The following is a 51,027-nucleotide window of genomic DNA, read 5'->3' on the forward strand; positions in this document are numbered from 1 at the left end:
TGTGGGTTGAATGGAGCGTGGAAGTGTTGGTAAACTATTGATCATCCACAGAAATGATATCAAATGGTAATAATTTTTTTAGGTTTGTTTGTTTCTTTGTTTTTCCCCAGTGTTTGGGTCAATGAGGATAAAAAAAAAATAGCCCATTTGTTAAGAATTAATCAATTAATTAATTAAGAATTAAAGTAAGCTTTATATACTAAAAGTAAAGGGACTTACTTTAGTTACTATGGCACTAAGTAATAAATTACTTTAGGTAATAAAGTATTACAATGATCAATTCCTTTAGGTACTCAAGTAAATAGGTTAATCAGTCTAGGAAAAATGTACTGTTTTTTGGACTATAAGATGCACTGGCATATAAACCTCAGCAGCAAAAACTGAGCAAAAAAACATTTTTTTCACAGATAAGCCTCACCGGACTATAAGCTGCAGGTCGTAACATCAGATATTTATGCAGTAGGTTTTATACATACACACACATATATATATATGTATATATATATATATATATATATATATATATATATATATATATATATATATATATATATATATATATATATACATATATATATATAGTAAAAAAAGTAAATGTATATGTCGTAAAAAAGTAAAACTAAACTAATTGCATAGTTTATAGCTACTTAAGTACTGAAGTAATTATGTTTGTTAGTTAAAGGGACACTGTGCAAGATTTAGACCGTTTTTTATTAAAAAAAGAATAAATGCAGTGTTGCAAAAACTTGCAAAGAAATGTGTTCTTAACAACCAACATTATGTTTTAAATATAATCGTAGGTATAGTTATGATGAAATGTTATTACATGGAGGTTGGAACTTCTCCGGAGCCTGCCATGTTTGTTATAGTTACGGACAATGGTTAATTCAGCACCTCCTGCTTTCCATAACGAAAAGGGTGTCAATCTTACACATTGTCCCTTTAAGTACCGCGTTAATAAATTGCTTTCGGTACTCAAGTGCAAAGTACTCAAATACTTTAGGTTCTAAAGTTTACTTCAGATAGTAAGTACTAAAATAATTGTTTATTTTAGGTAATTGTAATTCATTAACCTTAGTTGAGCATAGAGGGGTGAAAGAACATTGAGCTAGAGGGTCATAAGCTCAGGTACTGTATATGAGCAGAAAAAAAAAAACATATTTAATATTTGTGTGTTGAGTATGCGAGGCCAGTCTAAAAAAAAAAAAAAAACTAATGAAAAAAAAAACACTGATAAATTTTACTTAACCAAATCATTGAGTATGTTCAAACTCAATGCTCCCAATGTTAGATATCATTGACCACACCACAAATGCCAGATCGAAACTGTATGCAGCTGAATTACTCCCATCCATCCATCCATCCATCCATGGATGAGCTCAAGTAGTCAGAACACTGTATAGGACTTGAGTAATGATTTTCTGCTAGCCAGTGAAATGGACTGCAGTGTTACTTTTAGCTCCACCAATATCAATGTTTCCTGTACCCAGTGGAAGTTTGGCAAAAAATCAATCATTTCATCTTTTGACAAAATGGAAGCCAAGTGAAGCACACATGACTAAGGATGGAATGAAAGGGAAGGCTCAAGTCCAAAAACGTTGAGCAATAGTCCAAAGTTTGTAGCGGAGGCATGAATTGATCTCTGTGAGTGGCTGTTTGAACGTGTGTTTGCGAGCAAGATGGAGGATTGTCGGGGGGGGGTCACGTCCGAGTTCAGTGTGCCAGAGGTCTCCGAGCTCCGGCTCTTTGATTCGGCTCCCTCGCGGCTCGGAGAATTTCCTCTCTGGTTTCCCAGTGCCGAGCCCACGCTGAGCAAGGAGAGCCTCAGCCAGGAAAATTTATGTTGATGTCAGCAAAGAAAACAGCAGCAAAGCCTTGGAGCGCGTTTCACAATATTTGTCAAACAGCGGTCTGTCCATTCTTTTCTCGCCAGTCTCCTCTTTCTCTGCGAAATATTTCTCCTCATACCTTTGCTTGCATCTTACATCCATGTTGGCGGGCGGTTTCACACTACCCGTGACTTGTTGACTCTGTTGACGGGGGCGCTGGTGACTGCAGCTCTGCTTGTGGGGGGGTATGTTGTCATCCCACAACGTCTGATAATCAGCGCATGGATGAATGGTGAATGTTCCGACATCTGCTTGACCAAAATGTCTTGTGAGGCACATTTTGAGGCTGGTCACAACATTAGGTACACTTGCAAAATTAACAAGATTCAATATACCTGTATTAGAAAATGCTGTTTTAGAAAAGACAATGTCTATTCCTACTATTTTTTTTTTTTTACTATGTATTTCATGTCAATGAAATTCATGTTCATTTGTTTTGCAGCAATTGTCTTTATCATGACTTGTGCATCGCGTTCGTGCATGAGTTCATCCCAGTGCCCGAGCATGGAACAGACTTGTCTACAGTAGATTATTTCTAGTGCTGACTTTATGTCTAATGTGGCAGCTGTCATTTAAGGAAGTGTGGAGCTGTTAATGTGAAGTACACATTATTGACTGGCAAACTTTCTCAAACATACTTGCAAGCAGGTTTAACTAATTCACTTCCAGCCCACTGGAACAACCCCCTTCCCTCCCCCGCGGTTTGACTGGATTTTGACTGATCTTGCAATGCCCACAGAATATTGTATTCTATTGCTATACAAACATGCCACCCACTACAAGAAGCAATAGACTCTCTTCTTTAGCAATTGGCATTAGAATACAGCCAAGTTTTGTTGAATTTCACATTTCGATTGAAAAAATAGAGAAAAAGAGCTTTATGTAAACGCATACGTTTCAAGCAAAGCATAGACCATAACACTCATATTTTTTGCTTCGGTGACACTAAACATCTGAATACTTTTCTTCTACACAATAAAAACAACACAAAAACAAAGGCTTGTGAAAATAATTTATTTGTACGTAATACAAAACTATTGACGACAAAAAAGGGATATAGTTGCTGCAGTGTGAACTTGCCTCGTCCCACACATGGCACATTTTCAACTCGTGTATATGTTTGGTTGTCGTCTTATGACTGACTGTCTTGTGTGGGGGGTGAGCTGGGACGTCTCTACGCTGCTGTCGGTGGCACCGCTTGATTGTTCTCAATATTAATCGAATGAGTCTGGATCACCTTTATCATCTTTTTCGTGGTCATTTGCATTTTTCTCCTGACTGAGATGACGTGGAAATGCGAGCAATCTGTGGAACGCAGAGCTAACCGGGCTGACACTGCAGCCTCCGAAGAGGCTGTTACCTGTGAGGTTACTGTTTTGTTTTGTTTTTTTGCTCGTTGCGCCATCTTAGAACAGGCGTGCTCAATGCGTCAGCTGTGGTAGAAAATTAAGGTGGTGGAAAATTAATAACGTAATCATTTGAATTAGTAATTTTAACTGTCATTATTAGGCTGATTAGACCTTTTTTACCACAATTTGACATTATGCAAACAATATCCTGTAGAAATATGGGGAAAAATACTGTTTTTAGTCTTTAGTCTCCAAGCACGTCCAAACGTAGTTGTGTTCAAAGGTTTTTTTGCAAATTCATTCGTATGAATTTGCACATTCGTTCAAGTATTTTCAAACAAATTTAAATACATTTGAACATATTTGCTAGTACGCTCAAACATATTTGAATACAACATATTTGCTAGTGTATTTCAATTTTGATAGTACGTTTGAATGTATTTAAATGTTAGAACATATTTGCCAGTACATTCAAATGAGTTTGACAGTCAGAAATGTTAACTTCATATTGGCAGCGCCATGCAACAGCAGTTATGAAACAGGAACGAGTCCAATATGCATGAACTGTACATTTGCATTTGCTTACCTGTAAAGAAAGTTGTTTTCATTTGTTTTTGTTATAATCTAGCGGCTACATAAAATGGATGGATAGATAAACGGATGGATGGATGGACGGACGGGTGAATGGATGGATGGAAATAGGATTTCTACTTAGTTTATTTCCATTAGGTGACGGTTGTAATAGACGTTTGATAGGATGAGCAATTCTGTTAATTTCAGTGTGGTATTTAATAATGCATTGTGCATGTTCATCTGTTATTTATGTTTATTAAATAAATATAGAAATAGAAATATTTCTATTAAGAACTAGAGGAGTTCTTCATGAGCTGTACATGTAGCTGTACATGTGTGTATTTGCCCATTTGTCACCATGAATTCTGGGGAGGGTTTTTAAATTTTACCCATAACCTACCTCTGTTTTTCTTTTGTGCAAGGTGATGATTATCAAAAATAATTGGAATGCAAGACTAGTAATCAAATGAATCATATAATAATGCAATTCATTGTGAATGTCCCAATATACGACTGAGCAGTCTTTTATTGCTTGTAGGGATATTTTTCTCATTGTTGTATTCGATTCTATTTTGCAGGATGGCAGTAATGATAAATAACTGGCAAGAGAAGCTATTATATTTATCATGAACTAGGTTTATAACAGCGATCCAGAATTATTTTTACTCATTTAAAAAAAAAAAAATGTACATTTTTAGATAGAGGTCTTCTTTTCTTTTGTCACCTTTCATCTAAATATTTCTCACGTGGATAGAGCAAATGTGTTAACAGCTTAAAATACAGTGGAATGCCCCTCAAGGTGTCCAATGCCCCACAACCCCAGAAAAAAATACAGCATCAAGGTTTGAGCATAGAACAGACCACTTAAATTTCCTTTTGTTTTTGTTGGTGTTCAGACTCACACTTGAATGTAGTTTCAAATACAACAGTAGTTCAAATGATATGCTTATTTGTACAGCAATATGTCACATAGTCCTGTAGGACATGGCTTCCTGTTGATTGGCAAGCTGCTCCAAAAGTTACTGACACTCAGTAGCTCCAGCAAAGTAATACACAGCTGGCCTGTTGATGTGTCACATTTAATGCTACAAAACGAGAGATCACAACCAGAAACATTTGTCTCCAGTGCTGTACGCGCTTTTGCTTCTCTTAAAAAAAACCCTGCAGTGTTTTCTTCCAAGTGTCAAGAAATAAGAAAATACATTTTATGAAAACCGCCCCGCTAAGAATTCTGGTCATTCCTGTCACGTCCCTTTCTTGCCTGGCATCTATCAGTAATCTTATTGGTTGGCATGCCCGGCGCCTGCCATTGTCACCATGGCAATGCAAGTGTCCTCCCGTTTGCCATCACCATGGCGATGGGAGTGTCCCCCAGCAACCATCAGCATGGGATAAGCCTCTTAACCAGGATCACCATGGCAATGAGCGCCCGCTGGATCGCCGGGCTGAGCAAGACGCATGATGGCGATACGATGGCATTTTTTTCCCTTCTCTTATTTCCTACACTTCGCAGTTGTCCATGTTATGTTGTCTTGAGTGTGTGGCGGGTGGGCGCTCCCGTGTTGCCGCCACCTCTAAGTGGGCCCGGCAGGAGGCCTCGACAGAATCTTGGTGCTGAATTCACCAGATTGCTTCAATGCGGCGGGGAAACATGCACGCACATATACATGCTGAGCTAATTGTGCTTATTGACATACACACTGGGTGCTTAGTTGCAGAAGGCCAACTTTTATTGTGAATTTTTGTGTAATGTTGCATCTTTTCGTACAAATGAGCAGGAACTAGAGCAGCGCACACACAGAAGTGTCGCTCTAAGGTATGATATGTTAATAAAATGTGTCAAGATATCTGGAACCTGTTCGCTCTTTATAAAGCAACGTACAGCCTGAATGTGGCTAATTAGCCAGCCCATCTGTTCGCTTGAGCAAACTTGTTGGGATTTAGCGGAGAAACTGTAAAAAGACGTGCTCACTTCTGCTCTTCGCAGCAGATGACAAGTGTGAAAAAGACCAGATTCAATTCCCCTCTTGCCGCCAGCCCTTTTGTTGACTCTTATTCACCATCTATTAATATTTCTCATTCATAATAAAAATATGTAGGCCTATGCTTCACAAAAAAAAAAAATACAGGTACAATTTATTTTATTAGGTACATTTATGTTTTTTTTGTTTGATTTATGAGACTTTAATATATGAAGATTTCTTATAGAAAATGGATGGATGGCTGTATGGACGGATGGATGGATAGTTTCAACATATGACCAACAGAAAATTGCAGTTAAATAGCAGTTCAAACACAAAATCAATACTTCAATAGCCCCTGCTTCTGTCTTCTGTTGTTTAATTGATTATTTTAGCGAACAAATAAACACATTGCACATAATTCATATATACAATCATAAATATAAAAATCCAATCATATATGCTCTATACCCTTTATCAAATTTACACTTCACAAATTTGTATACAAGACTTTATCAAAATTAGACATTTATTTTATGTTTTAATAACCTATTTTTAAAACTCTCTTTGAGCAAAGCCATTATAGAGTCACACCTTTTCAGTTCTATTTTATAGTTGTTCCTTAAACTGACAACTTCAACAAATAGACATATTAGCTTGACCGCTGGGAAAAACCCGCAGATAAGCAGCACTGGACTATAAGCCGCAGGGCTCCAATCATAAAAAAAGTCATGGTTTATAGTCTGAAAAATGCATACTTTATATTTGGCTCCTTCACACACACACCTAATGTAAACACACCAGTATATTCCCCCATAATATACACATATGTGCTGTGCATTACACGCCAAAATTGTGGGCAGACCTTCTTATTCATTGTGTTTTCTTTATTTTCATGACTATTTACGTTGTGGACTGCCACTGAAGGCAGAACTACAACTGAACACATGGAATGAGCTGAAATAGCTGAAAACATCTTTGATATTCCAGCTTTGCATACTGTTGGCATTCTCGTGATGAGCTTCACACGTGTGCCCTATAAAGGGTTAAGAAACTGAATGAAAAGGGGAGCCCAAATTTTTGGCTTGTACACGCATTCACATTGTCAACATCTTTGTCCATTTACATTCATACATAAGACTCTATTTTCATGCCCAGTGCAAATATAGTACAAAGTGTAAACTAAAGCATCCGCGTGGGTGAACTTTTTGTCATTTGGTATTTTCATAGACAGGCAATATAAGAAAAGGACTTTTGCTTTGTGTGAACATAGTCAACTTGCATCCTGGCTTCACTCATTCCCTTTATTTTCAGTGCAGGAAAGGCACAAGTCTTACCTGTCGGAAGTCGAAACAGCCTCACCGGAGTCCAAGCACGAGGTGTGCAAAGTGTACGTTCAAAGGGAGCCGCAAGTAGTTGACCGCTGTGAAGTGAGCACTTGGTGAGTGTTGCTCACCCTCGATAATGTGTACATGCGCTACCTATGAAAAGGGAGGCCATTATGTCACCATGCTGTATGTCCTTCACCTAAACCTTTAAACAATTTCTGTAACCGCATGCTGTATACTCACATGATATTGTATTCATGCAGTGTCAACAGTGTCCTTTCACATATACACACCATGCAAATATTTTCCATTCCCTCATGTCTAACATTTCTGTCCATTCCATCAGGTAAACATGCAGTAGGTCTGTCAATTTACCAGTGCTGGGAACGTCATTTTTTGAAATTATTTAGCAGAGATGCCCGTAACAATTCTTAGTGTCACAATAGCATTTTCAAGATGCGGAGCCGCAGGGCTCAAAACATGAGGAAAAAGTCATGGTTTAGTTTGTATTTTAAAACAACTACAATGATCGAAAAAATTAATATGCCTCGGGTTTTTGTGTTTCTATATGCGTTTCTCAATCGGAAATAGAATGAACGTAAGGTACACGGACCGGCTTTGCACTTACACAAGTCATTTTAACAGCTTCTATTAATACACACTCAATGTAAATATACAATATGTTTTCTAACATATGTCCCTCACAGTGATAATGTCAAAGCTAGTCTGTGGATTTACTTGACAGTGAAGAAATGTTGATAATTTTTCTTATTGGAAAGAACAACAAGCCCAGACAGCAATAATTGTAATTGAAAAAATACAAACATTTTTCACAATCTGTGTGCTTATTGTTTCCTCTGTGCGTACTGCATGACGCTGTGAGTAGGCATCTCCGTTGCCTTTACCCACCCTTCTCTCCTGCTTTCCCAAACGATTTTATTCTGTTTAAATAGCCCTCCTAAATACCACCCTGCATCCTGTGTGTTGGGATGCTGTCCCTCTGGGAGTACTTTAGTGATTCCCTAACTTGTTATGCTAATCAAAGAGCTCCCCTCAGTCTTTGCAGCACAAGCAAGGATTTATTGCCCATTTGCTTGGAGGAAGAAAGAACTGAAAGAGAATTTGAAGTAATTAATCCCGTTAACCAATGATAATTGGGTCTAAAAAAGAAAAGACAGCCACTGGGAGGAGTTGCAGTTAAGCTTGCTTCCTGTGTTTTATTTTAAAGTTAATGTTTCCTCTTGTTTAAACTTCCTCCCTGGATTCCTACTAATCTGCTTGCCCATGTGCCGCTGGTGGCTTGAGGCTTACAGTGAAGCTGCTTGGATTCCATCAAACGTGGAGAGGATGTGGTCTCCTATTTTGTACTGTAGACTTTCACGATTGGTAAAACAGCATTTGTAAAAGAAACTGTATTTGTATATGTGAATCAATAAAAGAAAATCATTGCCAATTTGGTCAATGGAAGGGGAAAAAGTTTGGCAAATTAAAGAGTGTCCAATAAAAATACTGTACATACATTACAAACAATGTGCAGAAAATTGAAATATTAAAATGTATATCGAGAAAATTATCATTTTTTTCATCTTCTTGGAATTTGTCATAGTTCTTCTTCAGGCATCAATTTTCCATAGCCACGTATCCTCACTAGGGTTGCTGGAGTCAATCCTAGCTGGCTACGGGTAGAAGGCGGGTGACACCTTGAACTGGTTGCCAGCCAATTGCAGGGCACACCTGGACGAATAACTATTCATGCACCTGGTCACACCAAAGGACAATTTTACAGTGTCTGATACACCTACCATTCATTTTTTGGAATATGGGGGGAAGCCAGAGTGCCTGTATTCAGGCACAGGGAGAACAAGAAAACTCCACAAAGGGAGACCAGAACAAGCTGCTTAACTCAGTTCTGTAAACTGTGAGGCATACTTGCTAACTGCTCTTCCACCGTTCCGCCTTCATCAAACTTCATTTGGTATTTTTATATTCAAGTTACCAAATGTAGTTCCTCCTTTCATTGAACATTCAAAATAAATGAAAAATAAAATACATGACGAGCTGAATTTTTCTTGACTGTTTTCATGAGATTTTTGTTTCGTTTCAGATGTTCCATGTGTCCAATGATTATGTTTTGCTTGGTTTTGTCTCCAGCGTTTCTCATCAGTCCTCCAGCCACTCAATTTCCTTTTTTGTTTTTAAAGATTACTTTTGCACTTAATCACACTTTTATTGAGCTTGATTTTATCTCTAAAATGTATGTTTTATTGAGTTGACTAAAATGTATTTGAAAAATTCTATTAAATAACATAAAATAATACATAAAAAATGATCCATATGCTTGGTATTATTTTATGATGTCTTTTTTTCGACAGCACAGTACTGTAAAGAGCTTACATTTCTCTGAGTGCTTCCCCTTAAAGGCATTGTTAACTCCGCCTTGGTGTTCACTTCCACCTCACTGTTTTGTATTAAGATGATTTTACGGCAACAAACATTTTCCACTTTTACAGAGGAGTTCCCATGAATGTTAGCTTTTATGATCAGCTGCAATAACAGCCAACGCGAACTGGTTCCACACCCGCAAATCGCTGGCGCGATTCCCCCGAGAGCAACACTCATCTGTTTTTGTCAGTACCATGCCGCGATTGTAACCGGAATAGGCAGATCCTAATTTCATCTGCTTTCAGGGAATTTACTGTTTCAAACAAGACCTCCTGGAAGATATATTTGGATAAGAACAAAATATGTTGATAAAGTAAAAGACTTGTTGGGAAGGTAACAAAGCACAACATTTCGTATTACACATGATTTGTTTATTTACAGTTTTATTTAAACTTTAGAGCACGTTTTGATTGTACTGTCACTTCAAAATTTCAACCAGACACCTTTTTTAATACCGTATTACAACCAATACAGGCCATTTATCTTGCATGCCAACTGCAGAATTTTAATGCCTGAAACAAAACTCGGGAATAAAAGTCATCCATACCAGCCTAATAAATGTTTTTTTTTGGGTTTTTTTTTGTTTTTTTCTGATGACACATTCTGCATTTATAAGATTTGATCAAAAACAGCTGCACTGTATTATAACCTGTAACATTTACTTGAACTCTTAGTTTGTAATAAATTGGCTACATCGAGGTAAAAATGTTGTGCAGTTCTGATAAAAGTTGTGCAGTTTAGAAGCTACGTACAACCTTTACTGTCACCAAATCCACAACCTTGCTCAGTTGATTTTAGAACCTTGATGTGGTTGAAATTAAATGAACAAAAGTACACGTTGATGTTCGTTTTGTGTCAATTGTTGGTTGATAGCCTCATTGGGTCAGATAAAGGGCGTGCAGCGACCAGACCAGGAAATTAATAGACTTAATGAATATGGCTAACGTACATCAAGTGTCACAAAGCTAGCGGGGAAGGCCGTGTTTGTCTCAATGTGAACTTGTAGTCCTGTGGCTCACAGACATCACAGTTGGATTTAAGCATCAACAGTATGGCTGTTGTCTGCATCGCAGGAGGCGAGGGCATGGACGAAGCGTTGGGCGCCGAGCCCGGGGGGGGGGACTGATACATCCTCTAGCAGGCTCATTAATGACCCAAAATAGTCATGATTTTGTTGATTTGTTTTCTAACCCCAGCCACATTTCTTTCACTGATGCTTATTTATTGTTCTGTTTTACTGTTTACCTCATCAGCTCCCCACACCGCCAGCAGTCCCGTCTCATCGCAGCCTGCACCATATGGCTGCAGATCAAATTGTGTCAAACATTTTGCCCTTGCAAGTTTTTGCAATTTGCAGTTTACCAAATGTGGGACCTGTTGAAAGCAGGAGTGATAATGGACGCTGGCCACCCCCTGCTGTTTGTGTCCTGCCGTAACTCCCTTCAATTAATGCTTCAGCGGGAGCTTCCTTGTAAAAACACTTGCACTTCTGAGTTGCCGTGCGTGGGGAGGACGGGACAGGGGAACGGGGACGATAAACCCCGGGGGTGGTCTGCCAGGAGGACGCCATGACAGGCCTGTGAATGTTTGACGACAACGGAAGGGGACCCAAGTCGATTGGCAGTTCAGGAGTCGGTTTGGTGTTGACGAACATGCTAAGCTACTCAATCATTGTCAGTGAATACAATCAAGCTGGCGCCAGCAGGTAAGAAGATGACAGCTGTAATTACCCATTGCCATGGTAATCTCTTTCGCCATGGACGGCCGGTAAACTTCTCCCTCCCAGTCAGCGTTTAATCACATTTAGGCTGTCAATTGTCAGTAAGACAAGGCCTTGCCGGAACCCTAGGATGGGCACCGTCTGTGGGGGTTCCTCTGGTCCTTTAATCATACAAAACAGGGGGATATCGGAGCCTAAATATACAAAGGCGATGATGATGTGTGTGTTTACAGAACATGAAGGTAGGAGGACTGCTGGATTGCAGCTCGCAGGATGCATCTTTGTGGTTATCTATAGAATCCCTTTGTGATGCCATAAAACAGCAAACATTATCATTGTCTCACTCCTGCCTCATTTTGCTTTTATCTGGACATTATTTATTTATTTAGCAAATGAACCAAAGTGAGTTTGATCCACCTCGTGATCACTTGCTCACAGTTGTAAAACAGTGATTTTGTTTTTTTTATATAATGATTTTGCCTCCATGTAACAGGATTTGTCACAAGGGATAAAAATTAAACAACCATGATGAATTGAGACTTACTGTCATAGAATTGCAGTTTGGTGGATGTAGTGAAACTAAAAGACTCCTACAAAACATGGAGTCACATACATTTTGAAGTGAATATTTTTCAGTATGACTTGATCTCAATCTCCCAATAGAGAATGTGAATGCTCACTTACCAAGGATGGAAGTTAATGCAGCAAGACTCACAACAAGCATTAATCGATTGAAGATGGATGAAGTGAATGGCACTCTCTGCTCACATTTGGAAAACATGAATAATGTGGGAAGACTTTTTGAGACTTTTAGGGGGCAAATACATTAAACACTCTCCAATCAAAAATGAATGTGGCTTTTTTCAAGCGAATGGATCTTTTTTGGTTGTTGTTTTTAGTGAAGACAACTATGTCAGCGAACCAACAAATAAGCAGCAAGTAAAGAAACTTTGAAGTCACAGAAATGTAATATTCTGTAATGGTCTAGTTATTGGGCAAATTTCAACCTGACACAGTAACACTATATGCAGTAACATAGGATTTCACTTTTTGATGAAAAAAGGCCGCAAGAGCCACAAACAAAGCAGTAACTGAAGGCCTTGCCATCTCGCACTAAGCTTGCATCAAGTCAAATACTAGGCACCTTTTGCAGCTTTGCACATCTTGATATCTTCTCTGTCAGAATTATGATGTGGGTGTTGTTTATGATCTATAATCACTTTCAATTCCCAGCTGTGCATTTTCAAGATTAATAGCTTCTATTTCTGGACCTCTTAATGTGTTTGAGAGCCATCATTTGAATTTGAACGTGTTTCCAAAAACCATCACGGTGACCATCACGGTGACCATCATGGTGCCCAACCCGCTTTAATGCGTCTCACATTCATCCCCACAACACAGCACACATTCACGCAGCATAATCTTTCGACATGTCAAATTTCATATTCTTCGTGAAACCTTTTTAAATCAAAGTGATTCATTTATGTTGTAAACAAACAAACAAACAAACAATGAAACTATACTGTTCATATAGTTCTTGCTCCATCAGTAGAGCTCTAAAAAATTGCTGTCCATGCATTTCCCTGTAATGTGATGTGGCACCCAGCATTTAGGTAAATGAGAGAAGGTAGGTAGAGGCTGATAATGTCAGTGTGATAATTAGCGCAGAGAGGCTTAAAAAGCAGCAGTCCGCAGGGAGACGCCCCCTGGTGTGGAGAGATGGCGCGCAGCTGGATCACACTTAATTAACTAATTGAATATCATTTCGCCACTTAGTTATAAATTAAAACATCGACAAACATGGACAGACACTATGACATTAATTTAAGGGCGCAAGCTTTAATAGGGGAGTGATTAGCGTTGATTGGATTTTATTGTAAATAAATGATTCATTTTCATCAGGCTGTGCTTTAATGTAATGTGAAGCAGGCTGGAATTTTCACATGCCGTCGCTCTCATCCAGATATGTGGCAGCAGTCACTTTCTCTTTTACTGTAAGTTTGTAAGTCACAGGTGCATTTGAAAACATTAAACAATAGATGGCCTTATAAAAATATGTTAACGATGCGAGCAATTTGGCTTATCATTTTTTAGGAACAATAAATGAGAATATTTTTAAGGAATGTTTGGTCCAAATGCATTTTGAGTATTTTTTTTTTTTTTTAATTGAACTATGGAGCATGTTTACATTGAACAGCCTTTTTATTCTTTGGTTTTGATGGCAACCTTTGTCAGCAGAGCAAACACATGTCAGGCCTGGCATATATAAAACAACATTTCAGGGTTTAAGTGTGGGCATTTTTTGAAACTATTCTAACAGGTTCTCAAGATGGACTGTAAAGCTGCTAAATCCAGGAATTTTATTCTGGAAACGCTAGTTCACTGTTTGGCCAAAAAATAAAACAACACACTCCCTCTTTGGATAAGAGAACATGCATGACGTCACATCCATAGACAGAGGACCAGAAATTCGAACCCAAAACCAGCCTGAAAATTGTTGGCCCGAAACTGGCAGGAGTACCTGTTATGAACAACTAAAATATGAATCTGTTAATTAGAAAAGGCATGAGTAAAAACATGGCAAATACAAAGGTTCATTTAGAGATAGTTTGGTGCAAAATCCATTATAGAGCAACGTTAATACATTTTTTTAAATATACATTTTTATTATTTATGCGCCACCAAAATTGTCAGCCAGCCAAAGTATGTGCAGTGCAGTGGAGACGTCACACAATTTTCTGAAAGGAATGACAAGGACATACAGTACGAGTGTGTGGTATGTTTCTAAGTGCAGTAGGACTTTCAGAAGTCCCACCATGACCAGCCAGATTGGGCTTCTCACTGTGAGCTGGAGGAATAAACCTTAAGACGATACAGAAATATCTCTGCATGTAAGAACATATGAGGTAAAAAACGAGGTCAAGATCAACTCCAGTTACCCTAAGGACCAGAAGAAGAAGGAACACTTACCGGAGGTTTGTAGTCCCTATGTAATTAGATGTAATCAACTAAGAAAAGCATTTTTCATAGATTTGCATACAATTATTTTTTTTCGCTGAATAATTGCCTCATTTTTTCCTAAATTAATGTATCATTTAATTTATGAATAATCATTTCATTATATTCTACACACTTGCCAGTGATTGTGTCCACATCAAATAATGTCCAATTAAAAATGTTACACACAAAAATGTTGAATACTTTATTTTTACAGCTTCAACATGAAATTAGTTTTATGAATTTATATTTTCTTGAAACCATTAATTAGTCGTTAATTAATTATGAATAAATAAATATTTCAAAATTATTTTTGCATGTTTGTTTGTTTTATTTAAAATCTCGAGTTGAAGTTACTTCAAGTAGCCTACCCCCAGGGGTACTAACACCCACATTTGAGACCCTCTGGCCTAACATCAATTTTCTTCATGGTGTGTTTACTGGTACAGTTAGCAAAAAGTTGACAATAACAATAAAAGAAGAGGGGAATGGCACAGTGAGTTGTACTTAAGTAAACATATTACCCACAAGCCTCTTGTTATAAATGTATTTTTACTTGTCAAGATATTAAGATAACATGAAAATGTCACTCTAAACATTGCCTGTAAAGACAATGATGAAAACAATCAGAATCTGAAATCATCCATCCGTTTTCTACTCTATTCTCAACAATGACAAGTAACTCCTCTTTATATCAGACTGCTTGAGCCACAATAAGACATTTCCAGAGGTGGAATCAGGCCAATCCCTTTGAAAGAGCAAGTACAAATAAATAGTCACTTTATGTAGCGTGTATGACTCTGTTAAGGGTGCCAGAATGCCTTGTGTGTGTTTGACTGTTAAGCATTGCATACTGTAGCTCTCTGCGCCAGCTGTCTGGCGACATTCACTTGCTTTTCGCACACGGATCAGCATGAGGCATCACTATTCACAGGAGGAGGCCACACGCTACTCAGCCGCTTCCCCACCTGCACTTGCAACATCCACACACTCCTAAACAAATAAAGTAGCAAGAAACTAATCCCACTCATGCACTTGGTCAGCCCTCCCTTTGCGTGCAAAGGAAAACCTGAGCCCACGCTGAGAGGAGATATGTTGGGTGAGGTATCGTTCTGTTCAGTTTTGACATGTTTAAATTTAACAAATGGGAGGAAATCACATGCTTCTGCCTTGACTTAGGAATTTAATTCACGTGATCAAGCGCAACACTGAATTCACCGGTGCAACACATCAAGTTTACTCGGTGAAATAGGCACATAAGCGAAAGATAAAACAAAAGAGAACGTCCAGAAACAAAATTACTGTAAATACTGCACTATTTGTGGGAGTGAATGATGTCAGGAGTTGGAGCCAGGCTGGCCTGTTATTTTGTTTGTGAGCATTTGAGTGTGAGCTGTGGCTAACAGCAGGTCCTTGCAACTGACTGCATTTAACATCACATTCAACAAAAGGCTGTTCGATGCAAAGTGCAACTTTATCACAGTACCTTAATTGTTCCATTTTCTTTTACATTTCATTCAAGTGGCTGCATATCCGAAGCTTGGCCTAACTCAATCATGATATTGAAATGATCCAATTACACGTTTCTGAAAATGATCACTTATTAACAGTACGGTAACAATACTGCCATACAGTACGAATAAATGTATTTCTTTTAGGTGGCAGAAGATACAAAATTAAACATGTTACTATTATTCATAAAACAAAACAAGGCACTGTTTCCTGTCTCCATACCAGCTTTGTGTTCAATTAATGAGGCACAAATTTTACACTGTCAATTTCTGAATAAACTGACATAAAATCTTCATTATTTCAACATTTGTAATTATTTCGTGACATATTTTGTTGGTGAGAGATTTTTTTTTTCCAATGTAAAAAGGGTGGCACCTATGCTCACGCTCTTGAATGTGAATGTTTAATTCTGAATAAAGCTACATTCACAGTTAAAGCAGGGTGTGCACATACAGTATATGCCACGACATATTCGTTTTGGAGGCATAGGACTTACCAGTAGTTGTGGAAAAGTCTTGAAATCATCTATCAAGGTACATTTTTTAAAATGTGTTTTCCATTTAAACTAGATGCAATCATTTCTAAGTGTTTCTCAAAACGTACATTAAATAATGTCAACCAAACACCCCACACTGGTTTATATTTCCACAAATATTAACGAAAAACTTAGTTTACTTAAAAACTTACTTTTCAGGAAGCCATTTTTGGAACCCAGGCATCACAGTTTGTACTCACATGTAATTCTAATAGATAAAATGTCTAAAAATATTAAATTGGCAAAAATGCGTCAGGAAAGATAGCAAAAGGAATTTACAATAGTGTTCGAGAGAAAAAACTATTTTCAGCTCCTAAAACATTAACACAGACACACAAACATACCCACTCACCCACACGCAAAATAGGCATGTGTGGGTCAGCACAACAAAGTGACTTTTGGCTTGTTGATTCCTAATTAAGAATGTAAAAGAGGATTAGGCTTCAAACAACACACCTTTTTCTGTTTCCCCCCCGCAATTGTGCTCTGAATTCAACTCATTAGCATTTTCTTGTTTTGTTTCCCCCCTGAACTTTATCACTTCTTTTTGCAAGCGTAAAACACAGCCTGAAAGCCTGCACCATCCCGCCAACCTCCACTAGATAAACCCCCATTCTGTTTGAAACAAACAGTGTTCTCCAGGCCTTTTTGATCCCTTCGCCCATGCGAGGCTCTTAATGTCTGCGCTGTGTTTTTGCACCAGCAGGCAGTTGCAGGTTAAAACGGTTAGTAAGGGTCACTATAGACCCCCCCCACCCGCACCGTCAAACACAGACACATACACGCACACACCCCACCCCCACCTGACTTCTCCCGCACAGATGGATGAACTCTTGACAAAGGTCAGCACTAAATTACGCATTTGATTATTCTCGCTTCACCTCTTTGGGATTTGGGGTGTATGATGATGATGGAATGCCACGAGGATGGCAATGAGCTGACGTCTTTGATTAACAGCGGGACTGATGGTTTGTCATTATTTTAATTTGGAAGCCTTTTTGGAAGCTTAAAGTGAAAAAAAAATCACAGCATATATATATATATCAATACTGCATGTAGTACCTTACTAGAATCTTAGTAAAATTAAAATGATTATTTTAAAATAAAATTTTGACAATTCAGTCATCTCTGAATTTTATTGTTGCTTTAAAATAGTAGAAGTCTTTGCCTCGTTTGGGGGTAAAATTACATTAATATTGTTTGAAAAAAAAATCCCAAGGAAACTGTCCTTAAGTCACTGTAATACTATTACTACTACTACTACTACTACTACTAATAATAATAATAATAATTTATGAATAAATTCCTAATCAATGTTATTTAGTGTGTTTGCAGGAAAACCCATTGAATGGTCTTTACAACAGTTGCCCTAGAAGGTTTCTGAATTAACAGGAATAATACTTTACCTGAAATAGTTCACTTTGAATATTCAAAGTATTCAAATAAAACATTTTTTTGTAAACGTTTTAGAATTAAGAATGCCCTTTCCCCCACGCTATTTGAACGCTTTTTTGAAAGTTGTAGACACACACAAAATATTGAATCGTACATAAAATATATTCGTTATTATTATGTTGTGATTTTAATTTACATTTTTATGTAATTGCCTTTTATTAAGGTGTCATAACATATAGGGTTCCATTTCATTTGTTGTTCAATTGTGTGTAGAGCTTCTACAGGTATGGAAAATTATGAATGACAAGCATTCTTACCATTTAAATACAAATGATCAAATTATATGCAATAAATGCATGTTTACTGCTATCATGAGTCTTTTATGTCTTTATAAAGCTAACCTGCAAAACTTTACAGGGAGCCAGGGAGCAGGAACATTTCCAGACCCTGATTTCTGCTTTAGCTTTTATGTCATGCGTTTAAGATATTTAATTATGTCTTTCTTTGTCTTGCTCTCTGCACAAATTCTGCTTCCCTCCGAGAGTTGAAAGGGCCACGTGAGATGTGTGATGTTCGCAGAGGAGGCGTTTTTTTGGCCCCCTTCCAGCTCATTGTGCACCAGTCTGGACAGTCTACGCGCCAGAGCCGCTTCAACAACAGACAGATGACAAGCGCTATGTTCAAGCATTCGCAAACAATAACATCTTCCACCATGTCTCAGGTATTCGTGATGCAAATCAGCAACACTTATAACAAAAGTGGGCAACAGCTACATTTTATTGGGCTGTATTGTACTATTTCATTTCTTTGTGTGGAGTTTCCTGCGTATTAATATTTTGTTTTATGTCACTGTTACCTTAAGTTAAGAATCTTTATATCAATTCAAATAAATCATTTAGAAGAAAGTACAGTATTAAAATATTTTATGTTTAAAAAGTTATAAAAATCTGTCACATGGCAATGGCAAATGGCAATTATTGAAGAAATCAAAGTTATATAGTTTTAGCTCTCAATATACGCAAATCTCACAAATATGCACTTTGCCATTCTTTTGTGTTTATGTTGGCTAACACAAGTACCAGAATACAAAAATTATACAGTAATAGGAATCAATAGAAGAAAAACAATATGAAACATAATGTGATTGAAAAATGAAAACACAGAACGAGTCAAATTAATACATCCAATCTATACAATAAAAACACACCACAAATGACTGTTATCAGACTATTTTAGTACCACAAATATGATCTTTTCACAGCTGTGTGTTGTAAAACTTTTAAATGTTCAACTACACTTCCAAGATTCTCCATGCTTGAACGGGGACGTGCTGTATGCTTATACTGTATGTTATAACAACTTTCTATTTCCTCTGAAGTCGCAACAATCATCAAGGTCCCGGCCGCATCAAAGCTTTGACATTTGACATTCCAGCCAGCACAAATCTTGAAATAAGCGGCTTCTCATCTTTGTTTGCTCGGGAAAATCTTAGCATTTGCACCTCATGTAAACATATGGAATCAGTAAATTGAGAATCAAGCAATTGACGACAGTCACAAATGGTTTTTGAACAACAGTTCATTTGAGTTCAAAAGTGTCAGGTTTTGTTAGATCTAATCTCTTAATCCCAATCCCCACGGTTTGGGCAACACTTGGTTCGAGTATAGTGCGAATTAAGTGTTTATAGTGAAATATAGTGAAATTAATGTGTGCATTCTCCTATAGGCTACACATTCATGTCACATAGTACATTTATTGTAGTATCCATGTCAAACTGAAGAGGAACCCACTTGGGTCATATAAAATACATGAGTGGATACGCAAGTGGATTTTGGCAAGTAGGGGTGAAATGAATCCTCGAGTAATGCGGGTGCTAACAGAAATATGCGAGGATTTTTTGTTTTGTTTTCACAGTTTATATATTTATGTTGATTTGATGTGCAATGACATGCCAAAGAAGCCGCAACAACACAATGCAACAAGCCACCAAAGCGCTATGCAGGCCATCTTCAAAATAAACAAACCCTATAATACATGGACATCGACACAATAATCTTATGTTGCTTTTTTTAAATTTGCCTCTCACAACAGTGGATGCTTTGTAATAATCTTGAATTCTCATCAAGACTCCTTTATTCCAAATTATTGCCATCACATTATATACTAACATCAACACACCAGCATTAAAAAACACTGATGCTGTCAGTTACGTTGTCATGGTACGACACACGTCTCAGCTATGAATGAATGAATGAAAGAATGAATGAATGCTTTATTTGGAACATGCGATTATCCAAAACAACAAAGAACAGACAAAACAAACAAGCAGAAAGACAAACGAAAAATGCTGCTAACATGAGAATGAGCTCTACAGTTTGGTCCAGCTCGTAATAATGACGGACTGATGATAATGATGGATGCATGGCCCAGGTTCTGGCATAGGACTAATGACGAACCAGCAAAGTTCACTGTCGCATTCACCTCAGACTTTCACGATTGGGGGATAGGTCTGGAATTTAGCCTCAATCCATCATAACTGCTTATACTCAAGAGCGTCGCGGGCATGTTCCAGCCTATCCTAGCTGCCCTGGGGCAGTAGGCAGGGTACACCCAGAACTGATTGCAAGCCAATCACAAAGCAACCATTCACACTCATTAAAACACCTAGGACGATTTAGAGTGTCCATTATACTGACCCCGGAGCACTCTGAGAAAACAGTCACGGGCAGCGCATAAAAACGTCAGAGCCAGAAGCAAACTGTTTTGGTATTTAAGTAACATTCATCTGTATCATACTGTGACATTTTATTATTTCACAGAAGAACATGAAGATGTGAAAAGGTCATAAATTTCATCAAATGGATTGTAGAGGTTTTTCTCACAGAGGGCAATATCAATCTTTAATAGAGATGCATTATTATTGTACTCAGTAGTGATAGCGTATGTTGCTGTAACGATGTTTCTGTGGCAGGCCTAGTGTGTGGTCATGTTGGGTTGCCATCAGACTGCAACATCTGCCATCAGATGTTTTCTCCCAGAGATATCGAATGTTGTTAGAGACACACGTTCTCCTCTCACTCTGCTGAACATGACATTCTAACTTGTATGTTGCACACCAAACACACAAAAGGGAAGAAGTGTGGCCAGACTTGAGTGCATCCTTCACAGAGGAGCGCTGGAGTGCCCGAGGACTGTTGCGTCTCTGATGTTCGCATTGTTTAATATGTTATCCCAGTGCATGTAGGGGTTTGTTGCACGCTTAGGCCCGTGCTCTTGCCTTGCATTATTTAGCAGAACAGACAGCAGGTTGCCGTGCAGGGGGAACTGAAATGCAGAGAAGAGATCGAAGGAGACAGGAAGATATTTTATCTGTGTTCTTTTTAAAACCAAAATTTATTTCTCTTTCCCTTTCATGTGATCTATGATCCCTTCTTTTAGAGCCCCCTTATGGGTCACCAGCTGTCAGACAACCGACGCAGGGTGCCGCCTCGCCTCTTATCCTCCCTTCTCTCAGTTTATCTGGCTGTTTGGGATCCACATCCCAGGTAAGTGAACCGAAGCCACACAGATGTTCATCTCCTCCCCCTTTGACTCCCGACTTAAATCTCTGAGGTCTCACTGAAGTGGGAGTTAAAGCCTCTTGATTAAGTTTCTTTTTTTTAAGAAGGGGGTGAAGGGGGATGTGTCCAACACAGACAAGCAGGTGAGCTGGTACTCCAGCACCTCCTCGAAAAATCCTGTTATCTGTGTCTATTACAGAAGGCTGGCTGAAAGCTAGGATAAATCCTCCCCTCCTCGCAGACATGTTCGGGGGGCCCTATCAGTCGTGGACAGGACTTTGAGGCCTGATGAGAAAACGGGTGCAGGGAAATTGAATTAGCTTTTGTGTGTGAGTCTTCATTGATTGCTATTAGACTTAGCCTGGAGGTAGCGTGTAAAAGACTAGATGTAGGCACTTGAGCTTTCCTGAGGTCTGTCCTGCTTCCACTTTTTGAGGGAAACTACAGAGCCATACAGGAGTCAAACACAGCAAGCGGTTAAGAAAATGAATAGATGTATGCTTTTCACCTAGTATCTGACACCTGTATCTGCATTTAAATTGTGCTGTACCTAACCTACAATATAGGAACATAATGGTTGAGACATAAAGGCTCTCTAAATTAATTATTCACTCAGGGATAGGTCGCTGCTGCCCCTACAAGGCACATCATCATGGCTTACTATTTGCAATATTCTTTTCTTAACTGCTACTCCCTGGTTCAGGTTCAACCACGACTTTGAAAAGGGTAGGATTCACAGATGGAAAAATTGTGATTAAAAAAATCATTGGGCTCTTAACCTCTTCTAAGCTTAAGGCAGGTGCGGTGTAGTGTAACTATGTGCAGGGGCTTGCTAGACCAAGTGTTGGTAACTTTCAAACACACATTGGGCTTGTCCCAGTTAGAAGGTTTTATGGACTTTAAGATGGCCTGCTTGATTCACAGGGATTGGAAGTGGCCCTTCTCATTATGGAGGTCAATTTAATGCAAAAGTAACTTGTACAACAGCCATTTGTATTTGTCCCGCGTAAATGTAATATGTTTTTAGGCTGCTAAAACAAGACGTTAAGACGTGTGTCTAAATGAAACCGTGAAGTTGAGCTTCAGCCTGCCTATAATCCCACTTGGTCAAAATGGCCTCTAAAGTCTAAAATCTTAAATTTACGTGTACAGATTTCACTTTGTCTATAATTACAAATTTGTCGCAATGATATAAATGTGGTAAACGTCACGTGTGTGTATCATAAAAGCAGGAGCACCTGTGACTAGTGGTGACTTCTTAGATTGGATGTTGTCATTTCTACGCCTATAAAATTATTTTTGCTTAACCTATGAAGTTTATTTCCCCCCCCAACTACAAGACATTTTTGCAACAACTTAAAATGTCTCTTTTAGGTATAAGTTAAAATTTTGTTAAGTTACAATCACACATTTATTAAATTTTAATTAATTATCTCTGTACAATTTTACCTTTTACCACCACATCTCATTCCCTTCAAAAATGAGGCACAAGAGGCTAAAAGTACATTTGCAAGCAAATCCAAGCAGACTTCTACAGGCAAAGATGATAAATCTGGCCAGGGGAACACCATATCAGATGTGAATTGGAGTGTGACCGTAAATTCCCAATACAGTAAACAAGCTCGCATTGGCACAATTTTTGATGGGAATTGTTTTGATGTTGTAAGAGAAAAAATTATAAATGGACCCCAAACATGTTATTCAAACGAAACCCTTGATTTTGAGCTCTTAACAGACTGAACACAAACCCTCCTTAGTTTAGGTGAAGGAAAACGTCAATGCAGCAGGAAAAAGTGAGGCAGTAACTGTCAATGCCAGAGTTGAGTCAAGTGTATAACAATGCGAGTGAGAAGTCTGTAAATGTGACAGCTCTTTTGGCTGTGAGATGATGGATGAGGTGTGTGATGCAGACACTTCCTGTTTCTCGGAACGCAGAGGCATGGATGAAAGCTCCGCAGTGTTTTCAAACCAGAGGGAAGAACAATAGGTCAGATGAAGAAAGTTCCCTTGACCCTGAGCGCTCCCACCCTCCATACACATACACACACACGCACACCTACACACACACGCAAGCGCACACTCACACAACCCTCCACACTGGCCTGATTACTCTGACACGACTGATCTCACTGACTGACTCGCCCAAAGACAAAGATACGGTATCTGCTCATAGTTCTACTGCACAAACACCTGCATATTTTACATCTTTCACTGAAAGAATTGGAAATGTTGAACGTTAGATCAAATGTATCAAATACTTTTGCGTAAATTTTGTACAAAGCTCTTTATGTATAGGGCAAGAAACCATATTTGCTAAAGATCAAAATTGGATGGCACATGTCTCGGTCTGTGGCAAAGAAACCATGTACCACCTTATGAAGAATGTTGCTGTTTATCATAAAATAATTAAATGGATAAAAAGCGAAAAAGACCTACTAAGGACAATAAAACGTCATGTCACAAGGTGACGGTGTGTGGCAACCCTAACTTTAAATAAACTCACCGCACAATACATGGGTGACAATGCAATAGCCGTAGCAGTTGCTGAGTGTTTTGCTTGAGTCCACGAGACTGTTTTTACTGTCCATTACTTCACAGAGCGACCGAAATCAACATACAATGGAACCCCTAGATACGAATGCTTCCGTACATGAATTTTTCATTTTACGAATAAAAATTCAGCTTGAAAATCGCTCAAATATTCAATATACGAGCAATAACTCACATGCTCCAAGAGAAAACTTGAAGCACTGCACCAGTATCCTGCTCTCCCATTGGTCAGAATCCCTCACATTCATTGTGCTTCTATCCTATTGGCTGTGCTGTGCTGTACAGCTCACTAGTGTACAACGTTCTCATCGTCGTTCAGTGAGGCCAGTGTCAATGTACAAAAGACTCATGTTGATATAAGCAACAGGCAATGTTCGGCCAGCTAGGTGTGTGTTCTCTGTCGGCGTGGGCTTTACCATCGAGCAAGTGAGGAGGAGAGAAAGCGGAAGGGAGACAGCAGAGGAGTTGGTACCAGCTATGTGTGACTTAATTAGGATGTATGAGCGGTGACAAGTTACTCTGTTGTTGAAGCTGTGTGTGTGTTTCCCCGGTGTGCGTCCGTGATAGGTGTGTTGTCACCCATGCAAGAGTTACTTTAATTTGTTTCCAAACGTGAATCTGCTTATGAACGAACGTTAGCGTTAGCTCGCACTTGGCTAAGCTAGTGAGCTAGGTCGTACCCGGTGGAAAGTTTGTTACGAATGAATGTTTCTGTTGAGTTCTTAATTGTGCCTTATTTCACTGATTAAAAAAAAACACAACAACACACATCAGCCTTTCGCCAAAGTGGACTTTCAATTGAACTGGAATATGTAATTGAACCCCTGGCCTCATCCTCCTTCCGCCATCGCCCTCGCTGCTGTGCCCGCATCCTGGCCACAAAACGGCGCTCTGTCCGGCACCCCTAGCTTCAGGGAAATAGAAATTTGAACCCCCAAATTTGTCCATCAAGAGGTATCAATATACTGTAGCCTCCCCAACAGTCATCATTTGTGATCTTGTGAGTGCGTGATCTGAAGAAAACGCAGGCAAAGGGACATTTTCAGAAATGTTTCTACTGCCATTTTGGAGGGTTTTCGAGTGGCTTGTTTAAGGTCACATCACAGCGTCTCAAATGGATTAAAATCTGTACTTTTAATTGGCCACTCCACAATTCTGTTCATTTTGAGCCATTCTTAGGCTGATTTGCTCGTGTGTTCATTGACAAGCTGCAGGATCCAAAAGCTGAAGTTTGAGGGCACAAACTTATGGCCTGACCCTTCAGGATCTTCTGGTAAGAAATGAAATGTATTTTTCTGACAATTCACAGCTAATTGTCCTGGTACTGAGGAAGCAAAACAGCTCCGGACCATTATACTGCCTCCACCATATTTTATTGTTGGCATAATGCTTTTTATCAAATGATTTGTCATTTTTACGCCAAATATAATGGCTATATACCTTCTAAAAAGTTACATTTTACACTCAACAGTCAACAAAACATTCCTTCAAAAGTCGTGAGGATCATCGAGATACATTTTGGCAAATGTGAGAAGAGCCTCTGAGTTCTTTGGTGACAGCAATGGTTTTCATCATCTGGTAAGATTTATATGGATGCCATTTTTGGTCAGTGTCTTTCATATAGTAAAGCTGTGAACATTGACCTAACTGAGGCCAGTGAGGCTTCTTCAGGCGTTCTTTTGGGTGTTTATCTAGGTTCATTTGTGACCTTCTGAATAAGTCGTTGTTGCACTCTTTGAATAATTTCCATTGGTCCACCACTCTTGGGAAGGTTGCAGTTTTCTCCATTAGTAGATGATACCTCTGACTGTGGTTCCCTGCCCCACACATTGGAATTACTGTAGTAACCTTTTCCGAGCTGATAGATTTCAATCAATCCGCCCCATCCCCACCCCAATCATCATTTAGGAAATGCAATTTATTTACTGTATCCTTGGGTTGTCTCTGTGTGATATTAACATTGGATTGATTAAATGAAACCTTTGCGAGTGATAAATATGCAAAAACACACAGAAATCAGGAAGAGGCAAATACTTTTTCAGAGCAATGTAATAGACTTTGGGAGCTATATGGTTTATTGTTTAAATGGCATGACTATAATCACACTCATTTTGACGTACAGTATTTATTGTTAAAAGCAACAATATTGTTTTCACACAGAACCAAATGACAAAACTTGTCAAGTTTCTCAAATGTGCTTACAAATAGATTGGCCTATCGTCAAAATGAACAACTGGCAGTCTCGTGTGCCTTCCAGGTAGAGGCAGAAGTTGCTGCAAAGCAACAATGTATGCTATTTTTAGTCAATGCAATGCATTTAGATTTTTGTTATTTATTTATTTATGTATTTTTGTTTGTACATTCTTGTTCTTTCATGATGTATTTATTTATTTGTATGTATTAAGTTGTGCCCATTTTATCCCAGCAACAAAGCAAAGTTAATTGCATCCCATCACATTCAAGGGGCCAGGATGTCCTCTATTGACCACTTTTGGGTTTAATAGGTTGGATCAAATCTGTCAAAAGATAAAGACCAAAAACACTACACTGAGCATAAATGAATAGGCTGGGTCTCAGAAGGATATTAACCCTTTAAGGCTCAAATAGCAGGATTGCACTGAGCAACTATTTTCACCTTTTTCACTACCCATTTTCAAGCAACAACAATCTGAAATAGTGATACAAAAAAGGAATATTTTTATTGAAAAAACTCTGGTGCCTGAAAGGTTAAACCTTGCCAGTTAGTGGTGCACTGACAATATTTTGTGATGTCATATTATATCCAACATGTGATATTTAAACCATTTTTAAGCATTTTTAGTAAAAATTGTCTAATTGTCTGTATAGAATGAAAAAGGTCAAAGGGCAAGAGGTTAAATGTGTTGGACATCAGCTGGGACGTTTATGACAGCCACCTGCCTCGTCTGGCTTCCCTCATAAAAGCGGCACGGATGATTGATGATGGCCTCATTGTTTTCTTCCCTACATCATTAAAATAATAAATTAGCAATAAATCACCTGACTCTCTTGCATGATACATTTTCCACAAATAAACATAAAAAGTCAGTGTTGAAATGAGACAATTTTAAGGCTGAGCAAAAATGTGATTAAAAAATGGAAAAGAAATCATTCAAAAGAGTTCCTTTCAGGTCGTCCTATAGCAAGCCAATTTTAAGTATGTTTTTGGTTGACCTGACCACTATTCCTACTTATTAATGAAAATATGCAGACCGCAGGCCAAAACAGCTTTTGTATTGATGGCAACACAGGCAGCATGTGCAGTAGCCTCTGCAAACAGATGACATGCAAATTTGAGATGATTAGCGTTCGTTAGCCTGTGATAAATGAAATATTCAGTGCACATACAATTATTTGTTTGTGTGGTCACTTTGCAGTGGGAAAGTGGTGTATTCATTAGCATTGACAGCTAGCTGGGGATAAATGTCGTCTTACAATAAATAAAAAACTTCATGTTGGCTAACCTTGCTTCATCTAATGGGTGTGAGTCTGATGTTTGTGTCCCCACACTCAATACTCACAGGGGATGAGATGTGGTTTACTAACGGTCATATTTTGCTTTATGAATGACTTGTGTTGGGTGGACATACAGTAAACTCCCCTTGATCAAATGTGTTAATATTGTAGACTCATATTCTACAGTTGTTTTAAAAGTTGGAATATAGTCAAATCCAGGGAAGTGGGGCGCTGTCAGTCAAAAATGCTCACTCCACATTGGCTTGCTTCAATAAAATGCAGCATGAAATGGTCAAAAATTGATGAGGTTTTTGAAGATTTGTTTTAGTAATTAAAAATGCCAGAATGTTTGCAGAAAATAATTATTTTACAAAAGAAACACTCATCATTTTTAAAAAAGTATTTTTTTTAATCACATTCGCTCATGGCTTAGTTAATGACAAATCAAGCTTACTTGTTTGCTCATGTGATGTTCACAAGCGCTGAGCAACTGTGATGTCATTTTCAGTTGACAGTAAGTGGCAAAATAGCTGCCCCCAGAGAGATAGATAAAAACAGGGAGACTGTACAGAATAGAAGATATTTTTATCAAACACATTTTCAATTGACTTCCTCTTTAATTGCTCAGTTTCTTTAATTTATAACACCCTAAATTGCTGAAAGTACTTGTTGTGACTACTGGGAGCTCTGACTGTCTGTCTTATCTTGTATTCCCTAAATTGGATGCCATGATGTCAGGCTTAAAAAATACATTCTACATTCAAAAACTTGGGCTCTTGTTTTTAAAGAGAGGCTTTTTTTAAAAAAAAAAAACGTTGTGTCTCATTTTGATTAAAAATTGAAGGGGTTCATCGTTTCAAAGTGACATAATCATTCTCTGTTTATTCAGTTTGTTGTACCAAATGGCTTGCAGATGTTACAGATTGTTCAAAACCCCTTCGCCAAATAACAAATATTAACTTTTACCTGGAAGCCAGAGAAAAATTGTTTTATCCAGTTGACAATAAAATGTTATTAACATTTCAAATGCATCCTGTACCTTTACACACACACCTACACATACAGAGGTGTAGTCCAGCATAGAGATTGGTGGGTCACACTCGTTGCGGCGGGTCAGCGCTGACCTCAACAGAGTGTGCTGATTTATTCTAATCAGTACTTTGCTAGTGACAGGTAAACGGCTGAACTTTGACCCGGCCCCCGAGTGTCACCGTTTGCGCGCTTCCATGTCAGCTTTTATGGGTGGCCAAAAGCAAAATGCAAATTTAATGCAACATAGAGATAGATGATGGGAGCTTATTATTTATTTCATCGACACTAATAGTGCACCCTGTCACACCCAACAAACATCACCACTTGTGTCGCTTCTTGAACTATTGGCCAGTATACCCTAGATGTTGAATCCAAGAGCACATTTAGCCTTATTCTCTGATTCAATTTGCTTGGGCTACAGATATAAAACAAAATGTTAGCACTTTGTCTATGCTAAACTTATACTGCAATAGCATATAATTATTTTAAAAATTATAGTAAGTCACAGTCCTTGTTGAACACATTGAAGTGTATGTTGATTGATGGTTTTGATGTTTAATGTCAAGTAGTGCAAGAGCCTTTTTTCTGACTTTTGCTGTATGGACTGGACATAAAGACAGTGATTAATATAGAAAAATAATTTGTTATCCAAATAATTGACATTAGATAATTTCACATGCAAAAAATGATGCTCTCTCATGGCACACCAATGTATCATAGCACACTGGTTGAGAATCAATGTTCCATATTTTTGGGACTATAAGCCTTCCTGGAATATAAGCCCCACCAGTAAAAATTGAGCAAAAACGCAGTTTTGTCACAGATAAGCCGCACTGGATCATAATATCAGATAATAATGCAGAAAGCTGGTATATGGTGGTTTTGTACCTTTTTTTTCATTTTCATTTAAACGTATCTTTTTCTGTTTTACTGGTGGCAGCTAAAAAAAAACAAACAAAAAAAAAAACGCACATTAGCAACATTGGACTGTAAGCCGCAAGGTTCAAATCATGAGAAAAAAAGTTGTGGCTTATAGTCTGAAAAATACGGTACTTACTTTGCGAGCTCAAAAAAAAAACTAAATTTTCATCCAAATATAAAAGGCATGCTATCCATCATAAAAAAAAGGAACTATAATAACTTGTTCAGTCAGAGTCGAAGTCAACATGAATCATATGAATTCCAATGCTAAGTCAAGTTGAGTCTTCAAAACGTTCAATTCAAGCATGAGATACAAAATCAGTTTGTCTCAAGCAGACTCCAGTCCATGTCATATGACTTAAGTTTCTCCGCCTTTTAAAATTACCACTTGTTTCTTGATATTTTTTCATCCTAAAATATAAAAGCATTTGTCCTAAATGTTTCTACTTTTCTTTAAAATAAATAAGTCTCCTCAAAATACTGTCTATCTTCTCCTAAAATGATATATTTTGCCCTAAAGCCCCTATCCCTCTGAGTGGGGAATATTGGTGAGTGACTGTGAAAGTTGTGCCTTTTTTTATCTCATCAACGTTTGGCAAAAAATTCACCAGAAGTTCAAAGATTTTCACCAGTACAGCTCTTGTTGCAAGAACAGGAAAAACTTTAAAGCTTTTAGTTAACATTTGATAATTCTTTGGGAACCTTTGACAACCTCTGGCAACACTTTAGTGAACGCTGGGGACCTTGAACAAACTCTTGACAAAATAGAAAAATTCGTTTGTCCCTCAATGGGATAGAGGCTTTAAAAGTATTTTTTTCTATTAATATCATGAATCTAATATTCTAAAATTATCCTTGAAATAAAACTGTGATTTCTTCCCTTCAATACAGAGAGGCTCAAATGTGGAAGTACAGTGCGATGGTTGGACTACTAATTTAACAGCAAATTATTAAGAGACCTGACTATTACTTAAAATATAATATACTGTATAATGTAACCTTTTTATACCTTTTCCTATTCCAGTGTGTATTATCTGCATTTTTTTTTTTTGCTATCCACCAGGAGACAATTCACTGGTCAAGCAAATGTGTGTATCTGCTCAAGGTGTCAATTTATAGAACAACTATGAAATAGAATAGAAAACATGTGAATCAATGGCTATGCTAAAATAAACTGTTTCAAAAATATATTAAAAATATTTTTAAAAAAAATCAAAAATACATGAAAATTGAATAAGCTCTTGTATAAAATCTTGTGATGTGTAAATTCCATACACAGTATATGGAATATATGATTGTATTTATATATTTATGATTGTATATATCGTCTGTGTCAAACTCAAGGCTGAGGGTGTCAAGAATCACCTGTGGACCAAGAAAAGTAGAGGACTCCAACCAAACACGCCAGTCAAAGTCTGTCAAAAAGATTATATTAACAAAGGGTTTACGCCTAGCATGAAAACAAAATAAATTCAAAAAGGCAAAGTACAACTGAAAACACAAAGTACCAAATAAAAGAGAGGCAGAAGGCCTGGCTGAAAGAGTTCAATTGGAACGGGGAAGCGACGAGGGAGCGGAGTCGGGAGGAGAGCGACTAAGACAAAGTAACTAAATAAATTCAACAACGAGAAAATCCAAAAATGAGCAAAGTACAAACCAAGGTAAACGTGAGACGGGAACACTGGAGCGGATTCTGAGCTGCATGAAGTGTGGCAAAGGAATAACCCGGCAATCGCTCTCCTGCACCGGCCAGCTTCTGAAGCCGGTGATTCCGATGAGGCACAGGTGCACGTGGCCGGTGATTCCGCCCCCTTGTGGTGGAAGGAGCACTCTGCCTAAGCACAAGGAACAAAATAAGACAGGAAACATGACACAGGGGCCCGAGTCTTGCCACATAAATTTATGTGGCTTGCGAAATGCTAATTATGACAAATTTTTTGATTAAAATACAAAATGTTTAAGTTATCTTCAACTTTTACATTTTTTTTTTCCTATCAATGTTTGACAATGTATCAATGTGTGACACATAACTTCACAGTCATAACGGCCCTCTGACAGAAACTATAACTACAATGTGGCCCATGATAAAAATGAGTTTGACACCCCTTGTATATATTTATTATAATAAATATCAATTAAATATATGGTAGTTCATGACATCAAAATTATTGTACTATGCCACTAATTTATCAGATGTGATAGTTCTATATTCCTATACGTATTTACATTTGCGACCTTTTGTATAACAACGTTATCTGTGTTATACCTCGTAAAATAATGCAGTTCTTTTTTACCTTTATGACAATGTATGTCATACATATTTTTTCAAAACTATACTACAAATATTTTTTCACCTCTAATGACTTAAAGGACTAAAACATTTTGAAATTGTTAAAAGTCGTGAACAGTGCTGCTATCTGTGCTGAGTCAGGGATTGGCCAGTCTCTTTCAGGGGCGTGGTTTATCGAAAGGTCACTTGAAATCAAGGCATCCGAATGGCTTCAGATAGATTAGCGCTGTTCAGAACAATTTCCCAGCAATTCCTCTAAAAGCCTTTGGCACACTTCATCAGCGTTATCATAATTCTTTAGCTCTAGGTGATTTGACGGCTGCTGGGCCTCGCTTGGCAAATCGCATTTGTGATGCCGCCAGACGAGCACCATTGATTTTTCCTTGCCACCCCCCTCCAGCTTTGCTCAATTCATTTAAGATTGCTCGATGTGAAACATATTCATCTCTAGTCGCTGGACTATAGTGTGACTTTTCCTTTATTCTTCCTTTTTGTGCATCTGGTAAATTCCACTATCACCTCATTGGCCTCGTTGATTCGATTCTATACAGGAAGTGGAATGTATTTCCACAGAAAATGGCTTTTGTCATTAAAAAAAAAACAACATAATAATTATTGGATGATGTTTGATTGTTTTCTTGAGATGTTGTTTTCATAATGCTCAAACTTTGTTTTACAATTAAAATGTTCTTTGTGTAACATATTCTTTCCACTAACATGACCCTAATTTCATGGTTTTTGTGTTTTCAGTTTACTTGTGATCACACTATTATATTTTATTTCTCGATTCAGATGAAATTTCTGACTAAATGATTCTTTTTCGTAATATCACTTTTATGACAAGGTCAATTTCTGTGACCACTGATTTGAGCGTAATCAAGGAGCGGATACTCACACAGGAACATGTTTATTTTCTATTTTGATGCTAATTCATAATAAAAATAAGATGGGGAAGGGCATACGTGCAGGTGTGTAATCAGCGGCATTCCGGCTATGATTGGGCCTCAATGTGCCATTAAAGAAGCTCTGTGCAGTCTGATGGAACCTATTGATGTCTGACTACACAGGCCCTGCTCAATTAGTCCATGACACCCACTGCTTTGGTCTCTATAGGATCATCATATCCCCCCTTTTGCATTTGCACCATTCTCCTTTGCATATGCCATGTTATTTCATAGGAAATCTTCTCCTTTTAATCTAAATGATGGGTAGAAAACCAACGTGGGACATGTCGCAAGGGGAGGTTCAGGTTTCTCTCTCTCTCTCTCTCTCTCTCTTTTTTTTTTAAACACACTAATCCGGGACGTCTTTGCCTGGGCATGGCCGGCATTTCGGAGTATGTCATTGATTTGGAATCAAGCTCCACACTCTTTTGTCCTTCACTCTGTGTTCAAATCAATCAGGTCTGCCTCTGCCAGAGAAAAAGAAAAAAGAAAAAAAAAAAACAATGTGAGTGCAAAGGCCTTTTTCTTATTAATCTGCACTGCATCCAGAGCTACCCTTTTATACACTCACTGTAAAAAAAAAATATCTGTCGTCCAGGAAGGTTACCTTTGTATACATTTGAGCGGCTACGCTTTTTTGGGCTTTGTTTCTTCACAGTGATTGATTTTCTGGGAGACAACAGTCTCAGGTTCAAAAAGTGTGTCGGTAAAGAAGTGTGCGTACTGTCATGAGTTTGGGTAAGAAATAAGAGTGGCCTTGAACCGTAAACTGAGGTATACCTGCACAGCATTTCGACTCTTTTTTTTTTTTTTTCAACGACATAAATATTAGGCGGTCAGTGAGTGATTGAGGACGCAAATGAGTTACAACGTTCTTTTGAATGATTTACCTTATAAAATTCGGACTACCTTTTAATTTTTTCAGATGTTTTTTCTTGTGTTAAATTTGTTTGCTAAAATGTAGTTCTTCTATTGATACTATGACCAAATTTTTGGTAGAATTATGTGTTTCATGTAATTCAATTTATTTCAATATTTAATCTTGAAATTAAAAAAATGAATTCAAAACCAAAATTATATTTGCTTTTTGTTTCATTTGCAATTCACAAGATCCTTTTTCTCTTTATGTAGTTTGGGTTTTGAATCACTATTTTCTTTACATAATATGAAATATACATCCATCCATTACCTTAGCCTTATCATCACCAATGGCCAAGGCAGTGGTTCTCAAAAGTGAGGTCCGCGGACCCCCGGGTGTCCCTGGTTCAAAGGATTACCTCATCAGCAAGGTCTGCAAGATTTTGAAATGTATCTTAATCATTTGAATCAGGTGTGTTTGACATAGAAGAATTGAAAATGCGCAGGACTGGGGTTTAAAACCTATGGTCCCTCGGGTATGCTGGAGTCACTGGGAGGAAGGGAGGGAGGGAGGGAGGGAGGGAGGGAGGGAGGGAGGGAGGGAGGGAGGGAGGGAGGGAGGGAGAGGAGAGGGAGAGGGAGAGGGAGCGAGAGAGAGAGAGGGAGCGAGAGAGAGAGAGGGAGAGGGAGAGAGAGCAAGTGAGAGAGAGAGAGAGAGAGAGAGAGAAACAGATAGCAACAAAATTATTTTCCTCCAAGTTTTACAACCACGTTCCTGTATAACATTATGACTGTGTTGTTGTTATTCATACTGTATGTATTTCTTTTTCTCCTTTGTAACAAACAGCAACTACTGCATGTGAATCTTGTTTCACGCTCGGTGAGATCATCACTGATGATCCTTCACATCATCTTTCTGTATTTATTCTTTCCCAGGATAACTGCCACACAAGTGTCCTCAGCACCACTTGACTCCTCTTTGTATGCTTTGCTCCATTTTCCACTTGTACAATTGAGCTGCTATTGGGGCTTCAACTACACGTCCACAATAAACCACACTTAATTGTTAAACGGCACTTTTATTCCTACGTGGAAAGAAGAGACAACAATAGTCAGGAGGGGAAAAGTGCGGGCAGTTATCCGGGCAGGTGGATGGATGGGAGAGGGCATCTCATGTTTGCCGGCCCCCCCGCAGAGCCCCCTTGAATAGAGCTTGCGCAGATGTCAGAGGAGAGGTCTCTCAGCTGCAAAGTACACCTATCTGCCTGCGCCATGACAATAGGGTGTCGCCTGTTGGCAAGCGGGTAAATATTGTGGATGGGGTTGGTGTGACATCCCATACCTTACAGACTTAAATGAAAATCAATGTGAGTGTGAATATCTAGGAAATCTCTGCACAAAAATTGAAACCTTTTTTTTTTGTCTGATATTTTGTAAGTCGTATTTTGAATTAACTAGTAACTACGATAGAGCAAAAAGATAAAGTAAATTAAAATTACTCATCCTCCAAAACTCTGAATAGATGATGTTCCATTTCCACTTCAACTCCTCCATCCCATAATATACTAATATCGTTTGAAACCAAATTGATATTGGTTTTTATTTCTATTGTAAATGTATTGCTCACTTTGCCATATATTGAGCAACCAGTGCACAAACCATTGTGGTGTAGTAACCTATTACTATCCACCCCTAAAAATAAATAAATAAATAAATAAAAAAAAATTATAATAATAATAATAAATTAACATAACAGAGCCTCTTGTCAATGGATTTTGTTGGCTGGATTTTATTTTTTCCCCCATTGTCATCATGGTTACTAGGGGTTGGAATCTTTGGCTGTGTCACGATTCGGTTTGATAACGATTTTGGGGTGTCCAATTTGATTTAGAATGAATTTTCGATTCTCAGCGATTTTCGATCCAAAACAATTTGATTCAAATCAATAAAAAGAATTTTTGCTTCAATCTATAGAAGTGGCAAGAATCATCATACAATGTGGGTCATCATACAATATATATATATATATATATATATATATATATATATATATATATATATATATATATATATATATATATATATATATATATATATATATATATATATATGTATATAATATATATAGAGTCAGGACATGTGCAGTGCTGAACTATGTTTCGTTTTGTGTTCCATGGTCATCATCACATTTCGTTCTATTTGTTTCAAAAAGTACCAATCTTCCGCGACAAATGTACCTCAAAGAAGCAAAATAATAAAATAAAATCAATCAATCAATCAATCAAATTTTATTTGTATAGCCCTAAATCACCGAAGTCTCAAAGGTCTTCACAGATGAAAAGAGGTCATGTGGAGACCTCTTTCGAAAAAAGAAGTCGTACAGAGATATCTTTTCATTGTAAGGTACACAACAGCATTCCCTGTCAAAGCTCCCAGAAGGGGAAGGAAAAACTTAAAAACCCCAATTAGGGGAAAATCAGAAACCTCCTGAAGGGACCACAGGTGGGAGGAGCCCCCTTCCAGGCCCACAGGTTGAAGTGGATGCTGCATGTACCAAAAAGAATAAATAAAATCTTACAAGAAGTCCAAAAAGTTGTATTAATGTCTTGACTTTGGCGACTAGTATTATTTTCCCGATCAGTATATTTTCTATTATGAAAAAAAAACAAACATTTTTTGTTCTGTGTACTTCTTTCTCTGAAGAAAGTCACTATGGCAACATGTGGAGGCTGGTTCATTAAGAAGAAGAAGCACATACCAAAGGCATAAAATAACCTAACATAAATGGAATATTTATTTGGATGCATTAATTTAGTGCACTATTTAGTTTAGTTTTTATTAAATATTTTATTTGAAAAAAACCTAATACACAGTAGAAGCAAACTGTGCATTCTCCAAACTCTCAGTTTTAAATGAGCAAAATATGTCATAATAGTCAAGAATATGGCAAATGTTGAAAGTCCTCCAAAATGTGATGAACACACACACAATAAAACTCCCAAAGAACCCAGATTCGTCCCAATCAGAATCCAGAAAACCCATTTTTTGAAGCTCTTTACTTCCTCCGTCGACCAAGCAGAACCGCTATCACTCGGTAATGAGTCCCCGAGCCCGCTAGATGAGGCTTTTTGTAAACATGCACACACATACAAACACACACACATCGGAGTTTCAGAGGGATCGATAAACAACGATCAAATGTTAGCTTAAAACCTTCGAAAACACGCCCGGAATCAAGCTGTTTGGGGCTTTTTGTCACACGGGTAAACTTGATTCCAGTTTTTTCTCACAGTCGTGCCATGGGAGGAAAAAGCAAGCGTATGATTAGGCCTTTGGTGTGTTTGGGTGAGGCGCACATCCATACCTTCTCAGCACTGTTATTGCTGCCTTCTCATTTGGGGGATGTCATGGAGGTAGGCCTTCGCCACAGAGGACAATAGCAGTGGAAATGGATTATGATTATAAAGATAAGGTGGAGGCTTGGCAGTGTGCCGCCAATGTGCAGCATTAACATGGCCAACGCTCTCACCGGGAGGCTCTCGGTTCTGTCTGTTTAAACTCTATGATTGGGGATGCCATCTTTGTCTATGTAGTCATTGCTAGCCCAATGTGGTAAAACCTTGACAAAAAAATTCAAGTGTTTTTATTTCCCTTTGTAATTTAAAGCAGCCACATGTAGTTATTTTAACGGGAAATAATAGATTTAAAATCACATCGCTGGTCAACTGCATTGTGATGGTGTGGATACATCCTCTGTTGTTGCAATGGGGACCCAAATCACCTACTTTCGAGGTATATTCTGTTATTTGCTCAACGGCAGAGAATATGAGCAGTCTATTAGAATAAGGTTTTTATTAGGTTATAGGCCTTTATTTAAACACATTTTTCTGATATCCCATGATCAAAAAAAAAACAGAGTGCATGCTTAAATAATACTGTACTGTACTGTTCTAAAACTGAACTGTAAGGTTGTCAAGGGTTTTTCACCTTTATTGTGCAAATATGTGAGAGGGTTTTATTTGCTCAACTTACTGGTTTGGAGGCATTTATTGTACACTGCATTATCATCGTGAATTTTAAATGCTTGTATTTTAATCTAATCAGCTTTTATTTACTATTAAGATACATTTTCATCAGTACACATTTTGTATTCATATCTATTTATTTTGTCAGTTAATTATTTTCATTTCAATGTTGCAATGTTTAGCAGTTTGACATATTCCCTGTCTGACCTCCAGATTCAGCATACTGTGTTCTAGTTGTATATAACAAAACATGACTGTGCCCATGCTTATTTATTGTCAGAAACTATTACCAGAGGAAAAAATGGATTACTGTAAAAAGTAAATTACACACTACAACAATAAAGGGAGTGACGGAGCCAAATTGCTTAAAGACTCCCAGTCATATCATCCGCGTTCATCAAAAAGAACGGCCTTCGTCCTCTCCATTGTCAAACAATTAGTTTGTGTCCATCAGAAGATATTTGGTTGCCATTTGTCCATGAATAATTCATGTGTGCTGAATCAAAAAAGGAAGCTTGTCCCCTGCAAGTGACATTTGATACTGCATCTAAGGCCTTTGAGTGTCATCAGTTGCCAGAATCTCATCAAATGAAAATTTCTATAAATGCTGCTGATGGGTGCCTCAAAGGCTGTCCTTAAAGGAGAAGACCCCTGCTATGTATTTTATTTGGCACCACAATCCCTCCTGACACATTTGATTCCCGGACTCATATCATAATGTATATTTCATTTAAATGATAGAGCACAATCACATTTTACCCACATTTCTTATTTATTCTTTTCGTGTATTTTTTGTGGGAACATTGAGATCAGTTATTTTTCCAAATTATAACTATCATCAAAATGACCCCCCCCCCCCCCCCCCCCCCCCACACACACACACACACATTGCCTCGTTGTTTTAAGTGCACCATCTGTCTAAACATCTCTCAGGGTTCTTTCCCTTCTATTTTTTTCTGATCATTTCCTCGCCTTATTCATGAACCCTAGGAGTCCAGCTTTGTAGCAGTGCTCAATTCGGAGGAGCTTTACCCCCTCACTCAATGCACCTCTACCCCCCCTCCGAAAAAAAAAAAAACCACCCCCTTCCTGGCCCGCTCCAAAATGACTCAAGATCTTCACCCAGACCATCTCCACTCCACCCAACAGACCCCCTTGGCCTTCCCCTGCCTCACCTCCTTATTACGAATTTGTATGCTGGCGGTGAACCGGCAGCTACAAAGCACCAGACATTATTCTTGATCATTCTTAGCCCCCCTGTGAAGCCGGTTATGAGGAAAGATCCCTTAATGATCACCACTATTAACGATGTTTTATGTGCAAAATCTCACTAACTCTCTGAACATAACATGGACACCAGATAGCGGGGACTTGACAGTGACAAGACCTTGGTTATGAGCTTGTTTGATAATCCCTGACTTGTCGTGGGTGCCCAATTTCGCGCTTGGTCAAAAAACAAGTGGTGAATTTTGAAAGGATCTTGGAAAATCTGTAATTTCAAATTATCTAGCCTGGATAAATTACAAGGGAATATGAGGCTAGAGTCACAATGTCAAAGCCATCCTTCTTCCTGAGAGGATTTGGGTTCAACAGTCTAGTTTGCGCAACGCATATTTTCAAAGCTGGTTTATATTTGGCTTTCTGTCCTCTGCGCGTAATATACAACAACAATTGAGATGTATCATTTTATGGCTTATTGAAGTGCTTCATGAGGGAAAATTTAGTCTATGCTGTTTTTGCAGGGCATCGCTTGTGCTCTGCCGTTTGTATTTGCTTGTTTTAGACTGATAACTAACTTGGTCGTCATCTACATTTGTTATTTGTGTTATGGGTTGGAGTCATGTGGGGTTTGATTTTTTTGCATTCCTTTTTATTTCATGGGTTGGTGTTGATTTTTGTTTTGTTCTGAGTTGTTCATGGCTCTCTTTTCCCTTGTGTCAGTGTCTTTTTAGTTTGATTGCACCCAACTGCCCTTGTCAACATGATTCCTTTGAGTCAGCCAATCAACTCAAAGCATCCCTTTCGACCGTTGTTCATCAGTTCATAATAGCTAATAAACTATTATAGGCTTGATTAGCTCATCTTTCAGATCAATAGCACAATTTTTATTTCATGATTGGTTTGGTGTTTACAATACTTGGTGCAACACTGATACCAACACTAAGCAACCAGAAAAAAGTACATAAATGATTTCCAAAATATAATATCTTTTCCATTAACTAAATAAAGTAAAATTCTGTCTGAATAACTATTTGATTTCACATATGACTTGATTTAAATGTTAAAAAATTTCAAAAACCATCTCACCCAAATTTTCAAAAATAGCATGTTTTACTTTGGCAATTTCAGTGTTTATTGTACAATATTTCCTCGAATACATTTTGCATATGATTGCACACACTTTTTAAAAGAAAAAAAATGTCTTCAATCTTTGAGCTAAGAAAGTAATTTAATATTATTTTCAACTTAATAATAATATGGTAAGAAGGTTGAAAATGGGGTTACAGGGTTGCATATAAATAGGCTTGAATAAATAGCTACAATATTTTTGATTATGTATCATAAAAGCCAAAAAAAAGCCTAAGACACCAAAGTGTTCTTTTGAATTTTTTAAATAGCTTTTCATGTAATACCGTTCCATGTAATTCACTGTTTTTCTTCAAACTTCAAGATTTTTATTGTCATATGTAGCAAGCTAAAAAAATTGCAACCGAGTTGCATGCATGTTGTGGGATGCACATTCCATGTTTAATAATTATTATTATTTTAAATATTCCATTTATTAAAACAAAATGTTCCCACAAGAGACAGCAATGAAAGAAGTACAAAAAAAATGAAATTTAAATTGCAGTTGAACAGTTTCATTTGAGATTTACTGTCATTACAGGATGTGGGACAAGAGCAAAATATCATTTTAGGGGTACTCCAGATTTATTTAGTATTTTGAAAACTTTTACCAAGCACTCTTTCCTCCTAGTTTTTTTTTTTTTTTTTTTGGTCTCAGGATAAGCAAATTCACTCAGAAATTGCATGTTTCAGTATTTTGTATGTGGATTATTTAAAACTTGATTTGTGGGACATGGAATGTCCTCCAATTCTAGAAGGACCCATAATTCAACAGGAGCCTAAGGAAACACTTGACAGACTGAAAAAAAAAAAGACAGCAACAGTAAGAGTTACTATGTTACTATGAGTGGATCAGCTAGCTAAGTTAGTATACACGATGGACGTGTGTCGTTTCCTCCCATTGGAGTCCACTCTCGCAGTGAGGCCCACAAATCCAATAAAATTGGCCTTGAGTATACTCACTGTCACTGTTGATTCTGAACAGCACAAAGACAAAAGAAATGATCCTGGACTGCTGTAAAAGAAAAAAAGAGAACCGGCCTCACACTCATGATCAAGGCAATCGGCATCAATCTTTCCTGATCCATCAATATCATGGCAGTATTGAAGAAAGCCCAAAAGTGATTCCACTTCCTGAGGGTGCTGCACCCAACAAAAAATGAATGCAACTAACAGGGAAGCAATGCTGAGTGCTCAGAAAATCACTCATGCTCTCCCTGAATGATGAGCAAATGATTTGCTAATCATCTTACTCAGGATATTTGCCCAGAAGGAGACAAGTCAAGCCCTTTCCTTTACATTATGTGTCAAAGTCTGCCAAATAAATTAGCCATGCAGCCTCGCTGTTGACAACAGAGAGACATATATTTAATCAATGTAAGCCTTGCAAATGACAAAATATTACTTATTTTGCATTGAATTAACGATTCAAACACAAAAATGTCGGGAAAATGGGTCTGTTTTGAGTCATGCAGTAATAAATCCAATATAGGAGTTGAAAATGAGGACAAAACCTCGCCTTTTATTCGGAGAAACACATGCAATACATTGCATGCACCTTTTGTGCTTCAGTACTCTGCAAGGCGGTGGCCATTTTCATATCTTGTCCTTCATATGTGCGGTACATAAAGTCTAATAACTCCTGCATGAGTGTGTCAGGGTGGATGAGATTATCCCTGATGTGTTGTCATTCTGCCAGTATTGTGTCTGCATCCCTTCCATCCAAGCCCCCGCATATCCCGTCCTGTCCCAGACTCATCTCTCTGTCTGTGGGAAGACAAGTCACAGTGCCAGCCTGGCAGCAAGCCAGCGTGGATGAGCTCGGCTGCCAAGCCTGGATTACTCCGAGATGTTAATCACTGGAGAACATATTACAAGCATATTCTCATACTTTCCAAACTGGTGGCACGATGTGGAACCCGTGAGTGTTTTTGTGCCACCAATAACCTCTCTGACCCCTGCCACATACAGTAGATGGTCTCTGGTGATAACTGTTTGTGTGACCTCAATTTCATCAAAGAAGACGGTGCCAAGTTTCTGCTTGTTTTGTGTGTCACATTGATGTAGTAGAAGTGAGTGGGGGCTGTAGAAATGATCATGTTTCTGATGTTGTGTCTTTTTCCGCCCAGTGAACCAAAGCAATATAGCGGAATTGCACGTAATAAGAATGGCTCAACTGTGACTAAATTGATTTGGTTGAATTACGTGTAAGTGACAATGAGGACGGTAATCACTTCACTCATGTACCCGGTAGTACTTATACCATGTTGCATCTTACTTTGTCAAAAGTGTGATGGTTCGCTTCACGTCGGAATTCCTCATAACTGAAAAGGTAATGGTGTGCATTATTTACATTTTCAAGTCCCACCCCGGCAAAATATTGGGCTTTTTCTCACAATGAGGTTTTGTGACGACTGCCAAAGATGGTATAGAGTGATGTTCTCACGCATGCACAGAAGTATTTAGTTCTTCGGAATTATTGTTGTGTTTTCCCATCACTCCTCCAGCGCAACATGCTAACAGTTGGGCCGACACCAAGGGGGGTAAGCGCCGGACACATTTGGTCGATGTGGGATTAGTGTGATTAGGTTTTTTTGAGGTATCTTTGGCCATTCTTCCTTACGAAAGTCTTCCATTACTTTGAGATTTGTGGGCTGCCGGTATGTATGTTATGCATATGATGTTGTGGTCATTGTGAACTTGGCAAAAGCTTCAGTTTATGCCTCTATATGTAATGATCCATGCATTTTGAGCAGTTTTTAGAATCATGATCCATTTGTAGAAGCCATCATCTTTTTAATTTCATTATTTTTCACTGATGGTCTCAAATTAGCATCCAAGATTTGCTAAACTTTATTGAGTCCATGTTCCTTCTCGAAATGTTCCCTGTGCCACTGTCTGCAATACAAACCCAAAGCATGATTGATCTAATCCAACGCTTAACAGTAGGACAGAGGTTCTTTTCATTAAATTCTGAGCCTTTCCTTTCCTAAACGTACCTTTGATCATTGCTGGCCAAAAGTTCTATTTTAACCTCATCACCGCACAGAACTGGTTTCCAAAATGTCTAAGGATTGTCCATATGTTATTTAACTTCAAATGCTGATTTTTGTGGTGAGGACATAAAAAGATTTTGTCTGATATTTTTCTTGGACTCACAATTGGCATCTGAAAATATTTTGCTATGTTTTTATAGCCTTCTGCTTTGTGAGTGTCAATAATTTTCAATTTCAAATAAACACTTGGAGGGACACACAGTGCTGATTTTTGGAGCAAGGTCAGATGAGTCCGGGCACTAAAAACACCTTTGAGATTGACATCGCGTGGTCTTTCTAAATGAAGATTTTGGCCAATCCATCACAATGTCACGTCTTAGCTTTCCAAAAGTAGAAATGGATGCAACAAACTCTGCACAGTGCCCAAAGTTCAGGTGACCTATTATTACTTTACTCATTTCTGCTTGTTCCTCCCACTGGTGGGATCTCTAAAATGTAAGGGGGAAAATGGTGCCCCATGACCCCTACATGTCAAATATGCACAAAAGCATTCCTGAAATACCAACACTGCTGCCCTGTTCATTTTGTTCTCAAGACTTTTTTATGTCTTCATTCATGTTGTTAATGTGTTTGCAGACTGACAAATAATAAAAGGTGTCTCAGAGGCTTAATGAACTCATCAGTCAATAACGCTCAATGACAGCAGTCAACCTTCTAATTAAGAGCATCAGAATTAATCAAACCGTCACTCAAAGTGGTGTCAAGGGAGTTTTGCAAGTATCTCACACAAATGCTTGAACACACGCGAGCGGGCAAGCACAAGCACAAACACACATTATTAAAGCACATGTCAATGTTTGCCCATGACATCTATTGGATGAATCTCATTATAAAATCCATTAAAAAAAACAAATAAAAAAGCTCAAATTTAATTAGTAAAAGTTATCTGTAACACTTTGTTCATCTCCAGGTCAGACAAATGACCTTTGTATACCAACTTTTTCCTTGTTTTTCCTCATCATAAAAATTATTATAGAAAATCTTTCCCCTATCTGAAACTATTTGACATTTAAACTAACAGTAGTTTTTTTTTATTTATTTATTTTCGGGGGGGGGGGGGGGGGGGGGGGGTAACCTTTCAGAGGCAGACTGTTTTAAATTTTGAAACAGATTCGAATGTATGCATTTGCTTACTATTGTCACATGTATGAATGCACTTACAAAAAAAGCCTTTTGTGTGTTCAAGTTACTACACCCACCCCCTTGACCTTTGAATGTAAAGTGCTTGTTTGAAGGTGCCATGATGCATCAGCTGCTGAGACCCGACTCCCGTGTTGCCCTACAATTCCGAGGAGTGGGGAGAAGCTTTCCAAGGGACCTCTCGAGATCTTTGACCTTTTAATGAAGCTTTTATTAGTGACAAGTGCATTCACTTTGTGGATGTTATTTTCCCTTTTGGACTTAACCCTCGTTGAACCCCGGAGTTCCTCCTTCACCCTACTCACCCCTACTTGATTTATTCCCCTGTTCAGCTCTTCCGTTTGCTTCTTTTCTTCCTTAATGTAAAGACAATGGCTAATACTAATACTGAGTATATATAAGAGAAAAAAAAACTTAGACTATAAAGTGAAAGCTATGTAAATGAACTCTCAATGTGTTATAATCCACCCACCCAGAGCCTTTAGGAACTCTGGGCGGATCTCATAAACCCCGGGCCACCAAACAATTTTTTGACCACCTCGGTGACTTCAACCTCATATAGGAGAACTCACCTCGGAGTTTCCAGACTCTGCTTCCTCAGAGGAAGACATGTCAGTGGAATTGAAGAGGTCTTCAAAGTATTCTGCCCATTGTGTCACCACGTCCCGAGCTGAAGTCAGCAGCTCCCCATCCCCACTGTACACAGTGTTAATGGTGCACGGGTTCTCCCTCCTGATATGCCGTATGGTCGATCAGAATTATAGTTATAATTTCACGTTAAATAATCTATTCCAAGTGCAAATGGTTTACACACAAAACCAACAAAGTGTATACAGTAGGTTGTGATTTTTGAAACACGAATTGAACTACTAAAATATACAACTTCTCACTCTTTTATGTAGATGGATGCTTTTGGGAAACAATTACTAATACTGACATTAATAAGGAGTTGTTGAAAAATGTGATTAACCATGATAATTTATGGGAAATCTTGCAATTGATTAGTTTCAAAATGTTTTGTGATACAATATTGTATAGTATTTTTTAGCACAAATAACCAAGTTTGACTATTTCCAGTTCTTATAAATAAGCTGTGCATTGCCAACAATTCCTCGAGTTGTACTTGAAAGTAAATGGAGCATAAAACAGCAATAAATACACACGTACTACTGACTACGCTTGGCATAAGGACCCGAGTGTGTGTTTGTGTGAGTGAGAGTCATTGTAAATAATTAATTGGCCATCAGAGGCCCCTTCAGCAAAAGAACTGTCTGAATGGGTGAGCATTTAGCTTCAGTTGCATCACTCACTTGTACACACATACACTCACTCCCTTCAGACTGAAGCAAATTCAAAATGCCAAGCCACTTCAAACTGTCACAGCAGATCAATGGGGGCACCAAATTGGACATTATTCTCTTGTATCAAAGGTGAGGGTCTTCAGTGGTGATAGTTTCGGTAAAGGCGCATTTATTTGACCCTCCAAGTTTGACCACGATCCATTTGTTTTGATTCAAATAAATTTGCATTGGAAAGGATGAAACTAGATATAATTTGTTTGAACAGATTGTGGTCATTATCTTTTTTTTTTTAGTTAAACTGTACAAGCATTGCATGTTTGACTATCATTTCAACATTCCAACAGAGGACAATTTGTTTAAATTTCTCCAGTGACTACCAGCATTATTTTGCAGTGTGATTAATTGCTTATGGTAAAGGGTTTGATACACATTATCATCATAGTAATGATTCAAACGCCCCCACCACACATTTTTGTGGTCCTCAGAATTGGTCTGCCTGCACCTCACCTGTCCTACAAATTAGACTAACTTCCAGTTGCTCTAAAGTTCGCTCTACTTTCAGCCAACAAATTGTCAGTTGTGACTCAGGCTGGCCCGAGTCTCCATGGGCCTCAAAGCAAAATGTAGTATTGATCATTTATAAGATGAATAACATGTTCTACTTTTACATTACAATTACACTTGAAAAGCTATATGTGACATGTTGTATCAGTTCAATAATGAAGCACAAAGAGTAGGCTTGCAAAAACAAAACAGACAATTGGTTTGCAAACTTGCGGGCAAATTCTTCAATTACTTTATTGTTTGGTAATTACAGAAAACCCCTCTAATTGGCCACAGATAATCAATGTATGAAGCCTCAAAGAATCCTGTTTTGTTTTCAAATGAAATGTTAGCAAATTTGGCAACAAGCGCTGCCTGCGGTTGGTTGACACTGAATATCAGTGGAGCATAGACTGTCCATTAGGTTTACCATAAGCAAAACGCTAAACCAATCACTTACTGTAAACACAATCTGCTTTATTGTTTTTGTTTTAAAAAAAGTTCAAGAACAAATACTGTATTACATCAAATGAATTAAGAAAGATCAAACAAATACTTTAATAATAATGTTAATGTACAGAAACTATTCAGAAAATAATCATATGGAAAGAAAATATGAATACATTAATTTGGCCAGAAATATTATAGGGCTATATGGACGGGCAGCCACCAATTTAAATTTTCAAGAATTGCAAATGTCAGCCCGAATTAAAAAAACAAAAAAACAAAAAGAAAACACACACACAGAACCAACCCCCCTGCCAAAAACAAAACAAAAAAACCCCCACAAAAATAAAGTTTTACACTTGGACTGTCTTATTTTTCAACATATTGTTAAAATAAAAATGTGCATTTAGTCTTTGAAAACGGGTTTTGCATACAATTTATGTGAGGACCTGATACAACATCTCACATTTTGACCGGATATTAAATCTCACAAATATTATGTATTGTAGTTCAAAAAAGGCAGAGATGAAGTTAGGTACTGTATGTTTGAGGGTACACAGAAATTGAAATATTTTTGGAATTTAAAAAGATTTGAACATTACCACAAAGACGTTGCTGCATCCCCATACAGATGACAGAAGGACATGGTGGTCTCCATCTGTATTGCCGTATTTCCAATATAAGCAATGTCAATAACATAAGCAATCCTCGATCACTTTTCCTGGCAATTAGACGAGTGTTTTGTGGTATGCAGTGGTGGTAACTGCAGTCTCCTCTCTCAATTTAATTTTAATTTTAATTTTATTTATTATGACAAATAAAAGTGAGCATGTCACATGTTAGTTTTGCACATGTTCACTACATTTGTTTAAAAGATTCTAAACGTTTAGATGTAAACCACAAAAAAAGTCTCTCTTTTTCTGGCCATAGGCCCCAATGCAGCCACTTAGTTTACTTATGCACACATGCTGTACGCACACTGTTTACATAACTAGAACTCAGTATGTTAAATGTATACTGTACCTCTTTAACCATGTCAATCAATATTTTTGAGGGCAGAATTTCTCATGCAGCTAACTTAGATTTGAACTCATTAAGTAGCTCATAACAGTATTCTAGAAATTTGTACCAAGTTTATTCTCCGTTAAGTAATTCCGAAGAACACTTGATTATTCAGCTGCCCTTAATTGAGACACCAATGCAAATCCCCTTCATTAATTGTGACATGGACAATTTCTTCGGGGATCTCCGCTGGGAAGCCATTACCTTCAGAGCCCAGCGAGCAGGTTGCGAGGTGTCATCAGATATTCAAATGGCGTTGCTTGTTTTAATTGCATTAAATGTAGCATGGCCGGACAGCTCGGCGGAGGACAATTGGGCCTCGAAACTGACGTTTTTGTTTTTTTCCTTGTGTGCTGGTACTTGAGAATTATTGGGGTACTAGTTAAGGTAGGAGTCAGCCCAAGGTGTGCGTGGTAGTGTGTCCCCCACTCCCACCTTTTGGCAGCTGCTTAGTGTGATCCCGTAGCGGCTCCTGAGGGAACGTATCGTTAGACTCTTGTCTTTTATGGCAGCAGCGGTAAACATGACAGGCTGTTTGGAGACCATCTGTTTCCAATGGCTGCCACATGGTAACAGGGAGCTCAACCTGGAATGTGCTGGGTGTCTGTCTCCGAGGTAACGGTACCGACATGACAGCCTAAAGAGACGAGGAAAAGAACGAGCGGTTGCGACGTTATGAACTTGGCACCTGCACGTGCTGCCTGGCGTCAAACAGCACCCTGAAGGACCTGCTGGTCCACAATCGTCCCTGCGACATCAGTCATGTACAGCAGCTTGCAGCGCAATGAGAACTGTACTGCTGGAATGGAACAAAATGGACTCCAATTGGAGCGTAACCCCAATTGTGGAACACGTTATAGCAGGGGTGTCCAAACTTTTACATCCAAGGTCCACAAGCGGAAAAATCAAAGGGGGGCAAAGACCACATGGACAATTTTCCCCGTTAATATATTTAAGACGCTAAGAAGAATCCATCGGTGTGTGCAAAAATTTGTGAAGCAATTGCTGATTTTCTCTGTATACTGCTGCGGGATGGCATCACTCAGTACTACAGTAGTCATCTGCCAACCCAGAAGTTGTGGGTTTGAACTTCGTCTACTGTGACATCAAAGTGTCCTTGGGCAAGATACTCAACCCCCATTGCTTTTGATGATCATCATCAGTCAGTAAATGAGTCAGTCAGTGCGCAGTGCTTTTACATTATAGCAGAATCAACATTCAGAACGAAAACATAATCAGCCTCTAACAAAGCTGACATGGCGCAGAAAGTAAATAATCCTGATTCGTGATCACGGAAAGCTCCGAATAAAACAACCACGTTTAAATCATTTTTATAGCATTCTTCAATTTTGAGTGGTTTGGTCCACTGCAGGCGAAACGATCAATCGGAACATTGGTAAAGATATACTAACGCCACACTTGACCTCTTTCTTGCAGCACTAAAGAATGAACTGTTTTGCTTTTTTCCTTTTTGTTTTTGAAACGTGAAGGATATTGATGTTGTCCACGTTAATGGTGGTTGGAGGAAACTTGATTTCCTCATTCTGTTTATACTTTTTATATTTCTGGCTTGATGAGACTCATATTGACCCATATTTCTGTGACTGTTAGGCAACATAGAGCACGAGCATAGAGAACCTAGAATACAATTACCTTATTATGCCCTTTGCTTGTCACTTGTTATCAAGTGATTCCACACTTTCGGTGAGTGCTTTATGATATGAAGCCTCATAAACATACACTGACTTAGAAAGATGGTCTACTGACCCCAATTGACGGCTGTAAACCTGTTTCAGTCGGTGATCGTTCTGTGTTGTTTCCACACCAGTTTGTACACTTTCCTGCAGTATGTGGTATCATAAATTGCCTGAATTTTGCCATTAGTATTCATTTACTCCATTAAAATATAAAATGAAATCATAATCTAAATCCACACCATACCTGCAATCTGCAATGTACCATAATGAGAGCCCTTTCTAGTATTTTGACCCTCCCAGTTTACAAAGGACAACCACAATATTTAATGTATTTTCAAATGAATGAGTACAAAAACTGAGCACTATAATATTGTTAAAGATAGATGTACAGTAATAGAGCTCTTGAATTTTTCATTAGGGTGTGTACCTAATGTTGTGATCAGACTCCAGAAGAAGGTATATGGCTCCGTATCGATGTAATGCCAAAAGTTGCTGTTCATATCATTACAGTAAATATATGCAGATGCATTCAGAGAAGGGGGCAGCAGGCATATCTGCAGGGGATTAAGTAAAGATATTGCACGTTCGGTACATTTATGACCTTCCCTTTGCACAATGATACTCATGCACCAAATATCCCTGTATTGTATTTGAATGATGTTTTAAAAATCCATGTATACATATGATTAGATTTTTTTCAAAAGTTAACAATGTGGTTTATGTGGGCAATAAACCCGTCAATATCTAACTTGGTCAAGATGAAAAAGACTAGATCTAATTTGTCCATTTAATTCAGTCGTGTCCGCCAACAAGAAACTCTGAAGTGTGAATCTGCTTTTTTGAGGCCCATTTCAATGCATTTTCCTCCTGTTTGGTCCTTTTGTTCCCAACCAGGGATTCCCCAAATGCCCCTTTGACACAGTGTTTATCTGTTGGCACTCCCATGGCCCATTCATTTACTTTATCATTGCGACCTTGCACCCCCCATTCTCCACTAGTACTTATAGGACCCCTCTACTCGGCAGCCATTAAAGTGCCTCCTCCGCAGTCCGCCACTCATTATTACTCAGTACATTTACATTGAATAGGTCATTGGAAGCCAACTAAGTGGAACTAATGTGGCACAGAAGAGTGGAGGGTTCGAGTTCAGTGTTATACAAACCGTCTGCTCACTAATAAGCCATCTTTGAATGCCTTTAACAAGCAAGGACCGATCTGTATTTCTATAATCATTAGAGTACAGAACATAAGATAAATAGGGGGTATTATTCACCACTCTCTTTGTTTAATTCTTTGCTTTTTAGGATACAGTTGATCTGTCGCCCTGCATACAACATCAAGCTTGTAATTATGCACATACAGAAGGGGAAGCCATATGGTAGATGTCTTCTGCAAAATGAAAAGAGTTGGGAATAGGTGCTCAGGTCACTCCCTGAATATGACTATAGCATAACAAAGCCAGTTAAATGATTTTTAAATCGTACTACCCATCTTATTTTCCTGTATTGACAGTACATGAGAGGGTCAGGCACTAAGTCGATATTCTAATAGTCAGGTGTTTTATTTTTTGTTGTGTGTTTTTTTTAAAAATTGCAGCACATAGGCCCTGCTTTTATGCCCATCCGTCCATTTTTTTAGAGCTTTATATCATCACGAAGATTGCAAGCTTACTAGTGCCTATCCCACCTGTCTATATACAGGAGGCAGGGGACACACTGAACTGGTTTCCAGCCAATCGCAAGGCACAGGGGGACAAACAACCATTCATGTAATCATACCTAAGGAAAATTTCTAGTGTCCAATGCACCTGCCATGAAGGTGTATTTTGGTGTGTGGGAGGAAGCCAGAGTCCCTGGAGAGAACCCACGAAGAGAAAAGGCAAACTCCATACAAGAAGTCGGAGCCAGCTGGATTTGAACTCGGGACTCTGAAATTTGAGGCACATGTGCTAACAGGTCTTCCACCGAGCCACCCGCCCGTGCTTTTATGGCTCTGCAAAATTACCGAAACTTTGTTAATCCCACCTCAATGCAGATATAGACTCTGGGCATGAAATTGAGCCCAGAGTGTTTTTTTTAAT

At 38.3% G+C, this 51,027-nt stretch overlaps 1 long non-coding RNA gene across 1 annotated transcript; it reads left to right on the top strand.

Annotated features, from left to right (window-relative positions):
- Positions 1-18,345: 18,345 nt before the first annotated feature.
- LOC148423088 (uncharacterized) lies at positions 18,346-27,588 on the top strand. Its single transcript, XR_015865681.1, has 3 exons — positions 18,346-18,422; positions 21,140-21,246; positions 21,461-27,588. It is a non-coding gene; the product is annotated as an uncharacterized LOC148423088 (long non-coding RNA).
- Positions 27,589-51,027: the final 23,439 nt, after the last annotated feature.

Source organism: Hippichthys cyanospilos, chromosome 5 (genome assembly GCF_059441005.1).
Source record: "Hippichthys cyanospilos isolate Australia breed blue-spotted pipefish chromosome 5, RoL_Hcya_1.0, whole genome shotgun sequence".
Taxonomy (NCBI): domain Eukaryota; kingdom Metazoa; phylum Chordata; class Actinopteri; order Syngnathiformes; family Syngnathidae; genus Hippichthys; species Hippichthys cyanospilos.